We start from the raw sequence: 72,089 nt of genomic DNA, 5'->3' as shown, positions 1-72,089 counted from the left end.
ATAACCCCCTAATTAGTACAAATCCCATTCTTTAAAAATGACGGTATTCACTATTGTTATATGACCAGGATAGGACCAGAGAGCCCTGGAGAAAAAACAAGGCATCCATATAATGGCTCTGTGTGAGCTGGTGTGGGTTAGGCCAACATCTGTCATAGAAGACGGTATTCGCTTGTACTCTTAGAAGGAAAATCATGCAAGTATTTCAAATTTTTAAGTGTCATATATATTTTTTTTAAGTTTCATATATTTAAGAGTGGGGGGCATTATGCTCTGATTCTATTTATCTGATTGATTCTATGACCTCTCTTTCACCTGGAATCACTCATACACCTGTGCCAACTGATCTTTATAACAACACAGTAACCTCCTAAGGGCAGGATGGGTTGCATTTTATTTTTATTTTATTTTATTTTATTTTATTTTATTTATTTTTTTTTTCTTTTGGGGTTGCATTTTAAATGGAGAAATCGACTCTATGTTGCAAGTCTACCCAGAACAGAATGAAAATTGAAATCTTCTGGCCCTCTAACCAACACCAATCCACCAAACTCTTTATGCTGCTGCAGCCTTAAAAAAACAGGACAAAACCATCCTCATTTGAATGTATACAGCTGGTCTCTACGGAGATCTCCAAGTAGGAGGAAACTGAGCTCTGACTTTAGCAAGTCAAAATAAAGAGGAGTTGGTATATAAAAATGATGCTAGCCCTGGAGCAAAGAGGGCTTCCCTCTGAGACAGGATGGATCACACGCCAGGGCCGAGAAAAGCTTCCTGTGGCTGCAAGGTACAGTGTAGTCACTAAGATTGAATGCCAAGAGCCCCACTTCTTAGGATCATGAATAAAACCCTGTGGCACCTTTGATAAGACTGTTACCCTTGGAGCTGGATCAAATTCCATCGGAGAGGCTGCATTTCCCATCTATTTTTCAATGGTTTCTATAATGCCATCTTGCTTTAAGTTACTCTGCCATTAATCATTTACCTCATTTCCTCTCATACTTTGGAAACTATAATAATAAAAACTCATCACATAATGGCTAATATATTGTGCTAAGCTAAAACAAAACAAAGCAGCCATTAACAGTGGGAAGACCTTAAAAAAAAAATGTTCCTCAGTTCCCTGGGGTCACGCAGAGAAAAAAGAAAGAAAAAAAAATCCTATTTTACAAGAAAAATTATCTCGAAAAATATGGGGTCAAGGTCTGAAATTGACCTGGTTGCTGATCAATTCATAGTCTAATTAATTATTGACTATGCATCTACACAATTTCTGATGCCCTTTATAACTGATGGCTTTAGACATTTCCCACTTACATTTGAGGATTTTTCGCTCCTGCAAATCTATTTGTAGGATTTTTCTTTTCATCTTGGTTGTTTGTGCGTTGCTATTGATAAGGCATAAGAAGTGACGTTAGGTGTCATTTGTAACTCAAAAATACCTGCTGACATCAAATCCATAGCAAGAGCTGAGTCATCAGCCACATGGAAATGACCCCTTGTCGTACTTTAGCTCCGGGTACTGAGCACAGAGCTGGATTTCAGAGGACAGCAAGGGCTCGCCATTACTCATACTCTCTTTAATTCTGTTCTACGTGAACCTGCAGACTCTGAAACCCTTGCACTTATCTGGCCTTAATAATCACAGATTGAGGTTTAAACACCTCAAATAGCCAAATAGCCCAGGCAAAGAGATCATTGTGATTTGTCAGTGAGTGAAGGTGATTTCTTAGAACAGCAAGGCATCATCGGGTTTTTGAAATAGAAGAAATCAAGGTGGAATTCTGTCTGGATCTCCCCCTTCTCTCTCTGCCTCTGTCTCTGTCTTTGTCTCTGTCTCTGTCTCTGTCTCTGTGTATGTCTCTCTCACACACACAGAGTTGGGTCACATCTGTATCTACAGCAGTGGGGCTGGATCCCCTGCCATTGTATACAGAGCTCGCATCTTTACCGTGTACCCCAAGGGAGGCAGGGAAATGTAGGAAGGGAACATCTGCTTTGGTATCACACTTTCTTATTTTGTCTCCAAAAATTCTGTGTGAACTGGGAGAGACAGAGTTCTTACCCTCATCTGTTTTTAATCACGGAGTTCTTAATTCGCATTTGTAAAATGAACATTCCTTCCAATATTTCAAAATATCTCTATTTTTCTCAAACCATCTCTCTTCAGGTCCCTTTTGCTTAATTTTTAAAAAGTCTACTCACCAAGCTCTTCCGAGGTCAGCTTTCTGCCATCTGAGGAGCAAATGGTTCAAAAGAAGAGTGCATTATATGTTGGCTAATTGAATTTAATTTTTTTTTAAATGTAACATAATAAAAAAGAAAGAAAGAAAAGAGAGTACTCTTTTCTATTCTTGACTTCTCTGTGTTCCTGAACCATGCCAGTGGTTTTGGAAGAAAAGACCCAATAACAATACCAACCAAAGAAAAATAAAATTAATAAGGAAATTTTGAGATTCCTCTGTGGTCAGTGTGGGTCCACTGAGTAAACCCCAGTTAAACTTATCCGGCGCCAATGGACAGAAGGAGGGTCACAAACCGGGGTGTTACAGTTATGAACTCTCTGGTAAAGAATAAAGGTTTTAAGTTGTCCCGGCTTGATATTATTCCCTATTGCTGGTAAGCGCCAGGAACGTGGTAAGTTCATCCAGTGTTTTAGTGGAAAAATATGTCCTGAAAATTGCATAGCGAAATAGATAACAAATATCCTGCCTGTATTCTCTCATTAAGTATTAGATTTCACACATTTCTGGAGAAAGATAAACCCAGCATGCTTATGGATTTTTGTCTTTAGGCAGACCTAAATGGTTTTTATAAGGTCTGTCATTGGAAACCAATATGAAGGAGCGAGAGAAAGAAATCGACCTGCTGCCACATGAGAGACCTGAAATATTAGATCATTCCCGGAATGCAGGGACCACTGAGCATGCCAACCCACTCTCAGCTAAACTCTGATGGAGGCAAGAGTGACAGCTATTTATTACGACAGAAAACAGGGTATGCACTTTAAAGATCAGCAACATGATGTAAATATTGACTCGCCTCAATTTTTAAGCTGATGAAAGGGTGTTTGTAATGTTAAACCTTCCTTCTGCAAATCGGTCCTGTCAACACAGGATGATGGGAGGGGTGGGTATTGACAAGAAATGAGAGAGGATTTTGCCCACTGAGTTTTTGTGTGTTTTTTTTTTTTCTCATTTAAAATACATGGAGATAAGTTTCTGAGTCCCTGTGGAGAAGTAGAGAGCCGGGCTCTCAATTTCTGGTGCAGACTGACATTCTCTTCCTATCTCTCGATTAAGGAAGCACCTCGCTAAATCATGTTTATTCCAGAGAAAGATCACTGGGCTAATATTTTAGCATTATGATTCCCACTTCACTTCCCCAAATGAAAAAGGTTTATTTTTATTTCTCCTGTGAGCACTTCTTGGAGATTCTCAAAGTTGGTGTCTGTGGAAAGTACTAGAAACTCAGAAGGTGGCATCTGGGTCCTGCTCTTGCAAATCTGTCCCTCCAAATGGCTGTGATAAGCATCCTCATTCCCTGTGGTAGAAAGAGATTTCCTCTAGGGTTAGCAGAGGAAATCCTTTTGTTTTCCTGGCTAATTTTACTGACTCATGAGGGCATCAGTAGTTCACTTACCTCAGCGTCTCTGACTTCTTATCTTTAAAAGTGCAAAGCATTTCCCTGACACCTGCCTAAGTCATTGTGTTAGGACTTGATTTAGAAGTACACGGGTTAGTAGGCTTGAAAAGTGAAGCTGCTACGGGCCTTAAGTTTTCGTGCACTCAGATTCCTCAGCCACTCTGCTCTGATGAATGCCCCGGGGGCTTTAGGGCACATCCAGAGAGGTACTGTTTCGGGTCAATTTTCAAGATAAATGAATTGTAGAATACAGTCAGTCAAGTGCATGCGCTCTCTTTTGTCAAAAGGTACATAAAAATGAGATTCAAGTTGTACTTTAGAACACTTTGTGCTTCTATACACCCAAGCATAAATCATATGGCAAATTCTGGTTCTAAAGGTAACAAATCCTGACCCCCCCCCCCCTTTTTTTTTTTTTTGGTGGCGGGGAGGCACCTACCAGCTATTGAAGGCCATATGGCTTCATAGAGGAAGGACACATAGTATACACTGAGGTGAAGATCCATAGCTGCAGGGTTGCTTGGGAGAGTATATCAGATTATTATGGGGTAGTAGCTCACCATGGGCAAAGGGTCACCAAAGCAGTCTTTCTTGGAAATTTCTTCTACCTTCTTTGGATCTGTTCAGTAAACCATTAGAGCCTCAGCCCTGAGTATGGACATACTTTTGGCAAATTACCACTTGAATTTGGGGCATTTTGTCAACTGGATGTTGAGGGGGCTGCGAAAGTGGAAATTCAATGAGCCCCCCCGGCTGAGAAATGAGAGAAGGGATGCATGAGGTTAATGGAATAAACACACCTTTTGTTAAATTCTGGCTGTCCAGGGATAACTTTAAGCAAGTTTCCCAATCTCTTTGAGCCTTATTTTAAAAGCTTCTCTCTCATCCTCCTTCTCTCTCTTGCTATCATCTCTATGTCTGTCTCTATCGCTGTCTCTGTCTCCAACTCAGCTTCTGTGTGATTAGCAGTATTTGCCAATTTCCTTGGTGAAGTAATGCCACCAAGGCAGACTCCAAGCTACTAACGTGGAGTCAGTAAATGTGGATTTGGGACAAGGTGTGCACAGATGGATCCGAGCAGCTGGTGTGAGCAGTCCTGGCACATACTGCCAGACGAGTGAAGGTTTGGTTATATCACATGGAGGAGGAGGGAAACGACGTAGGTGCCCTTGCGACAATTATGTCAAAAGGAAGGGGCATAACTCTAGAAACCGTGAGAGAAGAGACCACGAGAAAGCTTATGTATCCATCTGGGGATCATGACTAGGTTCTTACCGATGCAAAGGGTGCGTAATTTATAAGAAGTTGGGCAGAGTCTAGGTAAATTGGAGCTGGTAAACATTATCCCTGGCTTTCTTAAGAACAGATTCAATTAAATTTAATCATTTTCAGAAAAGTATCAGGCTCTGAGTTCAATTCTGCCAATATCATGTCATTCCTTCTCCCAAACTGTTTATGAGGCCTTGAAGAATACATGTATTCAAAGTCAATGTGATAGAACTAGTGGATAAGAGATGGAGTCCATGTCACAACAGTGTAGCACAGTATTCAGCTTACCAAGTGAATGGTGGCTCAAGGCACTATTGAAAGGGGAGTAGATATTGTATTTAATATTAAAGGATGAGTAAGAATTTTATGAGGTGTATGAGGCAAAGACAACCTTACCTCCAGACATGTGGAAAGGGGAACAGTGCGGTGTGGTTGGGGACCTGACAACGCCTCATTTTAGATGGAATGTAAAGTGTGAGCGAGGAGTGTCCTTCCATGAGCATGGAGAGGTGACAGTGGGGCGGGCAAGTACTTAGGTGTTCTGTGTATCTGGCACAGAAGAATATGGTTTTTATCTAATAGAAATGGCAATGCACTGGTAGTAATGCCATCACATCACTCATGGGGGACAATGGGGAGCCATAAGGATGGCCCCATAAATCTCATATTTGGCTAAATGGTGTTCTCCATATAACCAACTCTTCTTGCACCTAACTCTCAGGTTAGTTATCACTTCCACAGAGAAGACTGCCTTCATTGTCCTGTTTATTTATTTTTTTATAGAATTCCCAATATCAATTTTCTGTTTTACAGATATGCATTTCAGTTTCAGAATATAAAGGGTATATTGCATTTGTTTTCCTTCATATTAATTTAATCCTGATCTTAAATATCCATCTTACTAGGATGATGAGAATTCAAGTGTTGCCATTTTAGAGCTTTCCTGTTCCAAAAGTTCTAGAACATTTCTGGGATAATACATTACACAAGAACATTAAGGAAATCCCTCATGTCATGAAATACCCCTCTTTCCTGCCTTATTTTCCCTGCTGCTTCTTTTGCAGTATGTGAAGGATGTGGAGAAAATCAGGGAAATTAGGACCCAATCTCCACCTATAGCACACAACCAATTATTCTCAGATACTACCACTACCTGGGGTTCTTCCTTAGAGTATGGTTACTAGGGAGAGACTTGTTTCCCATCCAAGGCTTCAGAAATTACATGTTTCTTCTATTTGAAATAAGATAGAAAGGAAAACACAGGAAAAGATGCACAATTATTATTTTTTTTATTTAGTCAAATTTTTATTGTTTTGGGATATGTTCCCACTCACTAGGCTGAGGAACTTGGGTGAAAAAATTCTGCTTGTTCTCCAAGCTACTGGCACAATGCCTGGTTCACAACAGGGTTTTTATTAGTATGTGTTATATAATTTAATTTATTCTAACTCACTAAAGACATTTTTACTAACTTAATTTTGCCAAAAAAGAGAAACCTAAATATAATTATTTGGGGCTTAACAAGTACTTTACAACGAAAGAGTTGAAATAATCTTACATTCTGACTAGTTTTACTCACAACATCACATGTGAGTGTTGTTATAAAACATTTGTGAGATAAAAACTGAAAGGTCAGGAGTTCTAGATTCACTTTTCCCTTTCTTTGAAACAAGATATTAGAGTCTCTAAATCATGCATATAATGAAGTCTTTATGTTATTTATCTACCTCCCAAGAAGATTGACTTTTTAAACCTCTTTAAACCAAAATACTACCCTGTTTAAAAAAAAAAAAAAGGAAAGACACTGAAATAAAGTTTTTAAGCCCTCCCCTTATATTGAATTTTCCATGTAAGTGTGAACGATTAAAGATACTGATTTTTTCTTCCCACAAATTGATGGCTTTAAAATGCTCATTAACTGGAAGTTATATGGGTGTATCGCTAGTCAATAAAGGGTAGACTCGCCAGTGACAAGCAGAAAAGTTCACAGTTAGCGTAAAACCAATGAAATTGACCAGAACAGTACCTGGAGACCACTCTTAAGTTGGAAAATTTTTATATTTGTTCATATTCTGACATCTTTCAACTCAGAAAAACTACCTTTCCCCACTTTAAATGATCAGAGAAGGCTGTTATTTTATAGGGTTGCTTGTAGGATTTTGATTGGCAGTAATTCTCAGGTCTAAAAACATTCATAGGTGTTTTCATGATCATTACACCAAATTAATTGTGCTTGTTTGTTCAACAATCACCTTACTAACCTCCTTTCTAGCGTGACCTTTATTTTGTAGGCATGCAGCTGGCATTTTCTCCTGCAGATACACATGGTGTCATAAAAAAGGGGCAACCACTTTAGATTTGGAAAACTCTGTATTGCTGGCAGAAGATACTGGGCAAATCTCCATGTCATTCAGGCTCAGCTTTCTCTGAGATTCGCTCTTGGAGTAGTATTTAAGACAAAAAAAAAATTCAAATGCAGTGGTTTGAAAATTACTCTGGATAAAGTCCTGATGATTCCCCAAATGGTGGGGTCCCTGAGGCTTCTTTAAGTCTCTGGAGGGTATGTGGAAGTGTCTCTGTCTCAAGTTGTGCATCTCCACCATAACACCTCCAGTTTGTATCAGCTGTAAAATAAACTGGTCTTCTGGGTTATTTTTTGCTTAGAGCAAGACTCTGTTCTTAAAACTGTTTTTGAATATTGCTAAACGAACATATACAAAATACTATGTAAAGAGTAAAAAATGTTATTCTGTTATTTTTAACTCTGTTCTCAAGGGGATTCCACTACTAGCAATAAATAATACATTTAAGAAAAAGATTTATAAGTGTAAAAGTATTCAATTTCTCTTGACCTGGTTGCCCAAATTTTATAGTTCATATCTTTTAAGTCTTTAGCTGTGTGGCTCAGTACTAATTGTTATGCTTGATCAGACGTGATTTATGCATGTGTATGTTTCAGCATTGATTTTTAAAGACTGATTAATACCATCCAGGGGGGGCTGGCTAATCAGCCAGTAAGAGTGTTTGCTGACTCTGTTACATAACTGTGATCTGAAATGTTTGTTTTAAGATAAATAAACCTTAAAACCAATAGTGCATTATGAGAATAATTCTTAATATTCAGTGCAATATAACACTTGGCACATTAATTTGAGCTTTAAGTTGAGTTTACAAAATATGATATTGCTCATAGGTTGAATATATAGACTTTATAGTTTTAATACAACCTTATGATAATCCCAAAGTCCCAAAACTTATTTGTTTTGGAAAAGTGACACTCGTCATTTGGACACATCAATATTGACCTTGGATTCTTTGAAGTATTTTTGCCAGGACTCTGATCTCTCAAAGACCATGTTGAATGAAACAAGGTATTTACTGAAAACAGTTTACTGATTTAATAAATGAGGGACAGACAATAAACTGACACTTGTAAATTAGGAGTTTGACAATTCAGATAGGTATAAGAGCTATTCAGTGGATGACTCTGGCTTTTGAGCATGTCTTTATTTCCATGTGAGGTAGATCACATTGATTGTGCAGACGTTCTTTGATCCAAAGAGACAGATATTACATGCATACAGTTAGTATAGATGCAGATTTAAGTTCTCTGACTTTTTTTAACGATTTTATTTATTTATTCATGAGAGACAGAGAGAGGCAGAGACATAGAGGGAGAGGCAGGCTCCTTGTGGGGAGCCCGATGCAGGACTTGATCCCAGGACCCCAGGATCACACCCTGAGCTGAAGGCAGACACTCAACTGCTGATCCACCCAGGAGTCCAACCCTTACATTTTTTTTAGTTTGTTTCACTCTCATCTTTCATTTCCTTAAATATAATCAGGAAAGTTTGTTACCTCCACCAAAGCAGATTGAAAGAGACACCAAACAGATGTCACTTAACTCCTACAGAAGAATGTAGGGTTGGAGAAACATTCCTTGGCTGTCATAATTCAACAGCTAAACACCAGTCAAGAATTCAGTTCCTAGGGGACCAAGAAATCACTTTGCAAAGAAAGAGGCTCTGAGGACCAAGGAGGGGAAATGATGACTGTGAGTGTTGAACTAGAATAAATACTCTTATTCACATAGGCCAATGTACTGTCTTCAATTCCTCTTCAGTGTTTAAATTGTGTTGCTATGTTTTATAGGGGGATTTTGTTAAATAGAAAACAATATGACTAAATCAAGCAGACGGAGACCAGAGAGATGAGCAAAGAGAGAGAAGTAAGTAGAAGAAGCAGAGAGAAAGAATGGGCAGTTCTGTGAATTAGAGACTGTAAGGAGAATAACCAGTATTTGAGGAGAAGATGGGCAGCCACCATGAATGCAATTCAACATTTGCTGGGAGGTAATCTGGGGACAAGAGCCACAGGAAACATTTCCATTTTCCTTTTTCCATTTACTCTATCAAATGGAAATAAGGAACTATATATACATTCATAGTATATCTACAGTTTAGATCCTTATATCCTTACAGGAACTCTCAAGAATTAAAAGGGTGGCACTTCTCATTCTCCTCACTGTCGGATGAGAAAAGAGGTTTAAGGAGTAACTGCCTCTGGAGGTCACCTAATCGATAACTGCCTCTGGAGGTCACCTAACCAGAGCCAACCCTTCCAAACCCTGCTTTCTTTCTGCCTCTTATGCCAAATGACCTGCTGGTGTTCTGCAGCCCCAGCTTGTGTCCTTTCTTTTCTTACATGAATCATATTTAATCAATCTGAACAGTGGAGAAAAATACTTTGGCAATTTTCTCTAGAAAGCATAATTAGAAAAAATATTAATAACCGTGGCAGGGACAGAGTATATTTGTACAGTCTACCTGTAATCTGGGAAGAACACTGTCTTCCTCCCATGGATATTAGGTGTTCTGTGAAGCAGGATATGAACAGGATATTATATTTGTGGACAATTTCACATTAAGTTGTGCTGGCCTATCACCAGTGAGAGGAGGCACAAGTTGGGGGGTTCACCTGATAGCTTTATTAGGAACTAGATCAAAGCCTGGTGGATGGTTGTTTCCCTAAACTGTATGACTTAGCATTCATTTTGCATCAATATTGATTATACAGTATATATGTGCTTCTGCTGATTAGATGAACTGCTTCATTGAAGTTTCCTGTAGACTAGGAAAATGCACTTTAAAATGAGTTTTATTTGCTTCTTCCTCACATAATGAGAAATCTCATCTTTTTCCTTAACTAGTCCAATGAAATGATCACCAGAAAACAGAATTTGGAAGGGCTTTCCTTAATTCTATCTTCTAGGCATAATCATATCCTAAAGTCCTGAGTATCAAGAAAACTTTTCTTTTATTTTGTATTAAGAAATAAAAAAAAAGTGATGGCTCATATTTGGTTTTGCTGGATATATGTCTTGAAAATGTTCACAGCAAGTACATGTCAAAAAGACAGAGTAACATTACAATTAATTGATATAATAGAGGGGCTTTTTGGCATAATAATTGCTTTATCTATGCAAGGTAAGGCTTTGAAAACTCTAAAAAAAACCCAAGGATTTCTATTATTATAGAAATATTATTCCCACTTCTGCCAAGAATTTTTTCCTTAATTGGTTTTCTTAAGGTTTTGTTAATGATATCTCTATTTGTAAAATTCTCTCTTGTATTACACAAGAGTTTCTTTCAAACTTAATGAAACTAACTATAATTGATGTATCAGTCTGGAGCATTGCAATTCACATTATCCATGGTTCTAATATCACTTTAAAAATCAAAATATTGTGTCATACAATTAGAAAGGGCATGAGATAACCTCAGTCCTTTAACCCAAATGCAACTCTTCATGCTGATCTGAACATCAGGCTTCCGTTTGCTCTGGTTTTAGAGATGACTCATCTTTAAAGAAAAAAAAAAAGGGTCTAACATTGTCTTTCCTACTACCTATAACTCATTCTTAATCCTTAGCTCATAAATCAGAACTTTCACCTTTCTCAGCTTCTGAAAACAAATCCAAACCTTCATAAATGCATTTTCTATTGATCCAGCACTTATGAAAACCTTTACCTTTTAACCAGGGTCTACCATTCATACCTAACTCCCAGATAAATTGTAATTTCAAACTGAGATGAGCTAAACTGGTTCAAACACATTTTGAAATGGAATCCCTTCATGGGAAAACAGCTGGGATTTGAAGAAAACACCAGTCTGAAAGAACAGTCCCATGTTTTCCCTAGATCACAAAGGGAGATTTCTACGTTGTACATTCTTGAGGGGATGCATATAGCCAAGGAAGGAAAAAAGAAAGAGGTTGCTCTGTTGGAATTGGGGTGAGCTCATAGAAAGTCAAGATTATGAAATGATGTATGAGCATGGGGAGATTTTAAGGCTGGCTGGGCAAAACAAATGACATTACTGGGTGACAAACTGCCTGATTTAGAAGAGATTGGGAAAGGACAGGTGGAAAGGTCTTAAATTTAAGTTGAACAATTACATGAGAGGTGGTAACTGTAATTTCTTTATGTGAGGAACGCTGTCAGGGGTCCTGTACTAGAGGCCAGCAAAAGATGGTTTGCAGTAGGACCAGCGATGGGCTGATTTTTGCAAGGTCTGTTGAATGCTGGGGAGAGAATATAAAAGATGCAGTGGTGGAATCATCATGTAAAGCAACCTTTGGTCAGAGTCCTGCTCTTTAGCAAACTTTTCCATAGAACATCCCAGATGGTTGAAAGAATGATTGAATGAATGAGCAAATTTATTCTTGGCTACATAGAATAAGTGGGGAGGCCGAGAATAGCCCCATTTTCAATACATAGACTTGTGGGAAGACAATATCTAGGAAATAGACAATATTTCTGCCTAAATAGACAACATCTAGGCAGAATGAATTAAAGAACAGTGCAGAAGACTTTTTTTTGTCATTTGTCTTACATAGTTCAGGATGTGACCAAGTGCGAAGAATTCAGATTGACTTAGGAAAGCTCCTGTGTCCATATCTGGGGAGGCATAGTCTAAAATTTCCTGTAAATTGAAACTCGTGTTTTTTGCACAGAGTGGAAGATGGTATTCCAGAGTTTTGTGAAGTACTCAGAGAAATAACTTCTTTCACGCTCTAACATGAACCACATCAACAGAGAAACTGTAAAGTTCATTAGGGACAGACAGTGTCTCATCTTTGCCTGACTTGCCCTCTTCCAAATCCTGAAACTGCACATTTTAACAAAATCTCTGTTGGAATTAAAACATTTAGGGGAACCCAACTGAACAATGCTGATGAATATTAATGATAAAATTATAATTCAACAACAGGATATTTTATCTAAATTGGGGCAGCAAAACTATTAACACACATATTCACATACACACAGAATTTTATTTATTTATTTATTTATTTATTTATTTATTTATTTATTTTTTTAAATTCAGGATGGCATTGCTTTGCTCTGTAAATGTCAACAGCAGCTACCAGTAGCACAGCTTCCATCAGCTAGAAACTGTCTATGGAAGCAGTATGTGTAAGAAGCACGAGTCCATCAATCAATTGTCTTTTAAGCCAATTTATTGGTTATCTTTTATTTTGCACTCAGGCTTATCACTCATGTAGCCTGGACGTCACACTTCTAAGTCTTATCATAGGCAAAAGCTAAATCTTTCCTACGTTCCTTATGTTCAGTTTGCTCATAGGCATACTTGAATGTTGGTCTTTAGGAGAGAAGATATGTCTTTGTATGTAATTTTGCTACAAGAGACAAAATAATAACATACTAAAGTCTGTGTTAACATTAATTTAAGAATGGTTAATCTCTTCTAAATGTAAGAATTTAAATCTCTTTTGTAATTTAAATACTTGCCTCTCCTAGTTCCAAACCACTGCACTGAAAACAGATTGGACCGTTAAACTATATAAAATAGGCTCAGAAAGGAAATATTCTTTCTTCACCTTCTTCCTCTTCTCTTTCTTTTAAGAAAAGGAAAAAGCTACTTGCAAAAATTTATGCAAAAATGAACTGCTCAAATAAGCAATTGAGCAGATAAAATTTTGTTTCTTTTTCAGTTAGACCATGATGTGTTTCAAAATGTCCCATTATGATGACGGATTTATTTAATTCCTCAATAGTCTAGTAATTTTTGTTTCATACATATGAGCCTACTTTGTCACGTAAATGAATTTTATCTTCCTAGCGAACTTTTCTTGGTTACTGCTCTATCAAGGAGACAGATAAAAAAAAGATACAGAGATTTCAGCAATAATTAATAAGCCTGATTTAATAAGCACATGGCGATTCTGGGAAAAAAAAAATAAAAAAACAGAATAGACATCCTTTTTGACCACGATAGTCGATTTTTCTACCATATAGGATCATAGGATCTTGTTGTGTAAGAGTATTATTTCTGACTGTATCATGTCTCTAGGAAGAGTGAAACTATATTCCTGCCCCAATGTCAGGATTGTTTAATTACTTGCTTTGTGTAAGAAATGTGAGCAATTATGTACAAAACAGTTAAGGAGTTTGAGGAGGCTCATCTGCTTCTAGAATGCAATGGACTGAGGATACCAAGAGCATGGGAAGTGAAGCCAGGGAAAACGAGGGACTATTGTATTACAAATAAAAGGAACTATCACAGAAGATAAAACAGGCATCTTTAGAATCAAGAGAAAATTCTGTGAAGTTTACTGACAGTATAATTGAAAGCTTGAATCTTCCTAAAACCAACTTTAAAATAGAAATCACAAATAATCTTAGAAATTAAAGAGTCATTTAAAAAGTGATCCTGTTTAACCTAGAAAGATTAATAAATGAGTTGAGATTAGTAAACAAAAAATTCTTTCAGAGGAAAGAAAAATGGAATGTTTTTCCAGCTCATCACGTGTGAATAGCTTATTTTTGATATCAGACTAGTGAGGAATAGTATAGGAAAGGACATTTTAAGGTCCCATTTCCTCACAATTAAGTTTGAATGAAAAAACAAACACAAACACTCCTAAAAATATAAGCAGCCTGAAATCAATATAAAATTAAAACCATTTAACCTATCTTAGTAAACCATCCTTGTTTTAATATTGAAACATCTATATATGTGCATGGATGTAAAATTAACATGAATCAATTATATATCTGTACTATAGCCAAAAAATAAAACAAACACAATGTGCAAAAAAGATCAATTTTAACAATTACAAAGTATAATTTTTTTGGAAATAAACCTACACAAACTGCATAAGGTATATATAAATTATATATGTATAAAATTATAAAATTCATCAAAAGTCACTTGAATGACCTAATAGGGAATATAACCCATGTTCATGGACAAAAAGATGATCTCATAAAAATAGATGTTCCCACCACTTTTCTATAAAGATTTATTATAATTCTAATATAAAACAAACACATGATTATGCTTTTAACAAGGAATACAAATTCACTATAACAAAAAAGTTATTTTACTTCTAAATTTTTGATGCAAATCAAAATAAAATTTGAAAATACTACTTATAATAGCATCTCAAATAACAAATACCTAGGAATAAATCTTTAAAATATTTTATATAAAATTAAATGTAAAGATATTTAAGGGTCACTGCATAGAAAACTATCAAAACTACTAAAATAATTAATAAAGAAAATATATAATCTTCATAAATTGAAAGAATTAACAATATAGAGATGGGATTTCCCACTGATGGTTCATTGTTTCAATGCAATCGTAACTGAGGTGCATTAGTCAGATATGCATATCTGTGTGTGTATGTATAAACTGACAAACCAATTTAAATATCATATGGAAATGCAAAGAACTAAGACTAGCTGAGATGCTCTGGAAGATGAAAACAATGATAAGAAGACATATAATCTATATAAAGTTATTATAATTAAAATAGTGTAGTATTGGAGCAAGGATAAACATATACACACAAACATATCCCACATGGACATTGAATTTGAGAGGAAGGTAGCATTTTAGAACCATGGGGAGAAAGCAGTCTTTTCAGTAAACTTTTAAAGCAATTTGACATCTAGAGTCAGGAAAAGGGCAAAGGACATTAATCTCTTCCTTATTCCATGTCCCAAACTATCAATTCCATATGGATTGTGAATATAATTATAGAAGAATACCAAATATAAAACATAAAAGCTATGTTCAACTTCAGAATATGTTACAGAAAAATCCCTTCATGTTTTGAAATGGGAAAAGATTTCATAAACAGTATACAAAACACACTAATAGCAATGGAAAAAAATCATTGAATTTGACTATATTTATATTTAAAACTTCTGCTCATGAAATGAGAGAGAGAGAAAGAGACCACCATTTGAAGCAGTGGGTGAGTCAAACCATACAGCTGGAAAAGATATTTATTATAGATTTAGCCTACAAAAAGCCATCTACAATATTTTTTAAAGTTCTAAACTCAACATGAAAAGAAAAAGACTGAATAGAAAAAAATAGACATTTACAACAGAAATAATGTATATGGCCAATATTTATATGGAATGGAAATGTACTCAGTATTGTTAGTAATCAGAAAATGCAAATTTAAACCATGATATACCAATACCTGTTCATTAGAGTAGCTGAAAATATTACTATAAGAAAACAAAAAACTTCACTATCAGTCAGGAAAATACGCAGTAACAAAAACTTTTAAATACTTCTTATGGACATACAAATTGGTCCATTCATTTTAGCACTTATCTATCAAGCTTTAATTTATGCATCCCTTATGACCATTAATTTCGGTGCCAACATTACTGTACAGAAATGTGTGTGCATGCATCTAAGAAGATAATTGCAATTATTCATGGAGATGCCACTCTTAATAACTCCAAACGGAAACAACAGAAATTTCCATAAGATAAATAAATTGTGGTGTATATTTCATGCAGTGGAATATTATATAGAAATAAAAATGAATGAACTACACCTATATGTCACAACACGATTGAATATTAAAAACATAATTTATTTCCAGAGAAGCCAAACAGAATGTAATACTCTATTTATCCAGTAATACAATATTTTAAAAGTCAAAATTAAACTATATTGCTAAGATATGCATCCATTCTTACTTTTTTAAAGATTTTATTTATTTGACAGAGAAAGAGAAAGACAGAGCCCAGGCACGAGGGGTGGCAGAGGGAGAAGGAGCTCCCCACTTAGCAGGAAGTCTGATCGGAGAACTTGATTCCAGAACCCTGGGATCATGACCTGATCCGAAGGCAGACATTTAACCAAATGAGCCACCCAGGCACCCTGATGTGCATCCATTCTTAGATGATAAAAGTATAAAGCACAGCAGAGAAGTGATTACGACTAAAAGCAGTACACTGGTTTCCTTCAGGGAGAGGAGGAATTTGGGGGACTTTTGGAAAGAAAGCCATGTTCTATTTCTTTGTATTATTAGCATTATAATATTTTATGCAGCTGCCCATTTATATTTTATGCTTTCTCCTGTAAATATATTTCACTGTAAAATAATGTTTTAGAAAATGAGTAAGACTTGCAAATTGGGAAGAAGATCCAAGACATCTTTGAAAAAACAGGTTTAGGAGTGACAGATTCGAAGACATAACAAGGTTCCAATAATTAGGACAAAGTGGTGCTTATGCAGGGAAAAGAATATTGACCAACTGAAAAGAAGAGAGAACTCAGAAGCAACTCACCTAAGGAGAATTATCATACGAAAGAGATAGCAAAACAAATTACTGAGAAAGAAATGAGTTGTTCGACAAATGCAGATAAGAAATGTATTATAACCTGTGTTAAAAATCAAATCTAGGGATCCCTGGGTGGCGCAGCGGTTTGGCGCCTGCCTTTGGCCCAGGGCGCGATCCTGGAGACCCGGGATCGAATCCCACATCAGGCTCCCGGTGCATGGAGCCTGCTTCTCCCTCCGCCTGTGTCTCTGCCTCTCTCTCTCTCTCTCTGTGACTATCATAAATAAATAAAAAATTAAAAAAAAAATCAAATCTCTATGTAACACCCTGTACAAAACCAAGTTCCAGATGGACTAAGCATTTAAATACCAGAGGAAGAATCTTGAAACTTCTAAAATGAAGAAATGAACACCTTTCTCCCCTGAGGACAGGGGAGGATTTTTCAAGCAAACACAGCGAGTCCACAGCATAAGACTAAAAACTTTAACTTGAATGAAATCAGTTAGTTTGGTTCATCAAAAGATACCTTGAAAATATGAAAAGATAAAAACCGGGGGGAAATACTTGCATCATATTTAATCAACAAAGGATTCCTACCTGTCAATGAGGAAAGGTCAACGGAAGTAGACTTGAATATATTACTAAGAGCCATATGAATAAACACCAATCTCACTAGTAACCAAGAAAATGCAAATTAAGGACATGATGAGAAATTGTTTTTATATTTGTTTGATTAGAAAAAGCTAGGGGCACCCGAGTGGCTCAGTGGTTGAGTGTCTGCCTTTGGCTCAGGTCCTGATCCCGAGATTCTGGAATCAAGTCCCACATCAGGCTCCCCACAGGGAGCTTGCTTCTCCCTCTGCCTGTGTCTCTGCTTCTCTCTCTGTGTTTCTCATGAATAAATAAATAAAATCTTCAAAAGAAAAAAGAAAGAGAAAAAGCTTAAAAAGTCTGGCAATACCCATCGTCAAAATATTGTCTTAAATATTGTTAGTGGAAATGTCTGTTAGTACAGTCACTTGAGAAACCAATTTGGCATCGTCTGGTAAAGCCGAATATTCACATAACCTGTATGTCATCAATCTAGAGAGCTAAATATATGCCCAGGATCCATTTTAATGTATGCGTATAGGAGATACTTCTGAGAGTGTTCATAATGTTTCTATTCATAATAGATAATAAATAATGAAATGACTTTCCTTAGGAAAAATGGATTTTGAAGTGTGGCATATCCCCACGATGGAATATTATACAGCAGTGAAAATAAATGGACAGCAACTAAACAAACCAACAAACACAAGATGAATATCAGTAACAAAATCTGGAATCATTTTAAATTTAAAAGTGAAGTTCAAAAATAAATAAATAAAAAAATAAAAGTGAAGTTTAAGTAAAACAGATAAATGTTTTTGTTTTTACTGATTTTATTTGTTTTAGGTATGTGTATATGTGTGCTTATGTAAAAATATATTTGAGTGTATATATAAAAACATGGGACATCCACATATATATGTATATATATAGTATATTTGTGTTTAAGAGCATATATATAAGTGATATACATACATATATATACATTATATATATTATATACGATAAATACAAAATTCAAATTTCTAGAGAAAAATTAGAACACCAGGGCATGAGTTTGGAGAAGAGCACATGAAGCTATTAAAAGGATTCTAGTTATGGGGCTAGATGATAGTTCCACAATAATTTATGGCAGCATTGAAAATAAATGAAAGTGAATAAGTTATGGTAAGACCCTAAAATTGCATATTTTGTCTGTATATTAAAACTGGCCTTTCCAGGGCTTCTTTCATCAGTTGTTACAAGGACTGGTCGAACTGTAGATTACCATCACTCATGCCACTTCTTTTTTTTTTTTTTTTAAGAGTTTATTTATTCATTCATGACACACACACACACACACACAGAGGCAGAGACATAGGCAGAGGGAGAAGCAGGCTCCACGCAGGGAGCCCTATGCAGGACCGGATCCCAGGACCCCAGAACCACACCCTGAACCACACCCTTACACAGTTACATATAGACCCGTTGGCTCAACTGCCAAGCCACCCAGGTATCCCATCAAGCCACTTCTTAGAGACTAATTGTCAGGGTGCACTATTCTACTTCCTTTTTCCTTACACAGCTACATATAGACCCTTTACTAGCTACATAAATTGGGGCAGTTATTTAAGACCTCAAAAAGCTCACATTTCTTCTCCTGTGTAATGGGATAACACATATGTATCTACCTTGCCAATTTTCAAGGTGGTGGTGGGTTCAGATAAAACCATATAGGAGAAAGCTCTACACACGCTGAAGTATCCTGCTAACCTGATATCTCTGTTAGAACAATACTCGGGGAGCGTCTCAATGTAGGTATCATTAGAAGTTACAGTCCAATTTGAATGCAAAATAGTGCCTACTGATAAATTTAAAACTAAGTCCATTACAATAAATACGCACTTGTAAGAATCTTGTGGATAGAGAGGGCGACAGGGAGGTTTGAAAGTAGGGGGCATGTCAGTAATGTGTGGGAAGCTTTACCCAGTAAAGGTAACCAGCCAGTTCAGCAGGTGATCCAGACAGATGCCTACTAGTCCTAATCTCCAGCGACTAACCAAAAAGTCATCCCCAATACTGCTACAGCTTCTAAAAGTTATTCTCGGGGATGCCTGGGTGGCTCAGCGGTTTAGTGCCTGCCTTTGGCCCAGGGCATTATCCTAGAGTCCTGGGATCAAGTCCCCCGTCGGGCTCCCTGCATGGAGCCTGTTTCTCCCTCTGCCTGTGTCTCTGCCTCTCACACTCTCTGTGTCTCTTATGAATAAATAAATAAAATCTTAAAAAAAAAAAAGTTATTCTCTTCTTAATCTCCCTCTTCACCCTGTAAATCAGATTTTATCAGTTCTCATCTGAAGATCTTTCTCTTTCTCATTCGAGGGTTTGGAGGAAAGCATTTCTATGTCTTTTTGTTTAAACTGGCTAAGGTCTTAATGTCAAAGTTGCATTCTCTTTTATGTGGATCTGTTATGTTATGTGCGAGATGTTTGCCTGAAGGTTCAACTCAGATGCAACTTTATAAACTGAGGTTAGGTCATTATGGATTCTTTTCTTAGTCAGTAAGAATAAGCTGATTCTCTCAATCTCTCTCCCATAACAAGGCTTTGTAGCCTGTTGTAGTTGAAGCAGGCAACTGCTTCTCCTGACATATGGTGACTGGAACTGGGACTGTCTCCAGGCAATATTTTAGCAGGAGGCTTTCTATTGCTAACAAAACCTCAGATAATTTCCACCACATTTCCCTGTTACCTTCCTATTTCAGCATCTGTGCCATTTTTTTTTAAAGATCCTATTTATTTATTCATGAGAGACATAAAGAGAGGCAGAGACACAGACAGAGGGAGAAGCAGGGTCTTTTCAGGGAGCCCGATGTGGGACTTGATCCCGGGACCAGGATCACGCTCTGAGCCAAAGGCAGATGCTCAACTGCTGAGCCACCCAGGAGTCCCTCATTTTTTTTTTTCCAGAAAAAGAGTCAATGATTTTCCAAACTGGTAATGGGAACTGGATCAAACTTAGATGTTTCTGAGATATATGTGAAAGATGATGATAGATAGACAGATATAAGATAGATAGAAAGATAGATAAAAGGGACAGAGAGGAAAAAATTAATATTATCCTAGAGTTTTTTTAGATTGTTTGAAACTTAATTCACCAAATAATTACATACATATTCAAATTTTCCTGAGTACCATCTTCAATTTTTTTCTTCCCAACTGAGGGCCAACTTATACTCCAATTAGTTCAATATTTTAATCATACTTCAATCTAGCAGACTTGAAAAAAAATGGGGAATAATAAAATGAAAAGATGCAATCAAAAATAACATCTTACAAGAAAGAATAAGAATAAACTGTTTTGCAAGTAGACTTTTATGCTCTTTAAGTCATATTCTAAGTTGGTTCCAAGAAAGTGATGTTGACCTCTTAAGCAAACATTGTTTCCTTATTTTTTATGTGCCATTAAATTTGGAGATTTAATTTGTGTGTTGGCATAAAGTTACTGTGTGTTAATACCTTTTTGACTAGGCCATTGTGCTTGTCAAAATCAACAATTTATTTGAGTGCAAGGGATCTTTCAAGGATGAATAGTAAGAGGTCTTACTAAGATTTTGGTGAGAACAGGAGCTGAGAATGCTAATACTCATTTAATCCTTGTGTAATCCTCAAATAGGCAATTTAATCTTTTTTTACATAGTATCCTTAACACTGAGATTAACTATGAAAGGAAAAATAAAAGATGACATCCCTTTATAATTAATTCTTGGTAACTGGGGATGAGTAAAAAGGATTTCTCAGCATCTTCATTGTCAGCTCATGGTCCTTGGTCTAATATAAGTATCAGCAGATACCAACTGCAGTATTTTAAGGGTCCATAACTCTTAGAAGTGTTGCAAACCACCTCCAACATTGAACAATGATATAGTCATTTAATGGTATAATTAGAATTTCATCTTCTATTTGGATGTTACCACCTACTACACTGATGTACACTGAGGCTTATAAATACCCACCCTACCCTGAGATCTCTTTCTAGAATTACCATACTCTGAGTTTCTCTTGAAAAATAATACTTTTGCAAAAGTAAGCTGTTGTAGCACTTCTAAATATCTCAGATTAATATTTCAGGACTTTAGGAATGCCCTTAAGGATTTTAGGGTCTACATGGAGTTAAAAATGTGGCTATTCACCTCTCCAAGGCTATAGTTGGCATCAAATACATGAATGGCCTCCCCAGAAGTTGGACAATCACTTATACCTTTCACAAATGGTCTCCAGATCTTCAAAAATACTGCTCAGTTTTCAGTTAGTGCTTAATAAATGTTGGTTGGGTTGAATTAACTAAATGGTTTGAGTAAAAATAACTTTAGAAATCAGGGACATTATTTGTTGCCTACACGCCTGGTATGACCTCACAATGGCACTGTGTACGTACTACACTGCGGATTTTGGTTATGTGAACTTACATATAAGCTTGGGAAGGGTTATTGAAACCAGGTTAATATGTCCTACAATATTTTGTACTAATAATTATGTCCAACTTTTGCGTATCAGCCAAAAAGTTGAATATTAAGAGTTCAAAGGAGAATTTTTAAAGAAAACTTAGAACAAAAAGATTTAAAAGGAGGCCATTTAAAACAGAGCAAAAACATTAGGAGATTCAAAACTTACCAATAATACCAACGTCTTCCCTGAGGACAAGTAAGCATTAAGAGAGACACTAACTGATTCAGCACTGGGCCAAACAGCCTGAGGCTACAAAAATGGAGTCTTCGAAGGGACAGAACCTTGTTCTTTTTATTCTCTGCTTTCTTAAGACAAATAATGGGAAAACCACCAATAGCCAGGGGGCTCATTCCACTATATTCATTGTCTTTACTTCAGATGGTTCTGTATTTTGTTCCAAATCTCTATCAGAATGAAGTCTTTATCCCTGCCTGGGCCCAAGAGGGATAGAAAAGGATAGAAGAAGATCCTATACTATATCTCTTATTTTAACCTCTGCCTTCTTATAAATGAGCTTCTTTTTTTTTTTTTTAATAGCTTGCATGCCAGTATGCCTAATTTAATCAGCCTCAATCAGGTCGGTAAGGAAAGCAGGAGTCAGAATGCTGAGCAGTATACACTTCCCCTCCATGATAATAAAGTAACAAGGGGGTTTTCATTATACTTTGTGAAGCTTTAGGCAGAGTCAGGCTCCATTTCTTTACAGATAAGTCTGGGTGTGCAGAAAGTTCTGGAAACCCTAGGTCAAATTGATAGGGAATGGAGGATTTTTCTCAATTTCTAGGTATCCAGCATGGTCTAATGTATCTTCATAGTTTCAGCAGAGAGGACGAACACAAATTTGTTTCTTTGCACTTTGATAGGTAAGTGACATCAGTGTCTTCTAGAGGCAGAGCATTATGGTTTAGACCATGAACGTGTGTTGAAGATAACACTTGCTGTGTTGTAATGAACCAAAGATTTAAGATCTCTGAACTTCAATTTTTCTAAAATAATAATAGTGCTACCTTATCAGAGGTTTATGAAGGCTAAATACAATGTTATCTATGGTGTATGCAAAACCAGCAGCCTCTATGAGTACCTGTCATCTTTGTCTTTCTAGTATGCCTTCCTCAAAATCAGACTTAGAATAGGGAAAGTTATTTGTGGCCCTGTACCTCCCCAGGCCCTACATCTCGGTGGCATTCATTGGTCTATAATTTGAGCACATGCAAGTTACTCATACTCCTTACCTGAAACTGATCCACAGCTGCTGGAAAGAAAGATAAGCTTCATCCTGCTACACTTGCTATGTTGGGTTTGTGGTCCTAAAGCTGTTGTTAGTGATTGCCCCACCAAAAGGATGAGACCTACCTGGGAAGCCAAACTGAGGGATGGGTGGATGTAGCTGGGAAGAAAGTGGAAGACTTTATGATCATTTTAGTTCTTGGTTATAGCCATGCCTGAAGCTACATCTGCTTTTGGAATTACCAGTTATATCATCCAGTAAAGCTGCTCAACATTTCTTATTGCTTAAGCTAATTATATTGGAGTTATGTCACTGATAATTTGGGACCATACTGTAACCTACAACCACATTTTGGTATAATTAGAAGGATTTGTGAAGAAATTTTCTCTGATTGCCATTTGTCTCTGTCACAGTTGAGGCTGGTTAGTGAGATGACAGAAAAGAAAATGGAGGGAAGGCAGGAAGGCAGGCAGGCAGGCAAGAAAGAAAGAAAGAAAGAGAAAGAAAGAAAAAGAAAGAAAGAAAGAAAAAGAAAGAAAGAGAAAAAGAAAGAAAGAAAGAAAGAAAGAAAAAAGAAAGAGAAAAAGAAAGAAAGAAAGAAAGAAAGAAAGAAAGAAAGAAAGAAAGAAAGAAGAAAGAGGAAGGAAGAAAGAAAGAAGAAAAGGAACAATTTAGTTTATGAACTGCTTTAAAAATAAAATTGTAGCTCGTGTTGCTTAAGTGTAAGCAAAATTGTTATTTTTAGGTACATATGACCTAATACATGGGGTATATGGTCGTTCTTGCTGTAAGTTATAGTTTCTGGCAACTAACCAAGCTTTGTGTGAACACCTCTTGGCCATTAACTAATTTATAATTCTGGTAAAGCTAGTTAACCTCTTGAATTTTCAGTTTCTTTTTCTGTAAAATGTGGGATTTAATAATACACAACTCCAGAAGTTGTTATATGAAATAATTTGGAAAATATATGTGTGTAACTTAGCTAGTTTTTTCTGCAAACAGTACCCTCAATAAATGAAAACTATTACCATTGTTTTTTCAAAGGGTATGGACTCATTCTGGCTTTATCAATCCTTTCTTTGTTGTCATTGTTAATTGTTTTGTTTTGTTTTGTTTTAAACAAGGAATTACTTCCCTGCTTTTGGGAATAGACCTGTGTTTATGTATACAAATTGCCAAAAACCACTGTCTGACTCTTTCCACTTGATTTCTTCTTAACTAGACACTCCATCTCCTCTTTAGCTTGTCTATTGCTTTTAAGCTAGGTTTACTTGATCAAATGCTTCTAACTTAATGTGAGTTTAAAAATGAAACTCAAGCCAGCTGTACTGATTTGGAGTCTATGAAGCACAATTATTTTTAGGAGACTGTAGAGGTTAACATCATTATTTTGATTATGAATCACATAGAGAACACTTTATTTTTGCAAAAAGCTTTGGCATCATTTCATAATTTAAAGTCAAAAGTGACTCAGTGGGGGATGTGTCACCCATTACAGATGAGAAAGAAAAGCCAAAGGGAGTTAAACAATTGCAGAGCAAGTTCATCATTAACCAAAGTATTTGGGCATGAGTTTCCTAAGGACTGTGTTCATGCAAGACTGAGTCAACCAAGGAAGTGAAAATTCATACAACTGTATATCATTAGTTTGGCTGTCGCTCTTTTTTACCCCTAATAAACATTTTAGGAAGCGATTTAATTATCAGAAATAATCCATTTTCATGATGGGTACAATAGTAACTTCCTTAACAACAGTTCATAGATACAGCAAATTAAAGAAACTAGGTCATATTGATTTAAATAATATTTCAAATTACTTAAGCCTTGTTTCAACGTAATGCTCTTCAGCCATTATTCAACCATTGCTACCCTGAATTCACTTTGGAACTATAGCTTTCTCTCTTCCTTCCTTGTCTGCCTATTACTACTGTCAATTGACCATAGTAAGATCAGTCCTATATAATAAATTGTGAAATCTCAGGTTATTATCTTGTTTTATGATGCCCTATTGGCTTAAGTCATACTTTCAGAAGAGAATGGGCCTCATAAAATTTAAAGGCTGAATTTTTTAAGGGCCTATTCAATGGTTGCACATATGCAAATTTGAGATGAATGAGAAAAATTTCCAAATAGATCAAGTATCTTCTTTATGGAAATATATATATGTATATTCTCTGAGAAAGCTTTCCTTATGATATATATATATATATTCTCAGAGAATGAGAATTAGTTATTTCCTATTAATCTAGCCTGAGCAAAGGTATACATTTTATTCATGAAATGGTATCACCTGATTCAAAGTCAGATGAGAGATAATAAGCTTCCTCAGAGATACTTATTTACAAACAAGAGAAAACCAAATTATGGCAGAAAGAGTAATAGTCTTAAAGACTTAGATGTTGGTTTCAGAATAGGTTTGATCCAGGAGTCCAAATGGTATATCATTAGGTTTTGTATTCTATCTTTTTTCTCTTCACATGGTGACTCTAGAAGATTCAGGCTCAAATGATCTTGGGTCAAGCCCATAAAAGGAGAGAGAGGGAAATTCTCCTACTTCAGTCATTTAAACATAAAGCCTTAGGCCTCATTTTTGTATTCTTTGTTAAGTTTTGGACTGAACTGAGTCACATATCCATCCCTGATCTCGGTAAATGGACTGGCAAATTGGCTTTGAGTTCAATCACATGTATCCAGTGGAGCTGGGTAAGTTAGCCCCACAAAAACCAAAAACCATATAGAAAGGAAGATAAGAGGTGTTCTCCCAAAGGAAATTCAACTAATGCTAAGCCATGGAAACCACAAATGCCTATTCAAATGAGTAACAAGACAGCTATTCCTATTAACATTCATGACTTTGCCTACTTTATATAACATTTTATAAAGAAATTATGCAATCATGATGCTGTTTTGTTTACTGACTTAATTTATTTCAATACATTGAATTCCAGAAAAAAAAATATCTGAGACTGAAACATAGATCCTTCTCTGAGTAAAATTTCTATTTAAACTTCCATTTACTTCTCAGAGAAAATGGCTCCAACTAATTTTTCCTGGAACACACAGCCCGTAAAATAGTTCAACTGAAAGAATCTATTCCAGAAGACAGCTGATTCCACCATCTAATTGCCTCCTTAAATGTTTTATTTTTTTCTCTGGATTTTTACTGTTCCTATAATGCTTCTCAGGATTATACATTATACAATATCTAAGAGACCATTTCTAATCCACTGAAACTTAATTCAAGGCAGCCAAATTAAATCATCCAGTGATTTAGTAATTTCCCAAGAAGACCTTCAGACCCCAAATTAAAAGGAGTCAACTTCAGTGCTTAATTGTTTTTACAGATTTTTTTTCTTCATTGATTTTAATTAAGGTTTCCCTTGTCTTGTGAGCTTAGAAGACTTTCATTATCTATTGAAATAACTTTATTTGAGGCCTGATGGGCCAACAAGTCACACAGACCTAATAGTTTTGCAGGAGCAAGTTACTCTGAAATATTGGGAAATAAGACTCCACCTTCCCCTGTCAGTGACAGTTGAAAGTGCATATTGATTGCTATTAAATGTGTGTTGAGTACCGAAGAAAAAGTGGCAATTCTAGGGAATATGGAATGTAAGAGCCAAAAACTGTGGGTACAACCTTGGGAAGCAAATTAGCTTCAGGCAGCTGACCTTAAGTCTCCCTGTAAGAACTCTTAATTCTTTAAATGAGATAACTCATTTTCCATTGACTGATGGAGGAACTACAACCTTCATAATTATCCTTCCCAACTGCAACAGCAACAGTATAGATCATCTTCTTCCTTCAGGGGCTGACACAGGCTAAAGATATTTTCAATACAGTCTTCTGTTTGAAAGTGAAGGATTTGGGGATGCCTAGGTGGCTCAGTTGGTTAAAACTTTGGTTCTTGCCATGATCCCGGGGTCCTGGGATTGAGCCCCACATTGGGCTCCCTGCTCAGTGGGGAGTCTGCTTCTCCCTCTCTCTCTGCCATTCCCCTTGCTCATGCTCTCTCACTCACATAAACAAATAAACAAACAAACAAATAAATAAATAATAAATAAAATCTTTGATAAAAAAAAATAAATAGAGGTGAAGGATTTGCAGTTAGACTGGAATTCATACCCCTGGTCTGCCACTTACTAGCATAGAGTTCTGGATAATTCTGTATCATCTCTAAATATCAGTGTTCATATCTGTGGAATGGGGATACCTAACTTAAAATTTTTGAGGATTAAATGTGTATAGGCAATGCCTAAAGATGTGTAAGCCTTATTGTATAATATGTGCAATGATATAATTTTGTACAAAATAATAGAGAGAAGGTAACTAGTTCTTTTTGCAGAGTGAGCAATCAGAAAAGCAGTGCCAAGATGAGGGTAAGGTAAATAGGGCCTCCTTTAGGACACACAATTTAAAAGAGGATCTAAAAAATGAATAACTAAGATAAATAATATTTTAATGCAATATTTAAAAGAATCTTAAAAATGAATGCAAAAATCCATGATGAATAAAATATAAAAAGTGTTTAATAAAGATATGGTCTGGAGTGATATCCACATCATAGCCTATAAGACATATCTTATTTTTTCCTCCCTTCCACATTTAAAATTTAGCATCTGTCCACAAATAAACATATAACCTGAAGGTAACTAGTAAAGATTGGGGGAGGTGACCTCTACTTCAGATGCCAACAGCAATGCAAAAACTCCAAGGAATGTGAAGAATCAGGGAAACACAACATCACTGGAAGAATATGATAATCTTCCAATAACCAAACCCAAAGACACAGAGATCTGTGATTACCTGATGAAGAATTCAAAATAGCTATTTTGAAGAAAGTCAAGGTACTACAAGGTAACACAGATAGACAATGCAACATAGTCAGGAAAACAATACATCAAGGTCATGGTGATGTAACACAGAAATAGAAATCACAAAAAGAACTAAATGGAAATTCTGAAGCTGAAGATTTCAGTGAACGATATAAAAAAACACAGTAGCATTATCAATGGCAGGAGAGCCAGACAGAAGTCGGATTCAGTGAATTAGACAATAGGAACTTGGAAACAACCTAGTCAGAGGACAGCAAAGACCCAAAGAAGGAAAAAGAGAGAAAGGCAACACAGTTAATGGACTATCATCAGCCAAAGGACCAGTATAGGAATCACTGGATTTCCAGAGGAGGAGAGAGACACAAAGCTTATTTAAAAAGGACTCATGACGGAGAAGTTCCCAAACCTGGGAAGAGTTGGGCCTCTAAGTTCATGAAGTTAATAGATCATCCTGTTCTTTCCATTCAAAAGAATCTTCTTCAAGACATATTATAATGTCAACTGTCTCGTTCAGTCACATCAGACACATCCAAAAGCCATACTAAAATACTAATTTTCAGAACGCCTGCTTTTGATTTCACTGATATCCTGCCAATGGTCCTGGGCAGACCACTGAACCTGCACTTGCAACCACTGTTGTATCTCTACAGATGTTTACTCTTCAATCCTGAGAAGTTCACTTCATGTCTGGAAAAAAAATTATATTTTAGACTAAAAAAATGCATGCACAATTGACATTTCATGACAGTTGTAAATGCATAAATATCTGTTTAAAGTGGCGCTGCAGTTAAATAGGAAGAAGACTCCTTGAGCCACCACGTGAGGAGGGAAATTTTTAGGATACTCCAGTTATGAAAATTTAAGACACTCTTCAGTTGTCCAGCTGGTTCCGCTGGTGGAATTGAGATACATAGAAATATCATATAATGTGAGTTTAAGTGGTAGTTTAGTTTTATTCCTTTGTTCTGGAAGGTGTTATAAATTAAATCCTTAACTGCAGGGACTTGTCAGGTGACTTAGCTGAGCTGTACTTACCACTTCACATAGAATACTGACCAAATCCAATAGCATTTAACAGCTCATACTGAGATCATTTTCAAAAGCATAAATATGCACAGATAACCGCCCCCCCCCCAGCATGTTGCAGCAGCTATGAAATACACAGAAACCAGGGATTGTCTGAGACGTACAGAATCTATCCACCTCTGACAGTCAGGAGATCAATTTATTCAATCCATGACAATAAGCAAGTCCAAGATGAAAACTAGCCAAATGGTAGAGGCAAATGTCTGGGTCATTACACACACACCTGCTTTTTTTTTCTTTTTTTCTTTTTTTGAAGGTTTTGCTTTTTTTTTTTTAAGATTTTATTTTTATTTATTAACGAGAGACATACAAAGAGAGAGACAGAGGCAGAGACAGAGGCAGAGGGAGAAGCAGGCTCCATGCAGGGAGCCTGACGTGGGACTCGATCCCGGGATCCAGGATCACGTCCTGGGCCGAAGGAGCGCTAAACCGCTGAGCTTTTGCTTTTCATCTATTTATTTCCATAGTGCCATCCTACTATTTTTCAGTAGGAATGCTGAAGTTTGGGACAGATTTTGTTTTTTTATTATTTTAAAGTCGGAATAAGAAAGAGGGAGCTTATACAAGTTTTCTATGATCCCAAAGAGAGTTGCTGGGTTACAATCAAAGTTTCCCCAGGCTGTGAATTCCACCTGCAAGAGATAGTTTGCAGTGAGCTTGAGAAACAAGTGAAAGCAGAGGGGACACATGAGGGACTTTTGCTCAAGCGTTTAGTTCACTGTAAGAGGCAATAGTCCGAGCACTGAGTGAAACTACTTGTGGTGAATATCATCTCGGGCTTCACAGTATTGGAAATTTTCTTGTCAAGGGTACTAGAAATGAACAAAACCAAGAAAACCAGCCTTAATTCTCTGTTTCAGGGTATCTATTATAGACACCCCTCATCTTATTGAGCTTCACTTCATCGTACTTTGTAGATATTGCATTATTTTACACATTGAAGATTTGGGGCAACCCTGCATTGAGCAAGTCTATTGGTGCCATGTTTCCAACACCATTTGCTCACTCCATGTCTCTATCACATTTTGGTAATTCTTGTGATATTCCAAACTCTTTTTTCATCACCATTATTTTATCTGTCATGATTATCTGCAATCCATGATTATGACTTGCTGAAAGCTCAGGTGATTGTTAGCATTTTTTTTTAGCAATAAACTACTTTAAATAAAGTCATGTACACTTTTTTTAAAAAAATGTAATGTTATTGCATACATAATAGGCTATAGCACAGTATCAGTATAACTGTAGATGCACTGGGAAACCAAATACCCATTGACATGCTTTATTGCAATATTCGCTTTATTGTAGTAGCCTGGAACCAAACTCACAATATTTCTGAGGTGTGCCTGTATTAAATTTGCAATAGGATGATAATAATATAGTAAAAATAGTGTTAACTAGCAGGTGTTAGTACTTATTTTCTGAATACTGTGCTAAGAACATTACATGGATTAGGCCATGCGATCCTTGTGACAACTGTAGGATGTGAACAGGATAATTATCACCATTTGACAGATGAAGAAACTGAGTCTTTGAGAGATGAAACGATGTCAGCATAATTGCAAACAAATGGAACATGTGCTTTGAACTTCGATGGTTTGATGTGAAAATCCACACACTTAGCCACAGCTCTCCAAAGATTTCCAAGGCTATAAAATATGGCTTGAATTATGGTTTTGTACTCAATTTATCTCTGTTAAAAAAAAAAAAGTGTGCCTTAATGATTTGATGGCTTCTTCTCAAATTCTAACCTTTACTTTTAATTTAATTCACCTTAAATTCACCTTATTAAACCAGGATAAAGCTGTAACTGTTAGAAGTATTGGAAATTCAGGGGTGGGACTGGGGAATTTAGATTGTGCCAGCATGTCCTGAATTCTAACACAGTATCCAGGAGACTGCCTGCAAAAATGTATTCTGCCCAGAATGGACTTTGAGGTAGAAACATACAAAACAAGGCAAAGGAAGGCAAACAAAACATTAAATTGGACTTGAGCCCTCAAACCTTACAAGGAATTCTTGTTGGCTTGCTTACAAGGTAGAAGGCATAAATAACCTCAAACTAATGTAAATGCAGATCTCAAGATTTAGCTAATTTCAGGTATTTTTGAATTAGCCAGTGGTTTCAGATGTGAATTGTAGGATGATTGCATAAGAATCACTAAGGGCTTTTTAAAACACAACTTTTAGGACTCAATCTTGGTGCGAAGTATAATTCAGAATTTAAGGTAAGGTGTTTTATTTATTATTTTCTTTTTTTAAGTTCCAGGTAATTTTGATCTCTAGCTAGTTTTGGCAACCTCTTCTTAGATCTTTTAATCAGCTACAAGGAGTCCAGCGCTGGCATAAATGGCCTAATCAACGTAGCAAGACTCCTAGTGGCTGAGGTGCCTTGTTCTTCCTTCCCGATATGGGCTAAGAGATGTGTAGTAGGGGCTAAGATATGTGTGAGTGTGCGCTTGTGTAAGAGAGAAATCCGCCAACCCCCTGACCCCTCTCAGAGGGTGACATCTATTTTAAGTCACACCTTATGCTAGAATCTATTAAGGACAACACTAATTAAAATGCAAGGGAAATAAAAATACCATAAGTGAGGAATCCGTTAAGACCTCTGCGGCTTCAGAGGGGAGGATATGGAATTTTCATCTGAGAGAGAAAATAAATGTTTGAATGCAAAAGAGATATTTTGCACTGCAATTAGGAAAGGAATGAAAGCCAAATAAGAAACACATACTCATGAGCTTAGTTCACTGTAGGTGGCGATGCTCCTTTAAAGAAGCAGACTGTGCTTTAAGAGCGCCTGAGTTTCACCTTCAGACTTTTCCAGTACCAAGAATTAACTTGCTTCAAGAAGGAGGTATCCTGTAAATTGGGCTTCGGAAGATGGTATGAGTGAGAAAAAAAGGGAGTTTGTTTGAATTCTGTATTACAAATAAAGACTGTGGATAGTTAAATGTTTTATTCGGAAAATAGAATATAAGAATTTAAGCTTCCTAAGCATTTTACATTAATTCTGTGAATGTTGATATAAATCATGTTTAATGAGGTTTTTTTTTTTTTAATTAGAAACATTGAAGGTGAAATCTGCTCTTTCATCCCTACTAAATATATGGAAGGCTTTGGAAAACACACAAGATGCCCCAGGATTAATCTACCTTCATTGTCTAAAAATTAACGATAGCTGTATTACTCACTATTATTATGCAAACTGACAAGGAAAACGATGGTTTCAGGCTTTTTTATTACTACATTCTAACGAAACACGATGCTTTTTTAAAATATGAAGTCATGCAAAGAAGAAACATTCATACCTGCATTTATACTTGAAGCAAAGGTGAACTTTAGAATTCCCTCTGCAAAGACCCCTCCCAGGAATCTCAGATCTTTTGTCTAGTTGGGTTCTAAATTCATGCTCTTCCATGGGCTTTGAATGAAAGGAGCACTGCTCTTCTAGGGGTCACTGCATTCCACTGCCTGGAGTCTGTAACAAGTTACCCTCACCTTACGTCCTAACGCTGACAGAAATCTCTAGATAGCCCAGATATTTCAGTCATTAACATGATTGTTTTTGCTTCCTGCTTCCCAAGGTAATTTGACTCTTTCAACATTTTCATTTCTATTTTATGAAGTCTCCCTTTCCAGCTTAATGTGCTCAGAAACTTTATCTCTATCATCTTCCCTTGCTTCATTTTATTCCATACTTGATTTTCTATTCTCTCCCTCGCTGATTTTTTAAAACCCACATTCGGCTAGCTAGAGATTAAATTTCACTTAGTCCATCCTCCCTCCCATCCTTCAAACACTTCACTTATAAATTAAACTGCTACCAGCCATGGGGAAATCATGTATCTTAACATTTTTTCCCCCTCAGATGGATGTGTTCTATGTGTAGGTTACTTAAATACTTTGTAAAATGCCCACCCAACTCACGTTCACCTATGAACACATTACTCAGGCCTTCTTTATAATACCACCCATAAGTACTCTAGCCTTAACAACTTCTCTTGCAGTGTTTAGATCTCAGGATTTAATGCATTTAGACTTTATGATGCCAACATTTATACCCTGCATATATATAACATTTTTAAAATTCAAACATATTACCATAATAAATTATGAGGCATGTAGTATTTTCCTCAATTTTCAGACACAACATCGAAGGCTTAGTTAACTGCCCCAGGTTATCAGGTTCCCAAGTGGAATATGCAACACGTAGACTTACGTGTTCTAACTGTAAGTCCTGTATATTTGCTTTGATGACAGAAATGCTGTATCATGCATTCAGTGTCCTATTTTTGTTTTCTTTGATTTGAAATTCGCACCTAAATTCTCTGACAAGAATTAGCATGTTTTGTAATTATTCTAGAAAAGAAACCCCCACACATGTAGCACATTTTTTCATAACTACTTGCCAATGAATTAATTGGTTAATTAATATCATTATCATTTTATTTTACTTATATAATATAGACTCCGTTTTGTCCCATTCTTCCAGCAGAATTGTACTTCTGTTTTCTTCTTTCATCAGAAGAAGAAAGCATTTACTTCTTTTCTCCCACATATAATGGGAAAGGTACATACCTTTTGTTCAGCTTAAAGTTTGGGCCTATGATTCACTTCTTCATGATAGGCCCCTAGCTGTTTTGAAAACCACTTAGGAAGCTTAGGCCAGTAGATGGCTCTCTAATTCTTGAATTATATATATATATATATATATATATATATATATATATATATATATATATATATAAAGAATGGAGCTAATACATTTGACTTCTGGGGAACAGATTTGATTTGATTGCACCAATGACAGGAATAAACTTCATGCAGTCTTGCTGAAATGGGACACTTTATGCTGTTTTGTCATGTAGCTTAAAATGGGAGAGCTATTCTTGACCTTCCTCATCCTTGACAAGCTCCAGAGGGCGTTGAAGGAATCAGCACTCACAAGAAAGACAATTTGTTCGACTCTGGAGAGAGCACTGACTTCATCAGTACAGAGCATCTTCTTCCTTAAGAATTTCAGTTACCAGGAGAACTGGAACTAATAAAAAATGGATATAGTTCTCTGTCAGGTGAGGCAAGTTGCTCATCACTGTGTGGCATCTGCTATAAATGCAGAAACCTAGTACCTATTTATTTTTACTAAGAGGGAAACAGAATATGGGGAATTTAGTAACACATGAAATATCGAAAAAAATACTATTCCAATTTATCCTTACCAGTGAGCATTATGCTGCCCGTGTTTTGAAAAAAATAAAAAATAAAATAAAAAAACAACTTTGGAAGCAGAGAACATGATGCTTTTAAAGTATTGGCCAAATTCTATTCCTGCGCTAAAAAGAAAGGAAGAAAAAATCGTGTTTATCAGCCTATGCGTGGATGTGTCTGTATAAACACGTTTGCATATGTGGACAGAGTTCTCTGCCTTTAAAGACATTTTTTCCTCCTCATTCAGAAATCACTACAGCCCTATTACATGCTGTAATTCAGCTGCTCTTCTTCAGAAGCCAAGTTTTAAAAAATCCCCTAAATAATCCTACCCCGTCAGAACTTCCTTCTGAGTTTTGAGACCTGGTTCATCTCAGTGTTGCTTCTTACAAACAAGACAGGGAAAGCCCAAGATAGTATCCTCAGAAGAACCTGCATCTACAGGTGAGGAATGCTGAGGCGCTGTTGGGTGGAGTGTGGAGTTCATGCATAGCTGTTGCTGTCACAGTAACTTCATGCCCTGTGGAAGGGCTCTAAACTCATCTGACTTGACTGAAAGTAGCATTATACATATTTGAGGTTTGGAGTGACACAGTCAACTAACCATTCCTACAGATCATTTCCGTGGCTAGGACATAGCGGCATTAGCCCACATAGCTCAGCGACCTCATAAGGGTCGCATATGATGTGAATGATCACAGTAAGCCATCCTCAATTACTTCCTGCAATTTGAGGTTCTCGAATGTGCCAGAGCCCCCTCGGATAAAGGGGCTTGATCTTATGCAGGGATAGATCCAGAACGTTAGTTAGGAAGATACCTCTTTGAAGCAAAGTGCATGCAGCCGGGCCTCTCCAGCCTGGAATTTAAAAAGCCCACATTTTGTATTTGGCTCCTTCAGCCAATCCCATTATGAGCACTGGGATAAGCCACTGGGTGCCTCAATTTGTCAGATTTCAAATCCATGAAATAGGAAGATGACTTCCTATTTCCTTATCTCAAATAAAATATTCCATGATGAACACCATAACATTTACAAAGACTTTAGCTCTTTGGGGGGGGAAAGATAAGTCTGTTTTTGTTCACATGTATAATTATTATTATTTTTTTATGATTGTCATCTAGATCACATGGAGCAAGGGATCAAGAGCTGATAAGCCTGACTTTTTCAGTCTTCTTATTATTTCTTCAGCAGGATATTTGATGAACACTGGGGGCCACATGGGTGCAGTAGGATTTCTTTATGTTTGACTGTCCTGGGCTCTCAAGGTGGATGAGGAATACTTCAAACAGGTAATAAAATGAATTATTCTTCTCTTGAACTTGGAGCGTATCTAGGGTAGGAAGGGACCCAAAAGGGGTGACAGGAATGACAGAGCGGGAAAAAATCTGGCATTTGGTCACAACTCAAAATGCGAAATATAACAGCACTTTCAATTGGTTCCATAACTGAAAATTATCCCTCTTGTAGAGTAACGATCGCCCGTAGTGCTAAGAGAGCATCACCTAAGTTTTAGAGACACCTTTGTGCCTGTCGTGGAATTGAGGAACTAAAACTCAAAGCCCAGGAGAAGTGGACACAAAGTAGCCAATATTCCAAAGAGGAACATGCCCAGAGTGAAGGCCAGATGCCTCCCTCGGGGTTTGATAAGAATAAACTCTGTGTCTTAACCCTTGCTTCAGCTCCGCCCTCGCTCCCCCAGCTTTATAAAGTTAAGAACACAAAGGATCTTCAGATCTGGGAGGCATTGAACTGCAGAGTGCTAGAGCTTTCCCTCTGACACCTACAGAGAAAGGGATGCCAACCGCCCCGTATCTAGTGAGGGTGGCACCAAGAAAATTACTTATAAACCTGCAGGACTTCTGCAAGAGGAATGTTATCTCCTTCCCACAGTGGGTACCAGTTTAGGTAGTAACCGTGTTTATTCTTTCTGCACTTCCCTGATATGAGGGAAACAGATCTAGAAAGAGATACTCGAGCACAGAGATGGGCCACCAATAGAGCTGACTACACTTGGCACCTTTTGTTTTGGCACAAATGGCTGGGTACCCTGTGGAGTGCCACAGACACCGTAGCAGAGAGCTCAGCATCCACCCTCTGGCTACCAACTCACCCACAGGGTTGGATGGCTGGTGAGCAGACCACATTACCAAGAGGCTGAGTGATCACACTGAAGGACACGGACTGAAGACTGGGTGGGGTTCGGGAAGCTCTGCCATAAGGAGTCTCACCCCAAATCTGGCTAAAGAGAACTCCTTCTTGGGCTTCCAGATAGAGCTGACATTATACAAGGACAGCCAGGCTGGAGGACTAAGTATTGAAGTCAACTAGAGGAGACTTTTTCATAGCTCAACAATGTAAGAAAACTGTTGAGATTGGCCCAAGAAATAGGATATAGATAGAGAGAGGGAGAGAGAGAGACAGAGAGAGAGAGAGAGAGAGAGAGAGAGAAGGGAAAAGAAGAAGGGAAAGTCTTTGTAACTCATTAGAGACAGTGGTAAAGAAAAATAAAAGCGTCCCATACCCCCGTTCCCCCACCCCATTTTCAAGGCACATGGTAAATTGCTCTAGTGCTATGTGAGGAGCTAGCTATAGACATGACCCTTCAAAACACAAGAGTCATGGGGACATTAACTCTTCCTTATTTGTTTTGATGTCCCAATGTCCTGTTCCTTGCTCTAAATCCCAGTGTCTCATTAATGTACATGAGTGTTTTGTAGATATTTAACGTGATAAAATGACTGGCTTACATGATACCAACGAACATACTGATTTTATAACCTATTTTGCTTAAATATTATGTTTGCTTCTAGGCAACTCAAAAATTGAGACCAGATTTTTGCCAAACGAGTGACTGAACCATAGTGATGTCACTTGCTCATCTGATTCCTATTACAACATTCAGAGGTTTCACAGCTGAGCACTTCCCACCATCTTCCTCAGTTGTCATTTGAGTCCCAAATTTCTTTCTCTCTCTCTTTCTGTGGCAAACCAGTTGGAAAAGAATCAGGCCTCTGTGAAGGGGCGAGGTGGAGGGAGAGAAGGAAAGAGAAAGTGAGAATGCCAATTGCTATTAAATACATCAGAAACTGTCGAGAAAGGGAATTTTTACCACAATGTGATTACATTTACCGCTGGAATGTCTTTAAAGGGTATATTTAAGAACATATTTTTGCTTCACATTCACATAAAAAAAAAAAATCTGGCCTGTCCTCTATCCCTATCAAGTGAGGAGAGGAAAGTGGGAGAAGATAATAAGAGAAGGTCTGAAATTAGTAGGTGACCAGTACTTTAAAAATGTCTGAGTGTCTTCCTCAGTTGGCCAACAGTGGACAATAAAATGACCACAAGGAGTATGTACATTCGCAGAGGCTTTATAATGATGGCATATTTCTACTCAGCTTGTCGCTCCCACAAAGAAAATATACCAGCCCTCACACATGAATAATTTGATTAAACATGATCAGCCAAATGTTTTCTGCAAATAAGAGACATTTAATTCTCTCGGATGGAAACAGGGTTTATTTTACTTGTTCCCTCTTCAAAAAGAAAGAAAACAATAAAAAAACCCACCTAGTGTATTATTCACGTACTTCAAATATGTTTTTGTTTATAGTATGCACATGTGCTATATATTATTTAAAACCCTCATCCTGGAAACCTAGCCCTCTGCATATAATTTTTGACAGTAATATTGGGTGAGAAACTAGTCATTTCCCATTTCAAATGTTATGGAAATTCTTGTAAGGAACACGCCTATTTGTGTAAATAAAACAAGATGCCATTCTCAGAAACTGACTCCTCTTTCTGGCTGAGGAAATTAACCACAGATTGGGGAGTTCCAAAGAGAAGAGTGGGCTAATGATAACTGATCCGACTTGTGTGCGCACTATGTGATCTGTGCAGACAGATTCAACTGGAAGACTGTGAAAATCAAGAATTTTGGATAATTTGCTAACACAAATAAATATGGATTTTTCAGATCCACGAGTCTCAAAATAAACACAGGGTTTTATTCAAGCATGACCAAACCTTCCACAGGGCACATCTGACTTATAGCATAGCTGTCATGCCCTTCTAGTATAAAATGGAAATAAGGATCCGTTCCCCTGCACCATGCATTCCTCCCCTGATTTGTCAAGCAATTTTCACTAACTACACCTCTGCATTCAGTATGAGGGTGGGCAGGAAATGGCACACAGTGTCAGCCAGAATGTCTTCTGCAAGTCTTTGTTTTAGCCCATGTTGTGACCAGAAGAACGGAGAACAGAGACAATTCTACAGATAGTTCAGCCAACCAAGACTCCCATCTGCTGACATTTGCGGTGATAAATACCACACAGAAGTGGGTGGCACGTAGAGAAGGAGCTTCGCAAATGCACACGTCTTAATTTCAAAATAAAAAATAAAATTCAATATAGCCTTGAATTTAATGTTTTCCCCCAAACATTCCTGTGGCTAAGAAGCAGTGTGGATTTGCTCACATTCATTTATCTGACCAATTAGGTCTGATCCTTAGGGCATTGAATTTTTAAGAACATGTATATTTCATATCTGACCCAATAAATTATTTTTCTTATGAATTTTCTTAAATGTTGCTAGGAAATATTTTCTTTTTCTTTTATTGTACCATGACCAAAATGTGTCTTCTCATCACATTATTTCTTCAAGGCTAAATCATCCAGACCAAAAAAAAAAAAAAAAAAATCCAGACAATTTCTGTAGAAAGGGAGAGGCACATATTATAACAGTTAATAGCTTGAATCCTAGAGCCAGGTATCTGCTGCATGAATTGACCATGGCTAAGTTTTTTAGCTTTGTTCTGCCTCAGTTTCCTCAACTGTAAAGTTGGATAATAGTTTATCTACTGTTAAGAAGGCTAAGGAAGTAGCTGCACCTGGGTGGCTCAGTGGATTAAGCATCTGCCTTTGGCTCAGGTCATGATCTTTGGGGTCCTGGGATTGAGCCCCAACCAAGCCAAGATCGAGCCCTAATTGAGCCATGATCGAGCCCAATATTTGGCTCCTTGCTCAGCAGGGAATCTGCTTCTCCCTTTCCATCTATACCTCCCCCCACCCTTGTGCTCCCTCTCTCTCTCTTGATCTGTCTCTCAAATAAATAAATAAAACCTTTTTTTAAAAAAAGGAGACTAAGAAAGTTAAGAAGAATAAATGATTCCTATCTGTGAAGATCTTGGAACAATATTTGGCACATAGTAAGTGCTATGAAAATATGTTGAATCATTAAATAATGTTCAGTAAATGCTTATTGAATAGCTAAGTTGTTTGCTTTTTCAATAAATACTATTTAAAATGTGAAAAAATAGTTGTAACATATTAATAATCATCAAAATAATAAATTAAATAATACATGAGTAAAAAATAATAATAATAAAATGTCAATACATTTTATCAGTACTTCACTGAATGAAGCATGATTAATTGACCACACATGTCAGTACAGGCCTCTCTGAGATGTCTGGCTGGTGGGGCGGTTATCCAAGAATCCAAATGATCACTACCACACGGGATGCTTACTTAGCATCTTTATTTCTATGGCACATTCCTATGCAGCTTGTTGCCTTTCATATATTCAGTAATTTGATTAAGCCTAATCTACCAAAACGTAATACTGCTATTTCCATAAATACTTTATTTTTAATTCTCTGAGACCAAAATGTCATTTTACTATGTTATGTCATTGGAAACACTGTTTGTAGGGAAAAGAGGCCCTAAATGAATTGTTACTACTGTTGCTAATGGTAAGGGCATTTATTCAGCCCAGAGTGAATTTTCATTGTAAAAAATTAAGATTCTCAACATACTGGCCAAGCAAAAATTTCCCTCATCTACATATAGAGCATTTTTCAATATTGGATAATTCTCCTCATTTTTTTCCCCTGGTTTCCTCTGAAGTTATTCTGGCCTACAAATATACTAAGATGACTGTCACCAGTGTAAAGGATGTCCAATGCGAATAAAGCTATTTTATGTAATAAACGGAGCAAAGGTGAGAAGGAAGCCTTTCTGAGAAGCTTAAGGGAAGCCAACATAGGAAAATAGGTAAAATTAATCACATCGGCTTTTGGAGCATGGCATTTCGGGTTTGAATTCTAACATTACTAAATGAGAGCTTGGGCTCTGAGCTTTTATTCCCCCATCTGTAAAATAGCAATAAAAACACCCATCACACAGGAATATTGAGGAGATTAAGAGCTGCTCCATGTAGGGACTGGCACACAAATAGACTTCTACTTTAGATAGCTGTTAAATTAATCAAGACATCCAATCACCAGTTATAAGCCCCTTGAGGACAAGTACCACATACTCCACCGAACATACTGAGCACTTGATAAAATCGTCATTGATTGGCAGGCAAGGCAAACATCTGCTTCCAAAAAGATTATAGAATAAATCAACGGGATATATAGGTGGTTCCTGAAACAGCTTGCCTGAGCAACACCAGCCATGCAGAGTAGAGCTGTTCAACTCTAGTCTTATTCACAGAGTGGGATCGTTTCCTTCATCAGGCTTTAATGTATGTGCTCTGGAAAGAACGTGATGCCTGCCAATTTGCAACAACACACACATTGTAATAGAATGATCAATATCTTTTTTTTTTTTAAAGATTTGATTCATTTATTTGAGAGAGAGCGAGAGAGAAAGAACATGGGAGGGAGAAGGGGAAGCAGACTCCCTGCTGAGCAAGGAGCTCCATATGGGATTAGATCTTGGCACCCTGGGATCAGAACCGACCAGAAGGCAGATGCTTAACTGACTGAGCACCCAGGCACCTCAATCAATATCTTTTAAACTCTTCCTTGAATGTATTATTATTCCCAGCATCAGCTCATAAAGCTTGCTTTAATATTCAAAGAATTTCCCAAGCTTCAGGTAGTCCAATAAATTCTTTTGTAAAAAAGATTTTACTTATTTATTTGAGAGAGAGAGAAAAAGAGAAAGAGAGATAGAGAGAGCATGGGGAGGAGCAGCAGAGAGAGAGGGGGAAGCAGGCTCCCCACTGAGCAGGGAGCCCGATGCAGGGCTCAATCCCAGGACCTCAGGGATCATAACCTGAGCCAAAGGCAGACACTTAACTGACTGAGCCACCCAGGCACCCCAGTACAAGCAATTCTTATTAACAATAGAATTTGATTTTTTTTCCATTCTCTAAAAAAATTCAATTCCGTATTGTGAAAGCCAGGACCGGGGACCAGAAACCTCAGATTCTTGGCTGATTTGGATTTGCACGAAGCTCAAATTTGTTGGGCAGAGTCCTGCTTTAATAGATGCCTCCTATAGAGGAAAGTGTGTTTGTTTTATGTAAATGGAATACATTTGCTATTTTCTGTCCCTTCCATTTGCAGAGCTGGACATAACTTGAACATTATGTATATATTTCTAATTGGGAATTCCATTTTCGTTCTCTAACAAGCTGTTGTACCGAAAGTGAGTCATGGCAAGAAGGCTTTGCTCACCCTGCAGGAACAGTATTTAGAAATCTAAAAGGCTAAGGATGTGAAGTGGCCAATTAGGAGGGAAGTTCTTTCTCTCTCCCCCTTCATTAAAATTACCTGAAATAATGTTTATAAATCTTAGAGTACAACTAAATATGAGTATCAAATATTGTCAGAGTTTTCTGTTTCTGGATATTTCTTGGGAAATTATACTGTTGAGTATAAAGCTGGAAATATGGACTCTGTGGCATTCAACTTTATTATACATTTTTTGGGTCTGGCTCTTAGAATTAAACCATATTACTATTTATTTAATATTTTTAGATAAGTACATCTTAAAGTACTCTATTATATATATGTGTATATGTATATATATATATATATATATTTTTTTTTTTTTTTTTTTTTTTTTTACTGCTCTATGTATTCACTTTCCGAAAACCTTGCTTTGTTCAATGTATCAAAGCACAGGATGCTCATTGTTAGAATCTCTGTTCACTTTGCTATTTAAAAATGTTTCACAATAAAAACTGAGTTTAGATAAAATCATAAGTATTAATCCTAAACATTTAAACTGGAGATTAAGCATGAAGCCGTATCTCTGAGAACTATTTGAACAGTTTATTGATTAATAATTTGGTAAAAAATTTTGAAAAAAATTCAGATAAATCTTCCAAATTAAAAATAATTAACAATAAAAAATGGAGAATTTGATAAAGAATATAGGCAACAGGCCTGGACATCTCACCAGAGAAGCTGGATGGGTAACAAATGAACCTATGGAAGGAGGCTCAACATCATATGTCAGTAGGGAAATGCAAATTGAAATAAGGAGATACCACTACATCATCCTCAGAATGGCCAAAATCCCAGAGCCTGACAACACAAAATGCTGATCAAGATGAAGAGAAAGAGGAACTCTCATTCACTTCTAGTGGGAATGCAAAATGATACAATCACTTGGGAAGACAGTTTTCCTCCAGACAATGCAATATTATTATTATTATTATTATTATTATTATTAATCAGCACTGAAAAAATGAGCTAGCAAACCACGAAAAGACATGGAGGAAACCATAAATGTATATTACTAAGTGAAAGACGTCAATCTGCAAAGGCTATATATTGTATAATTACAAGCATATGACATTCTGGAAAAAGCAAAAATATGGAGAGAGTAAGGAGATAAATGGTTGCCAAGAATTATGGGGAAGGAAGGGATGAATAGAGGGAGAATGGAGAGTTTTTAGGGCAATGAAACTATTCTGTATGATACTATAATGATGGGCCCATGTCATTGTATGATTGTCAAAGCCTGTAAAGTGTACAACACCAAGAATGAATCTTAATGCAAACTACACACTTTGAGTGATTAAGAAGTGTCATTATGGCTTCTTCATTGTCTAAAAATAATCTACTTTTTAAAAATTATTGAAGCTCAATCAAATAATTTGTATAAGACAATGGACAGAATGAGAATCCTAAACATGATGCTGGATATTTGTGGATCTCAAAGCTCTTGCAAATAGGTATAATCAATTATATGTTTGCCTAATTTAAGTGATTTAAATATTCATTCAAATCCTGATTTATCCTTAAAATATTTATTTTTGCCTACCTGCAGAGAATCGAATAAGATACAGTGTCTACCCTCTAGGACCCTACAATACTGAAGAGAAACTGACCATTAAGTAACCAGAAAGTGTCACACATTTTATTTTAATTAGCAATAAGCTTGCCTCAGATAAACCTCATTGGCAACGATACTGCCACTGCGCAAAGCTACAAGTTTTATTTTAAATGCAAATATCCTTATGAACATGTAATAGACAATATGCATAAAGAATCTACCAGAATGAGGATTCAGGGAACTTTACCTGGAGGCTGTGACACAACTGACTTGTGACCAGTAAGAGGAAACAGCCACAGAAGGGAAATTTCAATGATCACCTCACTTCTGAATGGTATATACTCACAAATATACTCATGAATATGTATATTATATATATATAATATACATATTCATGCTCATCTTGATGGACAGACCTCCAGCTAGCAGATGCTCCTTCCTTATTTGGTTCCATCTACTCCTTTCCTGAAGCTGTGTGTGTGTGTGTGTGTATGTGTGTGTGTATGTGGTTGTGTGTTTACATTTTCAGAACAATCCTTCACAGAGGCAATGAAGCACCCATTTTCCTTCATGCGTCCTTGAGGTGAGGAACTTTTGTAAATTCTACACTTTACAACCAGGCAAGAATTAGAGATCAAGTTTTGTCTCTTTCAGAAGTTTGAATTGGACTTACACAAAGGTATCTGGGGGCAACCAATCATATAGGTGCAGAGCATGCAAAGGATTCGAATCGCTGGATCTAAATCACCTACAGATACTATATTTCTGGGACCAGGGGCTGGTCTAAACTTCATCAAGGCAGTCAGTGAATGATCTTCCAAAGTGGGGCAAAGGCCAGATGGTTGCTTAGTGCCTTCTTTGAACTCTGGAATGAGCACCTTTGAAACATCTAAGTCATCTTTCCAAATATCTGGCCTGAATTATTTCCACGGATATAAATGAGGGTGGGAGTGGAGCCGTAATACGTGTCCTACTTGCCCAGGACACCCTGTGGACCCAAACACTCTCTTTTCATTCCATAACGTCTAGTGCCCAGACATCTTTTAAAACATTCACATTTAGCTTATTGACATTTCCACTTCTCTCCTATCTCCTATTTTCCCCGAGACAAACTTCATTCACTGATGCCAGAGTAACTAGGCTACGCACTGTTTCCTCATAGCAAACTTGATCCTTTATGAGTAATGTATAAAAGGAGAGCATTCTGGCTGATTTGATTTGATTTGATTCTTAGTTCTTTTGAAATATAGAAACATTCTTTCCTCTACTCCATTATTTTCAGCTTTTATGTGTGTAGCCACAAGTGTTTAGATTATAATATAAAATGGCAGATAAATATGCTATTATCCAAAGTTTTGCATAATGAGTTTAAGTATAATACATTCACTTTTGAAAATGTCCATACTTGGTATAAGTGTGTGAGGCTGCCAGCATATCTCCCCTCCCCTCTGGGGGAGAAGCTCTGCTTTGCCTCTCATCTCAGACACATAATTAGTTGGAGCAGGTATATTATAGCAGTCTCACAGCCTACATCACCAAAATCTTCTTTAAACATCATTTTAGCAAAGTAAACCCAGGAAATTCTGTTCACCTTACTTAAATGCTTGTAACTTTAGTATTTTTACAATTCTTTCAGGCTTAACACAGATGGGATTTTTCAAATGAAAACCAGATGAAAGTAAACAGCAATCTCACCATCAAAACCTTAAGGTAGGAAGATGCAGGCCTCGCTCTGTGCTGTAATAAGATCCGCTTTTGCCTTGGAAGTATGTTTCCAATAACTGTACAGTTACCTTTCATTAGAGACTAGAATCAGCATTTTATTTTCCCTTTTATAATTTGACATGGTAAAAGGAGAAGTGGGCTTTCAAATCTCTAATCCACGTCAACCTGAGATGAAAGTTTTTAGCACTCTGCCTCTGTGGGGGTATTTGGATTTGTAGTTCATTTTACAAATCCTGTTTAACATACAATTAAATAATAATGTAAATATGTGACATAATCTCCCCGGCTACAAACTTTCACTGACCCTGGTGATTTCCTCCCCCTGGGGCTTTCAATTTGATTTCTATTGCCCTACCTTACTGAAACATACACTCATGTCTTCTTCAGTTGCAATTTACTAAATAGCCCTTCAATGTGTGTATCCGCTTTAAAATTTATTTGCAACAATTCCTTCCACCATACAAAGAGCCCTTGATTAGAAAGGAGTCATCCTAATTCTGTTGCAAATTTATTTTGAATTTATTTTTATTTTTTAACTATAGTTATTTTTATTTTTAACCAGATAATCTAGTTGTAGCCTCCAAAACTGGTGCACGTTGAAATCATTTGAGAAGCTTTAAAAGCTTGAGAGCTCCTTCTGTAGATGATCCTGTTGATCCAGGACTGGGACATGAATGTTGGAAGTCTTTAAAAATTTCATCTACTTTAAATGCAGCCTGGGTTAGGGGTCAGGGTCCTAAGTAGCACCCAGATTCTCTCTTCTTAAGGGGATTTGTCCTTGCAGGGGAAGTGTCGGGGTCCTTCTTCCATCTCCAGGAAAGTAAAGGAATTGGATAAGACTAGAAGGCATGTAAATTGGCTTGCAGATGCAAACCCAGATCCTGGGAGAAATCCTTAGTAGTACTAAGTGACCTTCGGACCATATCCTCATTCTAAGAGTGGGCAATTAAGACAAAGATATACCTTCTCTGAAATTGCTCTGAGCATCTGTGCATTGCAGTTGTCTGACCTTTCATCAGCATTTAGTACAAACTCTTCTGGAATCAGAGGCCTGCATGTCTTGATCCTACCAGCCTTGCATATTGTGGGACAGAGCTGGCCGCCAACATAGCAACTCTTTACAGACCACGATGTGGGGGTTTAACTGACTAGATGTCTACAGAATGGATCATCTCTCTGGGTGTTTAGATCTTTCTCCTTCACGGGATTCTTCCTTCCTTCTATATATGGAAAAATCAAGGACATAGGTCTGCAACGGCTAGCCAGGTATAACCAGAATGGGTGGTGCAGATTTTGTTTCATATCATTTCAGAAAATGTGCTCCCGAATTAAAAGTGCTGTTATACACCCCTGCATTTTCTTGAATGATTATTATTCCAGCCAGTGATCTTTTGCTCATATAATAGAAAAATAAAATACTATTCATACTAAGAATCATGTTTTATTCTTAATAAGGTGACTATTTTTTATTACAAATAATAGGACAGTCTTTTTAACTAATAGAGGTGCTATTAATTTTTAAGAATGTTACATAAAAAAATCAGCTGTAGTGTATCTTTTATATTTTTCCATGATCCCAATAAAATAACATGCAACTAAATATTGCAAGTTATAATTCCCCTAAACCATCCTTCCAAATGTGTTCTCTCTGTCTCTTCCTCCTGTGACTTCTTTAATTCAAAATAAAAAAGTAACCTAAAAAAATTTCATTTGGAACCCTTTGATAATCTATTTTCATAAAAGTCCTTGAAAAGAGCAAAGAAATGATTTGCTGTATAGATTCAGAGGCAGGAAACTTGGGACTGTGTTTATTTGTGTTCCTTTTAATTACTCTGATACAAAAATGGAGCTATGAAGTTCAGGCAAGTTCTAGGCAAATAGCAAATATGATTAAAAGGCAAATTAGTCGACAGAAATAAAATATGGGAATATAATGTGTTTAATGTACCATGGCAAAGGACGGACTATAGAAGAGATTTGAAACCAGTGGAAAATATGTAAATAACCTAGAGGAAGAAATACAACTTTACCTTGAAAGGGTTTGTGGTGGAGATTGATAGTAAAAGTTACAATGGGGTCATATTTACACATAGAAAACATGTCAAGAAAAATCTATGACAGACAGAGAATGAAAAAATAAGTGAAATAAGAGGACATTTGGAAAAGTTACAGCCCCCTTTTACATTTCAGAAAGAAACATTCACAGAACATGTGTTTCTACCAAGGAGAAATGAGATTGAGGGAAAGGACATAAGATTTAGAATCACAGACCCAGTTTGAGTTCTTGATCTATTACCCAGTGTATGATGCAAAGCATATCACATTGCCATTAATAAAACTGCAATTATAATTTGCTCTTTCCATTGGTCATGGTAACAAATGCTATTACCCTATAAACTGCTTTGCAAATTGCAGAAATGCTTTCAAATACAGGTAGGACCTTACGACTCAAAGTGAGATTCCGGATTTTGACAAGATTGCCAAGTTGATCAGTATTTCATATGTACAAGCAATCTGGAGATACACTGTTCAAAAAGGGGTGGAGATCATGTAATGGAAGACATCCCTAATCTTACGGTCAACTTTAATTTAGATCATTAATACTTGAGCAAAATGCCCTAAATTTCTGTATTCTCTTTCACCTAATATATAAAACTATGAAAGGGAACAATTTTGGAGGTTCTCTGAAATGCTTTCAGGACATCTGTGTGTGATTTGTGTGTGAAGTAATCAATTGTGTGAGGGAAATTTCAAATGAACTATTACTGACAGGAGTTAACTTTTGCTAATGATCCATATTTCACTATATGTTTGTTTGGAGTATTTCTGCTATATTATTCTCATCATCCTGCCACCTGGCATGCTTCCTTGAAAGGAAAAGGTGGGATTGCGTATACCCTACAGCGTACTTACACCTGTCCCATAAAATGTGGGTTGTGGTAAGCATAGTGATCCCAAGTGTACTAAGAGAAAAAAATGGCTGAGCACTTTCTGGAGTGGATTGTGTTTGAATCTCCCTTAAGCTCTGAAAACAAACAAACAAACAAAAACAAAATGCTCTAGTGAGTAGAAGAACTTTCAAACCATGTAGGAAAATTAAATATTTTGATTTCAACTCTTTTCTTCTTGAGTATCACTTTTTAAGATTCTCATCCTTTTTCCAGCTAGGTTCCTTTCAGTATGCAAAGAATATATGCTTTGTAGATCAACAGCAGTACTTTGTCTTTCACGGTGAGAGGTACTATCCATGTACCCTTGAGACATGAAGTGAGAAGGCCCTTACTAGTTAGCCTCATATATCCATTGACTTAGCTAAACACCAGAAATTTCATAGAGCCAACTAGATATGTGGCCTGTAGAGCCACACTCTCTAGGAGAGTGTACAAGCAGATGGCAATAGCCTGAGAGTAATTACAAAGACTGAGATAAGGAAATAAGAAAACCATGAAGGGTGCCCCAAAGAATACTGGGTAGTCTCACTGCAGGGTGCTATTTGACTCAACAACAGGCAAGTAGAAAACAGGGATTGACTATCTCTCATCAGGAAATGCCCCCTGGACCATGATGCCCCATCAATAAGAGTGACATGTTGAATTGAACTTTCTCCTGCTCAGTCCAATGTCCATCTCCTTCCTCACACGGCTCCATTTCTCATTTACAATATAGGCCCTGGTTTCCATGGGCTGCCCAGTACTGACCCAAGGGATCTGAATGTGGATTTTGATTTGGGTGTATTTTATTGATTTTTAGGTTTTCCACCTTATTCTGGACATCCCTAATCCAAGTCTGCTTTCATTCAGATTAGCTAGAACCTTCCAATAACTTAACAGATAGGAATCCAGCTATTTTAAACAACTTATTGAGGTGCAATTTGCATACTATAGAGTTTATCTGCTTAAAGTGCAGAATTCACAGATTGTTAGTAAATTTACCGTTTTGCAGTTATCATCATAATCTAATTTTAGAACATTTTCATCATCCCCCAAAGCAGCCTTATACCCATTAGCAATCACTTCCCACCCCACCATCTCCCAGCCCTAGGCAACCACTAATGCACTTTCTGTCTCTATAGATTTGCTTATAATTTTTGATAAATGATTTAACTAGTCCAGAAAAAAAAGTCTTTTTTTTTCCTCCAAATTGCTCACCACATGATCTCTAACATCTCAGTATGAAGCTATTTGTTTTGTATTAGGGTCTGAAATGATAGCAATTAGAAATTTATTTTGTTGTATATGAATATTTTTCAAAGTCCAATTAGCCATTCTCAAATCATTCAGACATATTACATTTTGTTTTCTGCTGTATTTCCTTCTATATTTTAGCAGTGAGAGGAGAGGCATAGTTATACCACCAGGAACTTGTGAGTTATCAATGACTTTATTTTCCCATCTCTGAATTTTTATTTAGTTCTGTGTACCTCTGAGACTTTCAGGAAACGAAGCATCAACCCTGAGCCTTCCACTGGCCAGGCTAATAGTCTCTTAGATTCCACAGCTAGAATTGGTCACTGAGGAGAAATCCCTCCCCGGTCATACACACTGCCAACCCTTGCCAGACTATAGTTATATAGCTTTTCTGCTTGGCACAGATGGCAATCATAATGGTATGGTACTAAATAACTTCATCAGAGTTTAAGTGAGCACAAATAGGTACTCATCTGGGAGAGGGAGGGTCACATTGATACAAGCAATTTTTTTTGTGTGTGCAACTAATAAATGAATTGCAACGTAGAAAACAATTTTGAATGATCACTCTGATTCCAGTAATGAATAAAATTTGAGTACTCATTTTGGACATTTGGGGATATTTAATGATAAGTCATAGGTGCAGATTTTTGTTTAAAAAGATAGAGGCTTGGGATCCCTGGGTGGCGCAGCGGTTTGGCGCCTGCCTTTGACCCAGGGCGCGATCCTGGAGACCCGGGATCGAATCCCACGTCGGGCCCCCGGTGCATGGAGCCTGTTTCTCCCTCTGCCTGTGTCTCTGCCTCTCTCTCTCTCTCTCTCTCTCTGTGACTATCATAAATAAATAAAATAAAATAAAAAAAAATAATAAAAAAAAATAAAAAAAAAAATAAAAAGATAGAGGCTTATTTATTTAGTTATTTATTCATTGGAATATTTTTATTTTTTTTTAGGAGCTTGTTTTTTTGAAAAAAGTTGCTTCGCAGAATTGATGGATCAGATCCCCAAGTGGGCAGACACTGGGACAACCTTGGAAGTCTTGGAGTGAGGAGTTCATGGAGGTGATTCTTAAGGTGCAGGAGACAAGATAAATACCTTACAATACAGTCTGTGTGGTTTCCACTTATTAGACCAATTTCAGGGAGAGAGTGTCTGATTAGCTTAACTCAGGTCATCACCACCTCCCGGGCCCCCTGCTAGGTTTAGTTGTAGCACCTGGATCGACTGCATCACTAAGGCCATTCGAAGACAGGTGGTGGTGGGGATATTCCCCAAAGCCAAATTGGGATGCTGGTTCTGGAATTAGAAAAAGTAAATGTTGGCCATTAACAACTATTTATTTTTCAAATTTTACATAGAACTTACTCTGATCTGGCCACTGTTCCAATCACTTTACAATTAGATACTTATTAAATCCTCCTTATAATCTGATGTCGTTAGGCACTCTTCTCGTCAGCAACATTTTATAAGTCCAGGGTGGTAGGGTAACTTTCCTGAACTTGCACAGCTAATAACTGAGAGCAAGATCAAGATGAGATTTGAAAAAAGTCCAGCTCCCAAGTCCTTATGCTCAATCTACCCTATGCTAACTCTCCCGGAGCATGATGATTTGGAGCTATGTCGTTGCTTTTCATAAGAACTACATGAGATGAATCTCTATTTCAGAAATAAGAAAAGTCAGATTCCAAAGCCCATATGCCTACTACATTATACTGCTTTTCTTTACTTTTTATATAGTGATGGGCATTTACATTTTTATATTAATGACTTAAATGCCACCTGAGTGCTTAAAACCAAGTTTAAATCTCTAGGCTTATCCCTCCCGAATAACACCTAGAAGTGATCCTTTCCGTTTACAATTGTGTACATTCCTTTCAATAAGAAGGCAAATATCAACTCTCTGAGGAATGCTGTGTGAATAATATAGACTCTGAAAAAGCTGAAATCAAGACACCTTCTGTGTCTTTTCTCTCATTTTCCCTATTCTTGATTAGCCTGCAGTTCTACAAAGCAGCATTTCTCTCATTCTGAACATGCTAGGGCTTAATTCCCAAATAGATGGGTCGAATCGCTAGTGGACCTAACCCTTTCTAGTGGCCAATCTGTCCAAGATCTAAGAGAAAAATAATTCCTTATTTCCTGTGCACACGCAAACATAACAGGCTTACACTGTATTTTGACTATATCATGTAAGTTTAAAGTCCAAATACAGACATTAAGTCCTTCTCTGAATATTTTCCACTTGGAGGCCTCATTCTAGGACTCTTTTCATGGACACAAATTATATTTTAAAATAACAGAAAAGTGTGGGATTTAGGGAAAGGATTTCGTGTTCTATGTGATCTACTGCTTCTGGTCAGATTTAATTCATTGAGCAGAAACATGAGTGGTGGTTGCTCTGCTCTCAAAGTCCTTTTCTACCAGATGTGATCTTCTATCCAACTAGAATATAAAAGATCTGCACTCACCATTCATTCTTCAGAGGCCGACAAGGCATGTGAGAGGTGGTATGCCATCCCAGGGAGACACAGCCAAGGTTATGGACAATCCTATGGATACTGGCAGATTCCACCTCAAGGCAATGTTGTACTAACAGACTGCTTGATTCCGAATTCTGGCTCCCCTACTGTCTAGCTGGGTCACCTTGGGCAGGTCACCTATATTTCTGTGCTTCGTTGACCATATAGGGTTTTGTGAAGATGAGACCAGATCGTCATGCCTTAGACACTGGAAAGCAGTTGCTATATCAGGCATCACAAGTGTCTCAGTAGGAAAGGTGAAAGGATCAACAGTACACAGTGTATAGCAATTTTTGGAAATATAAAATAGTTTTATGTTTATACACTGAGCTTAGTTTCTTAACAAATAAAGCATTATATTTGGAATTGCTCAAAAGCATCCTTAGAACAATTGATGCCATTTTTTCTTATGTTGCCAATAGAGAATCATTGATCTAGAGGTCTGGTAAAAGCAGCAGGTAATAGGATGAAATGAAAAGCAAGAGAGGGCCAGATAAGTAGAAAGAATATTGGTATTAAATTTTAATCTTTCTTTTAAAATATTTTCTCCCTTCTGGAACCTGACACCAGGATCTGTTTGAGGAGGCTACTAGACAGGTAGGAAAAAATACAAATACCGCATAAATGAAATCAAGGATTTCCTCCATTTACTTATCAATATCTATGTATCTCATACCTATATCTACATATTTCATCTATATTGGGGTTTTTAGGGTGTATATAAAAACCAGTAAACAGGTAAACATTCCTAGGGGACTTGGGTAGGCATTCAGAGGTCTGATTCTGGTTGTTATTGGCCTGGAGATACTGGCTAAAGAGGCAAACCCAGCAGGAGGGTAGAGGCTGGCTTGTGGACATAATGCAGGTCCAGGAATGGTGTGGATCCTGAGCCAGGTAGTTTAACATAGAGGAAAGCTTAGATTTACTGTGCAACTATTGTATGGTTAAAATGTACTATCTCATTTGTTCTGGACAGCGGCCATTTGAAGATTATCCTGATGTTCAACATGAGGGCATTGAGGCTTAAAAGTTAAGTAATTTCCTATGTGCAATGGATTGAATTTTGTGCCCATAAAATACATATGTTGAAGTCCTGACCTTCCATGTAACTTTATTTAGAGATGGGGCTTCCAGGAGGTAATTACGGCTAAGAGAGGTAGGTTAGAAGGATATGGCATTAATGCAGTAAGATTGGTGGGTTGTGAGAAAAAGAAGATGGGTTCTCTCTATCTCTCTCTCTCTGCCATATGAGGACAGTGAGATGGTGGCCATCTGCAAAACAGGAAGAAGGTTCTTATCAGGAACCAAAATGACTAGCTGGCATGTTGATATTGGACTTTCCAGCCTCCAGAACTGTGAGAAAACAAATTTCTGCTGTTAAAGTCATGCGACCTGTGACATTTTATTATGGCAGCCTGAGCAGACTCCTACAGTCTGATTATAAACCACCAATTGGCCATGATTTGTGATTCAACTCAGATGTGAGGAGAGAAAAAAGCCCATTGTGTAGAACCAGAAGCTGTAGAGACTCTTGAATTAGTATGTAGGCTTACTGAAACATGCAAAAAAGGGAATTAGCCATGGGTTGTAAGATAAGGTAAGGCCTTTGTCCTGCCTTGGAACAGGTTTCCTTCTGGAGGGGGATAGCAGGTACTATTTCCCAAAATGGAATAACGGCTTGGAAGTGCCAAAGTTAGCAACATGAACTACAATGCACGGGACTTCTAGGGAGATAGATTACCCTAACAGGAGCCCTTCTTTTATTTTATTAATTACCAGTGGATTCTCATTTTAATCGCACCTATTGACTTTTTAGCTGTAGCTCTGTTACTTAACCTTGAAGTTGTCTCAATAAAATCAAGCCAGGTATGCGTGCAGTAGAGGGATAGCATGATGTTTATACCAGGTTAGAAGATAGACTGGTAGTTTTGCTCAACCATTGTCAAGTTCTTCTGCCCAAGACCAGAAGATCTCAGTAATATTTGATATACATAACATATTTTTGTTTGTTTACTTCTTAATCTACTTTTAGCAGTTGGGCATTTTGAAGTCATTTAAGATTTTGGGGTTACTCACTTGTGTTGCTTTTGAATTCTCAGATTCTGTTTCCTGAAATGCAGTCATTTAGGGTGATATTCTCTCGGTTTATTGCGATTTGGAGGTTTCTGTTAAAAGAGTCTGACACCATATATAACTTAGAGCATGCATGGGTTTGCTCAAAAAGGAACTAGAGTGTGTTTCCAGGCTTACTAGTTTGAATAGTCTCCCTCTCAATCAGTTGCTCAAAGGACGTGCCTGAGACCTCACAACTTTTTGGTGATAGTGTAATGGCATCATTTATTTGATACCCTCTAACTCATAATTGAACTGTTTGTCAATCTGGTGCCTCATTTTGCATAGGAATGTGATGCTCTCCGTAATACCCCTTCTTTCAAGTATGAAGCTCGAAGGCCTTTTTTACAGCATAATGGATGAAATATTATTTTTATGGTTTTCAACCCAGATTGAAAGCAGCAGTGCTAAAATGCCACAGAACAGTGCTTGCAAGATTTCCAGAACTGTCTTGGCAACCAAACCATCTGGGGAGTTTGGATATGAACTTGATTACCAGATTGAATGTGTTTGCCTTAAAAGAAAACTTGGAGTTCTATCCATTAACCACAGTGATAAATAAATCTAGAGCTTCAAATTCTGTGACATATTTAAATGAGGCAAAGACAATGGCTCAGTGGCAACAACAATAACCAGATTGTGTTTTTATGCAGACTGGTGGTTGAATAAACATTGCTGTGTCACAACAGATAGTCCCCAAGTTTGTCTCTGCTCCCACCTAATGCACTGTTACACAACTTCTAGATTGGTTTTCCTATACCACAGCTCTAGGCATTTCCCTCACCTCTTTTAAATGCTTCAATTGTTTCCTGATGTCTCCTAACTAACACCAGCATTCCAGACCCTTTGCCATCTGGCCCCAAACTACTTTCCAACTACCATATTTCACCAAACTGTCCTTCACACATTAAGCATTGCCAAGCCTAAGACTGTTCATGAGTTTAAAGATATTTGTTGCAATAACACTTCCTGAAATACCTATCGCTTCCCATGTCAACAACAAACTCTTCTGATGCTCAGCCCAAAGCCTCCTTTAGAATATTTGGTCCCAAATGCAAAAACCCTTCAGATTTCATGGGGAAAAGAAAAAGAAAGAAGAAAGAAAGAAAAAGAAAGAAAGAAAGAAAGAAAGAAAGAAAGAAAGAAAAAGAAAGAAAGAAAGAAAGAGAAAGAAAGAAAGAAAGAAAGAAAGAAAGAAAGAAAGAAAGAAAGAAAAAGAGAAAAGAAAAAGAAAGGGAGAAAAGAAAAGAACAGCATGATGGTTATCTTAATTAGCTTTAGTTGTTATAACAAATACCATAGACTGGGTGGTTTAACCAACAGAACTTTATTCTTTACAGTTCTGGGGGTTGGAAGTCCAAGATCAGAGTGTTAGCATGATCAGGTTCTGGGGAGAGCCTTCTTCCTCCCTCCAGAGAATTGTCTCCCTGCGGTGTCTTCACACGGCAGAGAGAGACCTCTGGTCTCTGCCTTCTTGTATAAGGGCACCGGTTCCATCATGAGGCCTTACCTTCATGATCTCATTTAAACCTTGTTCCCTCCCTAAGACCTCACCTCCAAATACTATCGTATTGGGGATTAGGGCTTCAACATATGGACTGGGGTGGAGGGCACAAACGTCCAGTCCCTAGCAATGGTAAAGGATAACCAACATGATTTTGGCGATTTTGGAGATGGAGGCTGATAGGAAATAATGAAGACAGTGACAAATAGGAAAACATAAGAGGCTGCTCCTCCCATGCTCTAGTCACCTACTGTCATGTGTGAATGCCAGCCTAGCTGTTTTTTTTTTTTAAATAGAATTTAATTTTTAGAGCAGTTTTGAGTTCACAGCAAAATTGAGAGGAAAGTACAGAGGTTTCCCATATACCCCTCCTCAAAGGTGCATAGACTTCCCCACTATCAACAACCTTTACCAGTTATATATTTGATGCAATTTATGAGCCTCCACTGACACATCATTTTCACCCAAAGTCCATAGTTTTTAATTCTGACTCACTCTTGGGGCTGGGCATTCTGTAAGTTTGGACAAATTGTATAAAGATATGTATCCATCATTATGGTGTTATACAGAGTGTTTTCACTGCCCTAAAAATCTGTATTGACCCCTCCCCGCCCACAACCCTTGGCTACCCCTGATCTTCAAACCATCTCCATATAGTCCATCTCCATTTTCTAGAATACCTTATATTTAGAATTATACACTATATAGCTTTTGCTGATTTGTTTCTTTCACTAATTACTATGGATTGAAGATCCCTCTATGCCTTTTTATAGTTTGATAGCTTATTTCTTTTTAGCACTGAATAATATTCCACTGTCTGGATCTTTCACAGTTCATTTACCCATTCACATACTGAAGGATATCTTGGTTGCTTCCGAGTTTTGGCAATTATGAATAAAGATGCTATAAACATCTGCTTATAGCAGGTTTTTGTGCAGACATAAGTTTTCAACTCATTTAGGTAAATACTAAGGAGTGTGATTGCTGGATTATGTGTTGAAAGTATGCTTAGTTCTGTAAGAAATAGCCAAGCTGTCTGCCATTGTGGTTATACAATTTTACGTTTCTACCAGCAGTGAATTCTGTTCCACATCATTATCAGCAGTTGGTATTATCAGTATTCTGAATTTTCACCATTCTGATTGCATGTAGTGCTATCTCATTTCTGTTTTAATGTGTGCTTCCTTGCTGACATTTTTTCATATGCTTATTTGTCATCTGTATACCTTCTTTGTCTGTTAAGGTCTTTGCCCTATTTCTTACATGGATTGTTTGTTTTCATGTTGTTGAGTTTTAAGAATTGTTTTTACATTTTGCGTAACAGTCCTTTATCATATGTGCCCTTTGTGAATATTTTCTCTCGGTCTGTGGCATTGTCTTCCACAGACCTGGCATTTTTTATTTTAATGAAGTCTAGTTTATTAATTGTTTCTTTTGTGGGTCTTGCTTTTGGCACCGTATTTATAAAGTCATTGACATACACGAGGTCATTTACATTTTCTCTATGAATCTTCTAGAAGTTTTATAGTTCTGGGTTTTACTTTTAGGTCTGTGATCCATCTTGACTTAACCTCAAGAGTGTGAGGTCTGTGTCTAGATTTTTTTTTTTTTTTTGCATGTGAATATCTAGTTGTTCCACTAGTTGTTCCAGCATCATTTGTTGAAATGACTATCTTATTTCACTGTCTTTTCTCCTTTATCAAAGGTCAGTTAACTATATTTACATGGGTCTATTTCTGGGTTCTCTCTTCTGCTTCATTGGTCTACTTTCTTGTCTATTGTCTATTCTTTCTCCAATACCACACTGGCTTGATTACTGTGGTGTTATAGTAAATCTTAAAAGTCAGGTAGTGTCAGTCTTCTAACTTCTTTCTCCTCCTTCAATGTGGTATTGACTTTTCTGAGTCTTTCACCTCTCCATGTAAATTTCAAATCTATTTGTCAATAACTACATGTCATTTTTTTAAGGGGAGCTCGAATATTTGGTCACTTATGTGAAAGCTCCTAATATTTAAATGCTGTCTAATCATTCTAATAAAAAAGAGAGTAGATTGGCTTTGGTAGCTTTGCTACTTATTGTCAGAATGTGTGGCTTGGGGTGAGGGTTGGCCACAAGAGAACTTTAGAAATTGGAGATTTAGTGAAGTAGTAGCCATTTTTTTCTCTCTGAAATTTACCTCCTTGCAGTCTGGCATGGTACCTCTGACCTGTGAGCTCATGCTGTTGGAGTGGGGCAGTGTCCAGAACTTCATGCCCTCAATTAACAATGGAGCTTTTAAAGTTTTAAGTCTAGGCCCAGCCCTATATGCTGGTCTGTTGTCAAAGGTGCTGCTACAGTGGAAGACTATTTGTATAAACAAGAGTTGGGAAAAGAAAAAAAAAAAAGAGTTGAGAAAAGAGGGACAGACATAGGTTTGAATTTGTCCTTGTGTGTTTCTGTTCATCAACAAGGATGCCAGGTTTTCCTTATTTTAGCACACTTCATGTGCAACTTTCCTTTCCAAACGGACTCCTGGCTGATGTATAGCAGCTTCAGATCCAAGACCAGATGCAGAGCCAACAGTCCTGCATAGATCTCCCCATCATAGATCTTTCCCATGACTGTGTAAGGTCTAATCTCCATAACAAATTCCTTCCTCTATGTAATTCATAGGGTTCTGCTTCTCTGATTGAACTCTGATTAATACAGGGCCAAACACGTCTGTGAGTAGAAACTTGCCTGGGAGAAGCCAGAGAGCAACTGCTCTCTGAATTAATGTCTTGCATTTGTCCTCAGCTGGAAACAATCTCTCCCTCTGAAAACTCATAGTTTTATGGAGCATTTAACACATGATAATATTTATTATATACTTCTGCATACATATTTAATTTTCCTTGATATATTTCAATTTATTTACATCCTTTTAATTTCTTCTCTCCCTCCTTTCTATCTAAAACCTCATGGAAAAAATGCTGCTATTTATCCAGTGCTCATCAGCTATGTTCAAAGATATCTTACTAATGGTATTTCATAAATTTTTACTAATTCTCATGACCGATACTGTAGATTAGATATTGTAGTGGTTATGAAGCTTTTGGTTACAAGAAACGATACACTTCACCAAAATTGGCTCAGGTAGTAATAACACTTTATCATAACATACCAGAAGATCAGAGGCTATGCAGGCATTGGAAGTGTCACTCTACACTTCTGCTGCTTCTGTTTATAGTTTTGTTCTCAAACCAGGAGGAAGATGGCCACAGCTATTCTATGAGCTTTCCTTTACTCACAAGGTGACTTTCTTGAACAGAATCCAAGATATACCCAGGCTGGTTTTTACACACATGACCCCCATCTGGTCCACAGGGAGTACTCATGCGCCCTCTGACCTGACAAACTTGAGATGTGTATGTCGTCAGGCAAACCTCTGACCTTATTTTCCTTGTGTCTATCAAACACCAGTCATCTGTGCCCACAACTGTAGAGAACATACACAAACTTCTTTGCATGGTTGCATTGAAGCTTTTCTCGTTAGACACGAAGTGGGAGTAACATTGCCTACCACTCTGTGACAAAAAAGGTGTGGCACCCACAATCCATCTCTTGCCAAAGAATTATCTTTTTAATTTTCTGCTACTTTTTCAAACTCTCTGATAACCTAGGCTAGAAGTGATGGTCATTAAAGTGTTACAGAACTGATTTTTTCCTAGCTCCTTACCAAGTCCAGCATAGGTGGTCTGGCAATACACATGTGGGCACCTCCTATTCCCTTGGTCCTTCACATGAAACTGACACCACGTAGGTCGAGTTTTAACATATAATTGCACATGCAATATAAATTTGATTCAAGATGGCATGTTACAAATATGCCATAGCCAGAATGGCTCTTTCTAATATGGTTGATCCAGTTTTATATGATATTAAGAAGGGGAAAGAATTATGTTTATTTACTCTCTAAGTAAAAGTTTAGATTTATTTTTCCCTCAGTCAGCAGATGGTTTTACATAAAAAAGAAATATACAAATAGTGAATGCATACAAGATTTCAGGTACAGATTTGCTGCTCCGATATTTTTTTCTAATTCATAAAATAATAATAGATATGATTTTTTTAGCATCTACTACATGTCAAATTGTTTTCCAAGCATTATCCAAGTTCTATGCAAAATCCAATGATACTCACTATCCCCATTCTACAAAGTAGGAAAATTTGTCTCATCAAGTTTAAGAATCCTAGAAAATCCTTGTGATTTTCTAGCTATTAAAGGATAAATTTAGGATGTGATTATGTGTGTTTAATTTTAAAGATAATATTTTTCTTTATACATACTACTTAATCTTTTAAACTCCATGCATCATAAATAATCATTTGTAAAATTTTCTATAGTTTACATTTGCATAATACAGCAATTTTCAAAGCTCATTCATATACTATTACACGGCTTCTCTGTGAATTAGGCAAGCAAGAGAAATAGCTTTTCCATTTATCGGATGTGAGTGACTGAGGCACACACCAAAAAATTAACTTGCCCATGTGCCCAGCCAAGCCAACTGGCAACTGGCTCTGGTAATTTTCCAGGGGAAACAATTAGGTACAACAATATGGTAGAAGGCTCTGGGATCAGATATGTATGGTTAAATCTGGGCTTTGTAACTTACCTCTTAATCACTATCTTTGCATCTCAAGTTCTTATCTGTATACTGAGATGTTGCTAGTCATGCCTACTGATTGGGAACTGCAAAGAATCTGATGTTTATACCTCACTGAGCACAGGGCTTGGTAAATCACAGGTGCTCAGGAAAGTTTAGCTCTTTTATTACTAACTTTGGTGCTGCTGATGATACTCCTCTTTAGAGGAATGCATTGTTTCTTTATCTAGTCATTAAAAAATTGTCAAGAAGCAAGATATGTGGAGAATGTATATAGTAAGTATGTGTATATATTTCCTGAAGTCCTTATATTCAACTATTTGTGCAATTGATTGTGAGCATAGATCTAATTTTTATGTTGCTGTACTCATATTTCAGGTAGCTACAGCTTTAAGTGCTTAGTTTTAGACTTTTCTGACATCACTTTTGACTAGCTGATAGTATTTGGATAATCTATCAAAGGAGAGGAAACATTTTACCTTCTATGGAATCTTTGAGAGAGTTGGAGTGAGGTTCTGGGCAGTTATCAACGATGGCCTAAACATTTCGAACTGGAAGGATTTTCAACCTGGTGTGTTTTTCTTCTATAAAAGACTTACCTAATATAGTTCACTCCTTTTTCATCTGTAAACCCATTATTCTGCAAAATTTATAGCACTTTTATGCATCTTTTTCTCGTTGTTACACATGGAGGACATTTTTTTTTGGCAGTAATTATACAATTTGCATATTTAAAGAGTAAATTGCAATCAAGAAAAAAAATTATCATACAAATTGCTGTGTGTGTAATATGGTATCTGCAGAATATAGTGTTTATTTCTCTGATGTGCACACTAGATCTATCTTAGAAAAACAGCGAGGAAAGGAAAAAAGAAAAACATTTGCCAAAGAGATTAAGCAGACATCGCTTCCCTCTTAGAAAGACTTTTTGTCTAAAATTTAAAGAGATAAAGTATTTTTCCACATTATGACAGGGGAAAATCCTTGGTTGCCTTCAGCTTTACAATAGTTCCTTCTCTCTTTCCCCCTCCCTCTGTTTTAGGTTTTTTGTTTGAAAGTATTTGTGTGAGGCACAGTTTCTGAGAAATGTTAACATCATAGATTTAATCCTGCATATCTTTAACGGACAACTGGAGGGGAAAAAAAAGAGGACAAATAATATTAGATTTTGGACTAAAATGTAAGTTATCAATGTGGTTAATTGTCCCTACTGACAGCTAGATAAAAATAAAATTGCCAGAACAAAAGCAAAATATAATAATGACACCAAAACCTCTATAAATGAGCAAACAATAGGAACAACAAATAAGTCTTGAAGAAGTCACCTCTTCTGCTTGCATGAATGTGCAAATTGCACATGTTCTCCCTGGAGAAATTGTCCTATATTCTATTTAGTCAGTGTAGACAGAGGCTGTTTATCTCCATAAATAGTGCATTTTGTGACTTTTTTTGACCATCTGAATGACAACTTTTTACATAGCCAACTGAATTAATCATGCAGCTGTTCTTAACTGGTCATTTAAAAGTGTCAAAAGCATCAAAGTGACTTCTTGATCTATTGTTTTTGCTTGAAGAAACCAAGTTCTTTTTTTAAAATTTGAAATGTATTGGTTTTGAGTTATTTGCATGCTGACCTAATAATTTTGTACATAGTTTTAGAATATATTCTTTGAGGGCATGCAGGTGTCTTAGTAGGTTAAGCATCTGTCTTCGGCTCAGGTCATGATCCCAGGAACCTGAGATTGAAACTAGCATCAGGCTCCCCATTTCACGGGGAGTCTGCTTCACCCTCTGCCCTTCTCCCAGTTTCTACTCTCTGTCAAATACATGAAATCTTTAAAAATTTATATATATTCTTTCTTTGTGGTCTGGATTTCATGATACGATCATGAGTATCATTTTATTGAGTATGATTTTGAACTCCAAATTTGACTTTAAAAGGTATACAGGGCTCACTAGAAAAATTTTCCAAATGGTCATTTATGTTTTCAAGAGTCAGTTTAGTAAGCACCAGATTATGAATAGGGCTTCCTATATATAAGCATGTAGTGATGTTATTTGTACTGTGTGTTGGAAATAATGTGTTGAGTAAAGTTTTCACTAATTTTACTCATGAAAATGAACAATTTGGTGTTTCTTCCTAGAGTGGAAGTGGAGGAATAAATCTGTATGGGATTGCATTTGATTAAAACAAAGTCCCATGAAGTTTGAAAACTGTTTTCTGTATGTTTGTGGAGGACAGTACGGTCAGAATTTTTCTGCCATGGTTTTTCTCAGTATGCATTTTCCATTCTCACTAGGAGTTAAAAGTGAAAAGACATGAAGGAAGAAGAACAAGTATTGGAAAAGTTTCAAGTGGATTCCAATATGCAGCTTAATGCGTATTTAATTCTGAAAAAAAGAAAAGTGCCTGTAGGGGTATAAGTGTGGAACACTCACCATTTCATTGTGGCAATGATTTTTTCATGCATGTGTATGAGTTTCTCTGCATCGACTGGAATGTAATACCCACAAGGTTAATTAGATGTGCTGAAAATGTAAACGTTCAGCACTCTCAAAATGTCTAGTTAATTCAGGTCTCACCCAGGCATCTATGCTATCTTTTTAACCACATTGTTTTCCAAGGTGTGGAGTTCATTTATGAGTAACATCCTTTGAACCTTTTCAATATAATAAAAGGGTATTTGAGATGCATGATCAGTCAACATCTAACATAAAATCTTAAGCCTCTGGTTTTGAAGAGAACAATGTGGATTAATGAGAGTTATTTTTTACAGAGCTGATACAATTACTTGTCAAAAGAGACAAAGAAGAGAATTACTGTTAGTATTCTGGTCAAAAACTGTGTTGATCTATCATGAAAATTGAAACTACTCTAGAGAATGGATGGATTTTGACTTATTTGTGGTCCTAGTAAGGGGAATGAAGTCACGAAGAAGATGCATGGATCATAAAGCAAAATCAATATGGATACTCAGTTAAAGAAAAGCATTTTATATTTGTGTCAATTGAAATGGAAAATGAATCGTTTCTACAAAGAAGGATGAAGCACTGCTGCTTATGAATTTTTACTTTGCTTGTTCTTTATTAATATGTCCTTAACTTGTTCATTTTGAGTACTCTATGATATTATACTGAAAATATATGTCTTTTAGTTTCTCTATTTTATCAATATTTACCTAGATACTCTTGTCTGATCTCCGAATTTACACAATATCTGCTCCAAAAATTGAAGATAAGGACAGGGCTTCTTTTGTTTCATGAATTTTCATACCAAAAGAAAAAAGTGGGAAGAGATCAGTATAGTTTTTTTGTATCCACAAATATGAACTAACAAGGGTGCCTAATAACCATACAAAGTTTTTTTTTTAGGAAAATACCACGGTCAATCCTTGAAGCAATTCCAAGTGACAACTCCAAGTAAAGTTTCCCCAAAACATTTGCTGCTAGGTGTGTTTTTAAATAACATCTGAAACAGGATGACATAAAGTATTTTGAATTAGGGAAAGATAAAAAAAATTGTAGTGCTATTATGAAGGAGTAAAGTTAAAACAACATCTTCCCTTGTGCCCAAAATGGTCATCCAGGAGGAGAGAGGAGATAATAAAACAAGTGACTAAAAATTACATTTAGTCACTACTGTTTCATAAGTCATGAATATCTTAATGCTACACTTCAAGGACGCTTTTGGAAAACTTCCATGAAACACAGCTATCAAAGTTACATGATATAAAGTTTATTTATAAAGGTCAATTGTATTATTTTTTAATATGCCTATAAACTCCATCAATGTCACATGTGAAAAAACTGATCTGGGTTCTGAACCACATATTCTAGTTCAAGTTTCTCCATTGAAAAGCTTTGTGATTGTGATTGCAAACGTCTTGGCCTTGTTTCATCATCAGTGGATCAAATAAGTCCATATGCTTGTATGCCTACTTCTCGGAAGAGCCAAAAAAAGTAATCCATACATCAGAACCTTGTAGGCTATTAACATACCAGTATTAGAGGCTTCTCCTACTACAGTTATCTATGACCAGTTACTCCAATTGGTTAGAGTCTAATACTCCAGAAGTCAACAAATTGGGTTAATTTCTCTAGATAGATGGTTTGTTTCTGAGCAATCCTATAAATTCCTCTGAGTCTCTACTCAAAACCTATGTTCATGCTGTTGGCTACAATGGAATTAAGTATGAAAATGCCAAGTATTCAATTTTGACCCACTTGAAACCACAACTCGGGGTACATGTCCCACTTTGAGCAATTCAAAAGCATAATGCTTTTCTATAAAACTCTGCATTTTGGAATGCAGGCTTTTATAAAATCATAACATTGGAGAGGGATCTAGATTGAGTAGATTATCTAATTACACATTGTGATTTCAGTTTCAGGATGATTTAAATCAAACAGTCCAACACACACACACACACACACACACACACACACACACACACACGGAGAAATATATGCATCATTCTCAGAGCTGTTCATAATCCATACTTAGAAATTACCACCTACCTCCTCAACTAAGCAGTTCATATTTATTGTCATTTGCTTTCAATCAGGACCTCAGCCTATTCCTGTTCTTCACAGACTTAGGTGATCCAAATTTTTGTTTTAGATTTCTAGTTGGGTCCATTTGTATAGAGTTGTTATAGAATTTCATCAGCTTTTTGCACTGAACAAGATCATTCTTGAATGTTATACAGGAAACCCTGGTTGCATCTATATTCCTTCCTGCCCCTATAGCATAGCAGCAATCCTAGCTCACTTTGATAGTCAGAATCAATCATATCAGACAGAAATGTTCTGTTTGCTCATCTGTTGACAAGAAGAGCCTCAAATGACGAGGAGTAATTTAGCTTCCAATTTAATAGAATTGGGTCCCGCTGAATCCATTGAAGGATGATTTTCTCATTTGTATAATAAAACCTCTAAACTAAAAAGTTTAGAATCATGAAGGAAAGATTTATGGGTAGGTCAAAACATGTAATAGGAAAAGTTGACACTCCCACTTTCCCCATTAGTTCCTGTATCCATGAATATTGGCTACAGGAAAAACAGCACCATAAATCAGTTGTGGTTCTGAGCACATGACCTTTATCATGAGGTGGTTTTTGAGAATTGCACAGTAACAAAGACATTAAAAGACATCTTATCATTCTGTATGGTCAACTGCTTCTAAGTTATGAGTACACAAAAAGATCTAGGAATTGTTGTGTGGTGCCGTGGACTGAATTTTGTCCCCCTCCAAATTTAAATGTTGAAGTATGAATCCCAACATGACTGTATTTAAAGAAAGGTTCTTTTTTTAAAAAATTTTATTTATTTATGATAGTCACAGAGAGAGAGAGAGAGGCAGAGACATAGGCAGAGGGAGAAGCAGGCTCCATGCACCGGAAACCCGACGTGGGACTCGATCTCGGGTCTCCAGGATCGCGCCCTGGGCCAAAGGCAGGCACTAAACCACTGGGCCACCCAGGGATCCCCTAAAGAAAGGTTCTTTAAGGCAATATGAGATGTTAAGGTTGTGGAATCTGAGAGCTCTCAGAATTGACTCAGGGGGTAGGCAAGACCATTCTCCCCAGAAACTGAACCCTGCTGACCTTTGTTCTCAGACTTCCCAGCCTTAAGAACTATGAGAAAATAAATTGTTGTTGTTTAAGCCACTCAGTCCATGGTATATTGTTATGACAGCAAACATACAAATATATGTGGAATGTCACTATTTCTTTAAAGTATCTTTATCTCTAAGCTGGAAAAAGCAAAACCAAATCCAGAATATGGCTTTCCAGGTAAGGGTAAATTGTTACCTGCACCATAGTAAAAGGAGGCCAAATGCCAGCAGGTGATTATCTGGTCTCTGCAACGTACATGGCCATATTGCGTGTCAGTTCAGGCATTGCTCCTAGGAAGTGCATCAGTCAGCAATAGCACTAGATAAGTGAAACTTTGGAAATGGGAGATACAAGTAGCTAGGACTAAATATAATTTTACATCTTTTATAATTTAATTTGTAATCAGATATATATTTTATATATTAAATATATATTATAATATAATTTAGATGCTGTATTATACGTTATAATATGTTATAATGTTTTAATAAATTATAACATAATTTATACATCATCTTTACTCCTATTGTTAATTTTTTCATAATCCAATTTAGGAATTTCCAAGATGACTGAAAAAAGTACTGGATGATATTGCTATAAAAGTCATCTTGTCCTCCTTGGTTAATTAAAAACCTTTATTAAACTGTGCGGACATCTTTGTAAAGACAGAAACCTGTTGGACACAAATTTTCTTACCCCTTGAGTCAATTCTGAGAGCTGTACATATATAATTCTTTTCTAAATCTCATACCATCAACCACACTGCTTCCTTATAAGTCTCTGAACATTCTTTCTAAACCAGTAATCACTAAATATCTGCATCTCAAAACTTTCAACATCTTTCAGCAAGGCAGGAGAGAGCTTCAGTGACTTGGGAAGAGTCATCGCTTCTTTTGTCAAAGCAGTCTAAGAGTGGATTGAATTTTGGTACTCACCATAATCTGATCCCTCACATATGCTCTTTTTCTAAAGATTATAGGCCCGTTCTTTCCTTATCAATGCCCTAAACTTCCTGAAAGACTGTAAATCCAATTAATAAAATTTGGCAACCCACAGAAGCAAATTTTGTGTCTGGGCTTTAACTCTTGGTCTAGAGTCTCTAAGACATAAAGAACTCTTTCAGAGAAGTCCTGGAGATTTTCCAGTTTTCTATCTGTGTTTGAAAAACAATAACAACAAAATAATTTGAACTTATCGATCTATTTGTTTTCCAGTCACATTGGAGTAAATCACTCCACTCTGCAGTCTTGAATTTTATTTCTTAACACCCAATGGCTTTCTAAACATTGTCTTCAATTGGCACTCCTTCCAAGTGATCATTGATAACATACCTGGTTTTTCATTTTCTATTGCCTGTCATGGCAGCCACTCATGGCAGACACTCATCCCTTAATGCTTATTCGATATTTTTTAATTGCCTTTAGTCTCAACCAATTCCAAGTAACAAATCCCAGATTCTCCTTATTTCTGTGAATATCTTTGGCTTATAACAACTACTTGTGCCAACTGCTACATTAGCTTCTTGGACACATGACACAAAGGATCTAACAAAAAAAGTATTGGTAATTCAAAGAATATCTGAGAAGTCTACAGAATCAGACAGGGGAATGGATAGGGATAAGGTAAGCTGGGTATTAGCCAGGGCCACAGCAACACCATGCCCCAAGCCAGTCTAGTACTGATGCTGACTGTTGGCTGCCAAAGTTTTGCACTGATTTCATCACCCTCCTGTCTCTAGAAATTGCTACTGCATTATTGACATTGCTGGTCCTAGAATTTCAGTGTTCCTGCTTGACTATCTCTGCTCCTTAGCAAATGTTCAATCAGAAGCTTACATTGGGAGCACCTGCTTAGTAAAAATGATTGGGTAAGTCAGTATCTTTTTAATTCTACTACAGTAGGAAATAGTCTCTGCTTCCCTATCATAACCCACATGGTTTATGGGCATATACAAATGGTTGGCTAAGTGAGCACTCATTCCTGTTTCTTTTCCCTGACTATCTCCTGTAACTATTTCAGTCCAGGCTTCTTCTTGAGTTAGAAGTGACCATCTGAAATCTTTCTCACCGATGAAACATATTTTGAATTACATAGATTGATTTTTGGGGATGGTTTTGCTGCTTTTCCTGATAAGAAGGATAGTTTTAACTTATATCATCCCTCTCCCTGCCCTTTTGCCCTGCTTTGATAGTAGGCATGGGTCCTGGAGTCATAGCAATCAGCTTTGATTGTACAAAGGATAGGGGGATGCCTAGGTGGCTCAATGGTTGGACGTCTGCCTTTGGCTCAGGTCATGATCCCAGGGTCCTGGGATCGAGTCCCACATCAGGCTCCCTACAGAAAGCCTGTTTTTCTCCCTGCCTGTGTCTCTGCCTCTCTGTGTGCCTCTCATGAATTAATAAATGAAATTTTTTTAAAAAAGAAAGGATAGGGAAATTACAGATGCAAACACTGATACTACAGAGCCACCGAATCAGTGCTGAATCAGTGCCAGCAAAAAGATGATATAGACTTCTTGTAATATAAGAAAAATAAACTCCTATTTGTTTAGGCCTTTGAACTCAAGTTTTCTATTACTTGAAACTAAACACATTCTAACTAGCAAAATGAATAATTCCACAGATCCTGGACAGCCAAACAGAAAAATTAAAATAAAGAAAATTCATTTCTATTTTAAACACTAAGCAAAATGAAACAAACACTGATTTCCGAAGTTCACATCTGAAATTGTTATTAAGGATATTTGGAAATTTGAGCACATGTGTGAGTTGATGACAACTTCTTCTAAATACCTTTGGAAGTCTGATGTATAATATACATATTCTTCTTATGAGGCTTGTATAAGTTTCACATATGGATAATAGCTTATATTTTTTAAATTTACTCTCCATTTCAAGATGAAACACAACCACTGCTTCATGCTTACCCCGAGCAAATAAGTAGATGAGACAAAATGTAGCTAACAGACTTTTTAAAAATGTGAACTAATATGTAGGGGTAAGATAATAATAGCAATCTACCTTTCTGACACACAGCTAAGATAATCACAGATGCAAGCTCTATGTGAGGATAATAAATCTGTGTAACAATTATAAAATTCAAATGCCAGAAAACAAACTTAATATATTTAGTTTTATGGCTAAATATGCCAGTTTTTTTGGCATTATTGCACAAATGTTTGTGATCCAAATTCCTATTGGGACCAGGGAGGTAACAAAAATGAGGCCAGGTAGAAGGATGCATGCATACATTGGGAGAATAGCTGCACCTAAAGAAGAATGAAAACGGATACCTTATCAAAGCCGGAGAAGCCAGTTGGCTCCAGCTCATTGTGGTCATGCTGGAAGGCAGCACACTTGTCAGATCTTATTGTCAACAGAAGCTGAAAATTTCAGATTTCAATCTGAAGTTTTTTAATGTTTTTCAATTTTAGTCAATTAAACAATAATTAAAGTCTATATCTGGATTTTGGGTCAAAAACATGTGACTTTCATCTTAAGGATAGACTTAATCACTGAGTAATGTCCTTGTCTTTTTAGGTTAGGAAAAAATATATTAGAAGAACAGCACACACCCAGACACACACACATAGTAGAATAAACAGACCTACATATTTTAAAATACTTAACCAAAATGCTTTGCTTTCAGGATTTCTGAGTAGAATAAGGCAGATGGGCTTCTCTGTCCAGAGATTATGCTATATACTGACCTATTTTCAAACTAATTTCATATTTATTTCCATTAATAACATACTGATGGCATTATATTCATTATATATATTATTAGGGTAATACTAGTGACAAACTTTTAACTTTTAATGTTACACAATGATATAACATCGTATTTCTATTATGTTTAATTGATACAGAGGTCAGAGATGAGAGAACTCTCTTTGTGATGTCATCAGAGATCAAGTCTGACATAGGCTCCACAGTTTTTAACATGTGTTTTATCTAGACATTGATATCCATTCAAAAGAAAACGTGGATTTTTTTTATGCACCAAGACTTGTATCATATATTGATATACTCTATATTCCATCATTTAGAAATGAGTCTCGGTGTCTCAACTGGGATACAAAAAGGACATTGAATCCATTTGATAACTGGGCTGTGACTTTCAAGCAATGAACTTAGCACAAAGAAAGCAACAAGAATAGTCAGTGAATATGTAGCCATCACAGCCCCAGGGTTCTAGATTTTGTTGACTAAGTGTCTATTTCCAGGAGCTTTCTTACTCCATATATTGTGGCTTATTAGCAGTTAATTTATACAAGTCAAGCATAAAAACAAAAATAAAAATATTTTTTTCACAAGTCTTTCTGTAGTAATTTTACTGAAGTATAATGTTTAGTCATGTTGTTTACAAATCATTTCCCAAACTACGTCCCATTCAGTTCCATTTGATTTAATTAGTTTTGCCAATTAATTTATTAACTACCCACTATGTACCAAGCATTGTGATGGTTCCAGGAGACAGAGAAGTGTGTAAAAGAATACCTGGGATATTTGTAGTTGATTTTGGTGGATGGATTATGTGCAATGACCCCGAAGATCTCTTCAAACACTACTAAAATGAGAATGAAGGAGAGCCAAATAGATAAGCCCACCAGTGGGTAAAGAATGGAAGGGGAAGCAGAATGAATGAAAAACGTGAATTTATTTTTGGAAGTGTGGTAACTGACAACATGCCTGAAAAGGCTGAAACATAAGATACTGAATGGAGTGGGCTCCGTGTCATAATCTAATGACTTATGTCATAAGAGATTAGGAAGGCTTAGAATTAGAAAATACAAGTACCATAGAAGAGGAGGAAGACACATCACAACAGAGGAGGTTGTAAAATCTATTAGAAATAGACGTTCTGCTTGGTAATTCTCACTTTGTCTTTCTTCCCTCCCAGAAAGCCATCCTCCCCTCGGAATATATTTAACCACTAAAAACAAACAAACAAAAACTTCAGAGCTTTTAATTCAAGACACAAGCGAACAGGAAGTGAAGGTGAGGTTTCACACAGAAAATGAGGATTCAGTGAAAATTTACCAACCAGGACACAATGGCAGCTCATATCTCTTCTAGTCTGTTCCAACAATTCCTGTATTCGGCTCACATACCCTTCAACAGAAGGGTAACAGGTCTATGCTTGGAAAGGCAGAAGAGACCACAAAGAAAAATGATAGGTATCTTTGTATGGGGTAAGGAGGCTTCCCTCTGAAAAGCAAGAGTCTTCCTACACTGAGGTCCACCATTTAAAAAGTGCTACACATGGACAAAGAGTTCCAGTCAACAACCAAGCTTCCTAAGACATAACTAACATAAACTAAAAAGTGACCCCATTGGAAACAAAGAGAAAGCAGGGAACAGAAGAAAAATTCAGTGAAACTAGAAGTGATCTGAAAGATGAAACAGAATACACTGGGGTTTTGTTTGTTGTTATTTTTATAAGAAAGGATCGCTTAACCTCTTTGTCTCATTGGTAAGATGGTACCTCATGGTGTGGCATAAAGATTACATTAATGAATGTGTGTAACATATTTAAAATAATTCCACCTATCTAATAAATACTACGTGTTAGCTATTACATTTAAATCAAGGAAGATCGTGAATTACATGTTTATAATTACTTCATCAATTTTTAGGACTGAGGACAGCGCTCAGATAATTAATTTTACAGTCAGAAAATGAAACCAAGAAAACAACTCCATTTTTAATAACAGCGAAATATTAAGACATTTAGGAATAAATTTAACAACAGAAGTATAGGACTTGTACACTAAAAAGCATAAAACATTGCTGAAAGAAATTAAAGAAATAAAGATAACTGACCCCAATGTTCATAGATTGACTATATAATATCTTAGGATGGCAAGACTCTCAAAATTGATCAACAGATACAATACAATCCTTACCAAAATCCCAGTTGCTTTTTTTAAATAGAAATTTGCTAACTGATCTTAAAATTCAAACATAAATGCAAGGGGGCGGGGGGAGTCCAGAATAACCAAAACAATCTTGGGGAAAAAAGAACAAAGTTATATGATTCAAACTTCCTGATTTCAAAATTTATTACAGTTCTACAGTAATCAGTACAGTGTTGTACTGACATAGAAATAAGCAAAAAGGTCATTGGCTTATAATTGACAATGCATATATAAACCTTGCATTTGTGGTTAATTGATTTTTGACAAAGGTGCTGAGACAATTCAAGGAGGGGAAAAAATAGTCTTTTTTGGCAAATGTTGCCAGAGCAATTGTATATGTACCTGTAACAGAATTATGTTGTACTCTCTACTTAAAACCATGTACAAAAATTAATGCAAAATAGATCATAAGTAAAAGTCTTAGAAGAAAGCGTAAGAGTAAATCTTTGTGACATTGCTTCAGGCCATGGTTTCTATGACACCAAAATTGCAAACAACAAAAGATGAGATGAATTAGAATCCATAAAAAATTAAAAATTTTGTGCTTCTAAAGATGCCATCAAGAAAATTAAATGACAACCCATAAAAAATAGATAATTTTTGCAAATCATATATATTATCAGGAAACTAATGGAGAATGGCTGATAATACAAGGTTTCCTTGTAAAGTAGTGAAAGTCTTTCCAAATTAGGTGGTGGTGATTATTGTACAAATCTAGGAATATAAAAAAATCACTGACATGGACACTTTAAGGGGTAAATTCTATGGTGTATGAATTACATTGCAATAAAGTTGATATAAAATAGATTAAAAGATCA

General features: G+C 36.7%; 1 long non-coding RNA gene and 1 other non-coding gene across 2 annotated transcripts; one reads left to right on the top strand and one right to left on the bottom strand.

Annotated features, from left to right (window-relative positions):
* The first annotated feature begins 33,638 nt into the window (after nucleotides 1-33,638).
* Nucleotides 33,639-65,707, top strand: LOC112930204 (uncharacterized). The gene is made up of 6 exons (XR_003237062.2): nucleotides 33,639-33,836; nucleotides 35,163-35,263; nucleotides 44,694-44,767; nucleotides 49,923-50,042; nucleotides 52,059-52,085; nucleotides 62,034-65,707. It is a non-coding gene; the product is annotated as an uncharacterized lncRNA (long non-coding RNA).
* Nucleotides 43,076-43,211, bottom strand: LOC112930207 (U4 spliceosomal RNA). Its single transcript, XR_003237064.2, has one exon. It is a non-coding gene; the product is annotated as a U4 spliceosomal RNA (small nuclear RNA).
* Nucleotides 65,708-72,089: the final 6,382 nt, after the last annotated feature.

The sequence above is a fragment of the Vulpes vulpes genome, chromosome 6 (assembly GCF_048418805.1).
Source record: "Vulpes vulpes isolate BD-2025 chromosome 6, VulVul3, whole genome shotgun sequence".
NCBI lineage: Eukaryota > Metazoa > Chordata > Mammalia > Carnivora > Canidae > Vulpes > Vulpes vulpes.
The sequence above is the reverse complement of the archived record's forward strand: the minus strand, read 5'-3'. Positions and strand labels throughout refer to the sequence as shown.